This window comes from Quercus suber, unplaced genomic scaffold, assembly GCF_002906115.3.
Source record: "Quercus suber isolate HL8 unplaced genomic scaffold, Cork oak 2.0 scaffold_100, whole genome shotgun sequence".
Classification (NCBI taxonomy): domain Eukaryota; kingdom Viridiplantae; phylum Streptophyta; class Magnoliopsida; order Fagales; family Fagaceae; genus Quercus; species Quercus suber.
The window spans coordinates 778456-850544 of record NW_027069565.1 but is presented as its reverse complement, the minus strand read 5'-3'; the positions used below and the strand labels follow the sequence as shown (position 1 = coordinate 850544).

General features: G+C 36.6%; 2 protein-coding genes across 5 annotated transcripts; both read right to left on the bottom strand.

Annotated features, from left to right (window-relative positions):
* Positions 1-39679: 39679 nt before the first annotated feature.
* LOC111994302 (large ribosomal RNA subunit accumulation protein YCED homolog 1, chloroplastic) lies at positions 39680-50336 on the bottom strand. 3 transcript variants are annotated; one of them, XM_065774855.1, is made up of 3 exons: positions 50253-50336; positions 45006-45791; positions 39680-40212 (listed from the first exon to the last, which is right to left on the bottom strand). In XM_065774855.1, exons 2-3 carry the CDS (start codon positions 45566-45568, stop codon positions 39810-39812), a joined length of 966 nt encoding a protein of 321 aa, XP_065630927.1. In that variant the 5' UTR covers positions 45569-45791; positions 50253-50336; the 3' UTR covers positions 39680-39809. The 3 variants fall into 3 exon arrangements, with proteins under 3 accessions (XP_065630927.1, XP_023881935.2, XP_023881939.2); XM_024026167.2 differs by lacking the exon at positions 50253-50336 and adding an exon at positions 47512-47772; XM_024026171.2 differs by lacking the exon at positions 50253-50336 and adding an exon at positions 47607-47772.
* Positions 50337-63170: 12834 nt separating this feature from the next.
* LOC111994940 (delta(24)-sterol reductase) lies at positions 63171-70324 on the bottom strand. Of its 2 annotated transcripts, none has more exons than XM_024026830.2 (3): positions 70192-70324; positions 64647-65908; positions 63171-63858 (listed from the first exon to the last, which is right to left on the bottom strand). In XM_024026830.2, exons 2-3 carry the CDS (start codon positions 65892-65894, stop codon positions 63403-63405), a joined length of 1704 nt encoding a protein of 567 aa, XP_023882598.2. In that variant the 5' UTR covers positions 65895-65908; positions 70192-70324; the 3' UTR covers positions 63171-63402. The 2 variants fall into 2 exon arrangements, with proteins under 2 accessions (XP_023882598.2, XP_023882606.2); XM_024026838.2 differs by lacking the exon at positions 70192-70324 and adding an exon at positions 67726-67839.
* Positions 70325-72089: the final 1765 nt, after the last annotated feature.

Here is a 72089-nt window from a genome sequence, read left to right as displayed (position 1 = left end):
TCTTTTCACGACACGGCATTCATTTGGAACACCAAGTCATTCTATCAGTTTTTTCTGACACCAACCTACCCACTGTCATCCACAGTAGGGGTTGGGAGTCACTTTGTGTTATCCTGGTCACGTGCCCTTCCATGATCATATAGGAGTTCCACTCCAATATGCACGGATTTCATTACTCTATACCCCAGTTTTCTACTTGTGTTTGGGGTATACGCATGGTAGTTACTCCGGATATTGTATCTAAGGTACTACACATGCCTAGGGTAGCGCATCCTGACTACCCTTGCATGGTGATGCAATTTATTCTTCATCCATTGTCTTACTATAACACGTTTATAGAGCCTCATGCTCGATTTTTGTTGTCCCTCATTAAGGATATCTCTATCGACTTTCCTTCACACTTTATACTCTCCCTTATAAGGACATGATGACTCGTGATATGCTCATTTTTCCTTCCGCTAACACGAGACTCCTTCGCCATTTTTCCGTCCCCTATCCCGAGTCTCCCCACTTTTCTTTTATGTGTGCCACTGACTCCGCTACCATGAAGCGAAGTCTTACACAGCTTTGCTCGAGGCAGCCCCAGACATAAATGGCAGCTCCTCCAATTTCTATCACTCCATCCACCTCCGCTCCTTCTTCAGCAGCTAGAGTGACACTTGAGGCCATCATGGCACAACTTATGCGCATGGATGCTCGCCTTGACACTCTCAGAGATGAGTTGTGTCAGGTGAATACCCGTGCCGGTTGTATTGCGCGACGATAGACTATGATGGGGGGTTTCACAATGGCTTCTTCTCTATCTCTACTAGCCTTTAAGGATGAGAGTGATGATGGCTCCAGCAATGCTGATGATACTGAGGATGATGATGATGGCTCGCCTAGTGATGATGAGATGTCTACTTGATTTACTTACCCTTTGTCATTCATGACAAAAAGGGGAAGTAATTTTGAGATAAGAGTAGTAATACTCATAGGGGCAAGGTTAGTTTAGAAGATAGGGGGAGTGTATATTGAGGGATGTAGTGAGAATACTTGTATCTTTTCTTTTCTTTCTATTTTAAATACATTATTCGTTGTATATTAGTCTTGTGACCGCCTGACATACATTGTACTTATATTTGATTTATATATACATATATATATATTGATGTATGTTATTTCACCTATCTCTCCATGTGTTGTTTCTTTTCTCTCTTTATACACATATTTCTTTTTTATTATATGCAATCTATTATTTCTGTTTCACACTAAAATATCGTGATGAGTTTTATTTAAAGTATTTCGAAAATACAGGTTGTCAAAGTCTACTTGCAATAAACTCTCTTTACGCAAAGCTTTTCAAGAGTTTGTGTTAGGATAGATTTTATTGTATTTAACAAGTGAGTATGAGTTGAGTGATTTATGACTTATCTCATATGTTCATTTGTTTATTGTGGTTTTGTTACAGATTGCCAAAGAGGGAGATTGTTAGGATATATGTGATTTGATGTTAGGAACATATGTCAACATTTTATGTAATTGGCTAATCCTTTGACAAAATGCACTTTACTTGTAATTGAGTAGATCTAGGATGTGTTTAATACTTCAAGGAACAAGGTTTCACGTTCAAGTGTTAAAGTCACGCAAGTCTGTCCAAGAATCAAGTAAGGAAGTACAGGATTTTAAAGCTCGACAGCTAGCATCTATCGAGGTTTAAAAGCTACTGTAGCCCATGGCTCTACAGTTAGCTTGATAGATGGCTATCTATCGAGGTTTATGAAACTCAGATTTTCATCCAATCTGTGAATTTATGTTTAGGCTTTCTTTTCTCACAACCTTAAACATATATAAGGATTATTTTAAGGGCTGTAAAAGGTGACACAAGTTGCACAAGAGCACAATTCCACAAGTGTGAAGAAAGTGTGACAAGAAACCTAGTTTTTCCTAGTTCATCTTTCTCTTGAAGAAGCTGTTGTGTTTTTACACCGTAGGGTTTTATGACCAAGGAACTTCTTGATTTTCATCGTGTGATGAACTGAAGAACTTTGCAACCAACATTCTTCTCAAGTTGGTGATTAAGTCACATACTAGGATCCACGCAATTGGTTAATCACGTACTGGGAGCCGTGCATTGAAAATGAGAGATTGTCACTACAGAACAAGTCCAATTGGGTATTGGCATAATGGTTCAACTGTAGGTTCGTATAAGGTACTGAGATTCCTTTACTTGTAACTGCTTGTTTTGATAATTGTGGATTCTCGAGAGTGGTTACCTTAAATTCACCCGGTGGGATTTGCCTAGGTAGTTTTCCTCATTCGTAAACAAATCACCTGTGTCAAATTTATTTTTCACTGCATTTAATTTAATTGGTGATTTGTTTGTGCTACCACGCTTATTGCATGCTAATTGAATTAATTTATTAACTTAGCTAATTAATTGGTTAATTCATCACAATGAGTCAATACATTCTTGGTCTATCAGGTGTTTTTTTCAGTCAAATAGCCCCCAATGCTTGGAAGATCTTCATTGGGGCTAAGGCGTTGTGGGGTCAACTTAGTGGAGGCCGTCACTCCTTAACTCTAGAGGAGTTCTTTTATTGTTATAAACCTTAGGGGATCCCTCGATCTAAGGGATTTTATAACTTTGTATGTCATCAAGCTGCCCTGAGGTTGATATCTGATATGCCAGACTCCAATCATTAGTGGAAAGCCAGGTTCTTTTTGGTGCAAAGGGTTAATTAGGTGTGTCAATATGATGAGTGGAATAGCATAAGGTCCTTTTATGACCACTCTTGGGGGCTTCTGAACAAGTATGGTGAGTAGTCGGTGCTATCTAGGTCATCGGTTTACATTCTTTATTTAACTAACGTATCTTTTCTATTTGTTTTAGCTACAGTACGCTCAATGATCCTTCTTAAGCAGGAGGGATTTTGGGAGAGTGTCTTGAGATACCTTTTGAGGAAAGGTCTTGGAAGAAGCTTGTCAATTTAGACATACTTCACACCTTCTATGGTGGACTCGTCCTTTCTGAAGAAGGCCAACGGTTGGATCGTTTCTCACGAGTTCGTAACTATTTTTGATTGCCACTCTTGCTTTGCTTTAGTTCATACTTGTGCCTCTCCTAACCCACTCCTTAGTTTCAAAGATGGAGTCAACAAAGAATAAGCAGGCAGCAAAGAATAGGCAGTAGGAGATTAAGAAAGCTGCTGCCTTGAGAGCTTAAGGTGGGGGATTGTTGGCCTAGCCCACCCATGCCTCTAAGAAAAGGCAGCACACCTTCGATGTTCAATCATCGAGTAAAGGTGTTAGTGGTTCATCCATTCGTCTAGAGGCATGCGAAGTTGTTGCTGATGCTCCCCGTCATGGAAAGGGGAAGAGTCTCATGACCTCTCAAGGCCCTGCCGTCTCTCCTCCACTTCCTTTGCTAGTGAAGGATAAGGGCTATGCAGTGGACACTACTCATTCCATCATCTGAGATGCTAATCTGGACAAGTGCTCAGAACACGAGACTGGCCCTTTGAGTGACTTCGGTCTTTATGACATGATGAGGGTATATTTCCATTTCATTCCTCCCCATGTGTAGACTTCATCCCTTTATGTTGTTCGTCCCTCTCTGACTTTTACTTGTCCCTTCTTACTTAGGGCTTGGTAAGGATGTGGGCTTTGCAAATTCGTTACTCATCTCGCTAGGTTTCGATCAAGCTCCTAAAGGATCATTTAGACTCCAGAGTAGATAATTTAAAGAAATTCAAGGATTCTTCTCAGGCTCTTGGCTAGGAGGTGATTGATCTAAAGGCCAAGTTAAGGGGGATGGCCCATCAAACCAATGATCTGGTGAAGGAGAACGCCAATTTTAAATCTGAGGTGGCTACACTTTATGAGCACATAGAAAAAGTGAAGGAGGAGGCCATTGAGGAGTACCAGGTGTCTCAACCCTATTTCGATGAAATGGAGGGTTACTATGGGGACGGGTTTGAGGACTTTCGCAAACAAGCTGTCCTCATGTTCCTAGACTTAGACTTTTCCAAAATCTAGATCAAGCTAACTGTCCTAACGACTCTTGCTACCAAGCCAACTCCTAATGATGTGGAGACTGATGAAGAGGTGTTGGTGACTGAGGAGCTTGGTGGTGTGGCCGAGGACCCTATGGACCCTCAAGAGCAAACTGACAACCCCTCTGCCAATCCTTAAAAAACTTTGATTGTACTTTTTCTTTTTTGTTGCTTGTTGTTTTTTAGTCTTTGGTTTGTAACTCAAAAACAATGGTGGTGCCCTGTTTTAGGCCTTAAGTTATTTTTGCCCTTTGTTTTGGGCTAACACTCATACTTTCCATTAGTCTTGATAGAAATGAGCATGTACGCAGCAGAAAATAAACGGATCTACTTCATTCTCAATCTATAACATGCACTATGTAATTTCAGAATTCAAGTATAAGAGAGCATACCCTGAAACGATGAATTTCAAAAACAAAGATCGAAGTACTCGGGAATACTTTTAATCTTCACTCCAATTCCACTAACGCCCAAGAAGTGTGGACTCTCAATCAGTTACAAAAGGAGAATTAAAGAGTGACTCACACTCACATACACATCATTTTACAATGATGTTTTTCACTACTTAAAAATTCTATACGTTTTTCCTTTTGTATCTAAAAAATTATCTAATTGGGCTGGGTTTTGGGCCTTTCTAATTGGGCTTAAGTGTGTGGCTTGGAATGGGACCAAAAGGGACCAATAAAACACTAGCTCTAATGGGCCTTGGGCTTTTCTGTCAACTCTTGATAAGTACAAAGTTACCATTAACTATATTTAATACCATTATATAAATATAGTTGCACTCTAGGCCTTATCTATAAATTATATCCCAAGACTTTATTGTACATGCAAACCCCTTCATAAAATATTCGTAGTAATACAAAGTCATAAATGTGAACTGCCACTTTGTAGATTACTACATCTTAATCCTTGAGTACCCGTTTTAATCCTTTTTAAGTTATTCATCATATATTTATGAAATCCAATTTCATAAATATAGACTTTAGTAATTTCTTACCAAAGTGGTTAAGCCTAACTCTCTGAATAACAAATCCATTAAACTTATCTCAAGGGAATGTTGTATATCTCTGTTAAGAGACTATAAATTTCATCTTGAGAATATATGTTCCATCAACACTAAATGTGGCTGCCCAACATACTGAGGTTTTGACCGTTACTTTAGATCTCACTCCTGATATATCAAAGCAATCTACACTTCATAATCAAGTCCATTATTCTCTCAGGATTAAGAGTTCATGCAAATATAAGTCGTGATATTCATTATTCATTTGATAGTCCTTAGGAGAATAATAAATCTCACAGCGGTCCAGTTCAATATGTCTTAACTCTTAAAACATATCAACACATCAACTAGAAGTCTCCACTTTCATGATCAAGACAAATCATCATAATTGTTATGTTATAGTCTTCGCAGATGAAATGCCCAATTTCATCACCGAACTATAGTTCTAAGTTTACAAAGAACTTGTGACTTATATCTTCTGTGACTAAATCACATAAATCACATACTATGCATCTCATGGATTATGTGATAATGTCCGAATATTCATGTTACAATTATTTTAGATAATAATAATAAAACTTTATTTAACACAATATTAAGTCATACATAATGTCATACACAATGTCACACTTAATATCAAACATAGCATCATACAATAGGATTTAAGGGCACTAATCCTAACAAGTCTTACAAAGCTTTCACTTTTAAATTTGTTTGCATTTTGTTCAAGTGTTCATGCTTGTAAGTTTTCTTTATTCCTATTTATTTTAGTGTTGGACACTAATGGGTATGACTCGTCGGTTATTGCACTCAACTACTTTCTTTGAGTCGTAAGTTTTACCATTCAGGTAGGGTTTTAAGTTTTGATAAGGATAAGGTGCACGGGAGCATCCTTAATCGTCTATCTATTCCTTAGGTAGGACTTAGGATTTGATCTGGTGCACGACGGCATCTTTGATCTTCTGTCTAACACTTTGGTGGGACTTAGGATTTGATCGGCTACTCAAGGGCATCATTGATCGTCTGTCCATCCCTTATGTAGGACTTAGGATTTGATTAGGTGCTCGAGGGCATCCTTGATCATCTATCCATCCCTTAGGTAGGACTTAGGATTTGATCAGGTGCTCGAAAGGAACCTTGATCTTTTGTCCATCCCTTAGGTAGGACTTAGGATTTGATCAGTTGCATAAAGGCATCCTTGATCGTTTTTCCATCCTTTAGGTAGCACTTAGGATTTGATCAAGTGCTTGAGGGCATCCTTGATCGTCTGTCCATCCCTTAGGTAGGACTTAAGATTTGATCAGGTGCACGAAGGCATCATTGATCGTCTGTTTGCCTTTTAAACTAGGCTTCATTTCTTTTTTTTTATATGAGCCTTTTCTTATTGTAGATAATAATAACTTCATTTGAAAATAAACTGAAAAAAAAAATGTTGATAACTTGTTGTTTTATCAGCCAAAAACTTGGTCTATCAACTACTTAGACAAAAACCTAAAGAAGCGAAAACATAAGCAATAACATAGGTTGTAACATAGGTGGTTTTTGGTGTGCTACTGATAGTATTTTCTAAGGTGCTCGGTATTCCAAGGATGGTGCAGCCTTTGTCCGTCGAGCGTCTCCAAGTGGTAGGTACCCTTCCTATTGCAATCAATGATTTTGTATAGATCCTCCAGATGAGTCCTAACTTCCCTTAGGTAGTTTCCTTGGTAGCCATGGTTACTTTTCTCAAGACAAGGTCCCTGATGTTGAAGTGTCATGGCATTACCTTGGCGTTATAGTGCTTAGCCATGAGGTCTCAGTATCAAGTCATTCGTTGCTTAGCAGTCATCCTTACCTCATCCAGCAAGTCCAGGTGCAGATGGATCCCTTTTTCATTCTTCCCTTCGTCCTGGTGGGCTATCCTGTAGCTTGTTATTCCTACTTTTGTAGGGATGACAACCTCACTCCTGAATGCTAAACAAAACAGTGCTTCTCCTATGGGTGTCTGAATGGTTGTCCTATATGCCCATAAGACGCTCAGTAGTTTGTCCGGCCATATCCCCTTCGCCCCCTCCAGCTGAGTCTTGATCAGCTTGAGTAAGGATCGATTTGTAACCTCAACTTCCCATTGGCTTGTGAAGAATAATGGTTTTTAATTCCTAATTGATTACAGAAGTCTCTGAATGCATCATTGTCGAACTACTTGCCATTGTTAAAGATGAGGGCCTTAGGGATCCCAAACTAGCAGATGATGCTCTTCCAAAAGAAGCTACAGACATTCTTTTCCATGATGGTTGCCAGTGGTTTTGCCTATAGCCATTTATTGAAGTAGTCGATCCCAACAACAAGGAACTTGAGTTGTTGCATTGCCATCGGAAAGGGTCCCATGATATCGAGTCCCCATTAAGCAAAAGGCCATGGGGCGTTCATCGAGGTAAGTGGTTCGGATGGTTTTCTTACAACATTGCAGAAGCGTTGGCACTTATCACATGTCTTCATGTAGGTTTGGGCATCCTTCTGCATTATAGGCCAATAATACCCTGCTTGTATGAGGTTGTGGACCAATGATCATGCCCCTAAGTTGTTTCCGCACACCTTCTCATGGACTTCCCTCATAACGTAGTCCACTTCGTCGAGGGTTAAAAACCTTAAGTATGGTCAGGAGAAACCTCTCTTGTATAGCACATCCGCTACCAGCATGAAGTGTGCTACCCAAACTCTCAATCATCGAGATTCGTCGTGGTCTTTGTGAAGTGTCCCATTCTTAAGGTAAAAGAAGATTGGATTTGTCCAATTAGCACCCTTCAGAATTATCTGTATATCCAATTCCTCAATAGGGCTGGCTGAATTAAGGATAGTACCTGTTGGCCAACCATCATATGTTCTGCAGATGCAGCTTTGGCCAATCGATCGGCATGCTCATTTTCTTCCCTTGGGACTTCTATGAGTTCTACCGCAAATGCTTGGCTCTTCTGTCTCTTAATAAGGTTGAAATATTTTTTCATTCATTCTCCCTTGGTTTCATAATCCTCATTGATATGTCCGATGACAACCTAGAAGTCACTATGAAAGGCGACTGATAAGGCCCCAACTGCTTTGGCCAAATCAAGTCCTATGAGAATGGCTTCGTATTCGGCTCCATTATTCGTCGTCAGGAATTAGAGTCCAACAGCACATTCGATGGTGTCCCCTTTGGGATATTGAAGGACCACTCTGATCCCTCCAACATGCTTGTCAGAAGATCCGTCCATTTGAACCCTTCATGTAGTTGCCCCCTAATCATCGGTTTCACCCATTGTGAACTCAATGATGAAGTCAGCCAAGGCCTAGGCCTTGATTACGGTACTTAGGTGATACCGTATATTGAATTCGCTTAGTTTTATTTCCCATAAGACCAATCTTCTGATGACCTCTGATTATCCATTGTTTTTCAAAGGGGCTTGTCCGTTTAAACTACTATGGTATGTGCTTGGAAGTACGACCTAAGTTTGCAGGGCTATTGTGATCAAAGTGAAGGCTAACTTCTCCATAGGGAGATATCTCTCTTCTGCCTCCCTTAAAGCTCAGCTAGTGTAGTACACGGGCAATTGTACACAGTCTTCTTCTCAAATCAGAGCTGAACTGACGACCGTGGAAGATACGGCCAGGTATAGGAAGAGCTCTTCATTGGGTTTGGATAGACTTAGGAGTGGTGGGGATGCCAGGTATGCCTTCAACTCCTCAAATGCCTTCTGACATTCTTCAGTCCATTTAAAGCATTCTTCAGAATTCTGAAGAATGGCAAGCATTTGTCCATAGCCCGCAAGACAAATCTGTTGAGTGCTGCGACTCTTCCGTTTAGGCTTTATACCACTTTGACGTTCTTCGGGGGGCTCATCTCTAGGATTTCTTTGATCTTATCAGGGTTGGCTTCGACACCCCATTAGGATACCATAAAGCCAAGGAACTTTCCCAATGATACTCCGAACACACATTTACTGGGATTTAGCTTCATTCCGTAATGGCAAAGAGTTTCGAATGTCTCTCTAAGATCATCCAGGTGATGGTCCTCTTCTTTACTCTTCACTAACATGTCATCTATGTATACCTTGACGTTCCGTCCGATCTAATGAATGAACGTCTTATTTACAAGCCTCTGATACGTTGCCCCCATATTCTTCAATCCGAAAGCCATAACCTTGTAGAAAAACAAGCCTTGGCTTATGACAAACGATGTCTTCTCTTGGTCAGAATCCTCAAACTTGATCTGGTTGTAACCAGAGAAGGCGTCCATGAAGCTCAACAACTAGTGCCCACCAGTTGAATCTATAAGGAGGTCGATCCGTGGGAGGGGTATCTGTCATTTGGACAAGCTTTGTTCAAGTTGGTGAAGTCCATATACATCCTCCACTTCCCATTCCCCTTCTTAACCATTACTACGTTAGCCAACCATTCGGGGTAGTAGACTTCTCTAATGAAGCTTGTGCCCAACAGCTTGTAAACTTCTTCAGCTATAGGATTGTCCCTTTCTTATGCAAAGACACTTTTTCTTTGTTGAACGGGTGGAAAGGATAGGGAGACGTTGAGCTGATGGACGATGGTATTTGGGTAGATCCCAAGCATGTCTTTAAAGCTCTAGGCAAAGATGTCCAAGTCGTCCCAGTGGAAAAGGATCAGTCCTTTTCTAACCGAAAGGCTGGCTTGTGTACCAATGCAGGTTATTCGCTCTGTGTGTTCGTCGTCTAGGGAGATGGTTTCCAATCCCTCCATTAGTTTTACATTCTCTCGTCATTCTTCAATGTTCATGGTGGTCATTTGTTCGTCCATCTCCAACATGGTTACATAGCATTCTCGAGCCGCCATCTGATCCTCGTAGGCTTCTTCTATCCTACAATCCGTAGGGAACTTTAGTAGTAGGTGGTACATGGATGTGACTGCCCTCCATGCATTAAGCGTTAGTCGCCCGATGATGGCATTGTAGGCTGAAGAGTAATCCACTACCAAGAAGGTGACATCCTTGGTGATTTGTTGAGGATAGGTGCCGATGGTGACCGGCAGCGTGATGGATCTAACAAGCATGATATTTGTTCCACTAAAGCTTACTAGAGGGACATCGAATGGCATGAGCCATTCCCTTCCTACCCTCATCTGTTGGAACGATGGATAGTAGAGGATGTCAGCTGAGCTTCCGTTGTCCACCAAGATGCGTCGAGTATTGAAGTCTATAATGGCCAGATTGATCACCAAGGCATTGTCATAGGGGTGGTGGACTTGTCAAGCATCCTCCTCAAAGAAACTAATCAACGAGTCATCCATCCGAGTAAGCTTGGGCAGACAACCAGTTAGCTGGACATTTTATACCATCCAATAGGTCTTCCTTGCCTTCCTCAAGGATCTGATCATTGTGCTGCCCCCGATGATCACTCTTATCTCTCCAAGTAGGGCCCTAGGTCGTTCCTCTACTTCTCGGTTCAGCTCTTGGTCCCTTGGTGGGTTTTCTCCTATCCTTTCTCACCCTACGAACCGCTGTAATTTTCCTTGCCTAATAAAAGCTTTTATCTGTTGGTTTAGGTCATAACAATTAGAGGTGTCGTGCCTATGGTTGCATTGGAAGCGACAGTACTTGTTCCTCGATCTTTTATTCAGGTCACCCTTTCAGCTTATCGAGCCACGACAAGGCAGGGTCATCCCTAATTTGCATCAGGACATGATCAAGTAGAGCATTAAGAGGGGTGAAGTTGGTCATTCACCCTGGAGGGCCTTGACCTTCATTCATCCCTTCTATTGCCTATTCGGGCAACCTCCCTTCCCCTGTCAGGACGAGGGTCGTCATGCTTTTCTTGCTTCTTCAATCCACCCTCTCTGGAAATTATGGCATCCTCTACATTCACATACTTTGTGGCTTGGTAAAGCATGTCAGTCATGGTCTTTGGATCATTCTTGTAAATAGAGAACAAGAAATTTCCTAAGCGAAGCCCATTTGTAAAGGTCGTGCCAGGACTTTGTCGTCTACTTCGTTGATTAGTAGTGCCTCCATATTGAATCGAATGACATACGACCTAAGGCTCTCATCGTCCCACTGTTTGACATTTAGGATGCTTGCTAACGACCTCTTGTGTCGCTGACCCCTAATGAAATGTGTGACAAAGAGCCCATTTAATTCCTTGAAAGTTGAGACGAAATTGAGGGCTATCTTGTTGAACCATACTCAGGCTGGCCCTTTGAGCATGGTGGAGAAGGCTCTACACATGATTTCGTCTGGGACCCCTTACAAGTGCATGAGGGTTTTGAACGACTCTAGGTGGTCGAGGGGGTCCTTCGACCCATCATATGCTTCTACTTGTGGCATTTTAAACTTGGCTAGTAGGGGGAAGGATGCAACTGGTGTGGTGAAAAGAGAATCGATACAATGGACTAGTTCGTCCAAGCTTGTGGATACCCAACCCTTCAAGGCATTCATCATCATATCCATCTTCTCTTTTATCATCTACATCTCTTGCATCATGCGCAATGCACAAACCTCCAGCTCAAAGGGACAACTGGTGTCCTGCTAGTCCTGCCTACTGACGACATTGCTTTCCTTTTGGTCGTCCCTCTCTTGGTGATCATTTGTTGGGGGATGATCATTATCATCATTCTGATCATTTGGCTCCCAATCATTCCGTTGCTCCAACTGTCGTTCCAACTTGTGGTTCTACTAAATGAGTCATTCAACGGCCGCAACGACAGTTTGCACTTGCATCTCCAATGCGTTAGGTGGATTTTCAATCTCTTGGTTGGTTGTGGCCATTGATCGTGTCAAGACCATACAACTCTTTGTCTTTGAAACGGGGATATGGCTTATCACTCGTTCCCACAAACGGTGCCAACTTATGATGCACAAAAATCGTCAGTGAATTGATCGTCCACTCACGCTATTGACACCCGGCCTCAAAAAACGGAGCAACAAAAACCGCCGCCGTCGTGGGCCTTCATTCAACCACCTGCCGTGGTGACGCTCCCTCGCGCAGTAGGGGCCCCGTTAGAGGGCCCCTCTCTCTCTCTCTCAGAGTGGTGCAAGCGGTGCGCGTGTGTAGTGTGGCATGGCTCGCGCAGGGCTTCGGATGCTCTTTCTCTTGGAGGAGGAAAGTAGGTCTACCTTTGGCATTATGGCAAGATCCTGGGCCAAATTTTAAAGGATTACCAAAGGCAAGTAGAATCGCCACCAATCATTAGGTTTTTCTAAGGTGTGATTGGTCACCTGTTTCTAGTTGATTTTATTACCAATACTAGGTTAAGAAAAATGGCATTTTTCCTAATCTAATGTGGATGGCAAAAAAAATCTTGATCCTTAGGTCCAGAAGTTTAGTTACGTGTAGGGAAGGTGTTAGGTGGTTTTCCTTATATATAGAAGTGTTTTACTTGAACCCCAAGACGTTTAAATAGAGTTTGGGCTGAACTGGAACTCTGCAGAAAAATAAATCTGTACGTGGTTCGATTGATCGAGTCTAATTTTCGATCGATCGAGCCTTACAGATTTAGTCCAATAAATCTGCACTCACTCGATTCCAGTTTTACAAATAAACATACTTTGAGCAAGCCTAAACAAGACTAAACAACCTGTTTTGATCATGGTTTGCCAACACTACACATTAGAGTTCTAAATACATAAAATCCTAAATCTTTAGAACCTAACAATCCAGATCAAGCTAACTGTCCTAACGACTCTTGCTACCAAACCAACTCCTGATGATGTGGAGACTGATGAAGAGGTGTTGGTGACCGAGGAGCTTGGTGGTGTGGCCGAGGACCCTATGGACCCTCAAGAGCAAACTGACAACCCCTCTGCTAATCCTTAAAAAGCTTTGATTGTACTTTTTCTTTTTTGTTGCTTGTTGTTTTTCAATCTTTGGTTTGTAACTCAAAAACAATGGTGGTGCCCTGTTTTAGGCCTTAAGTTATTTTTGCCCTTTGTTTTGGGCTAACACTCGTACTTTCCATTAGTCTTGATAGAAATGAGCATGTATGCAGCAGAAAATAAACGGATCTACTTCATTCTCAATCTATAACATGCACTATGTAATTTCAGAATTCAAGTATAAGAGAGCATACCCTGAAACGGTGAATTTCAAAAACAAAGATCAAAGTACTCGGGAATTCTTTTAATCTTCACTCCAATTCCACTAACGCCCAAGAAGTGTGGACTCTCAATCAGTTACAAATGAGAATTAAAGAGTGACTCACACTCACATACACATCATTTTACAATGATGTTTTTCACTACTTAAAAATTCTATACGTTTTTCCTTTTGTATCTAACCAATTATCTAATTGGGCTGGGTTTTGGGCCTTTCCAATTGGGCTTAAGTGTGTGGCTTGGAATGGGACCAAAAAGGACCAATAAAACACTAGCTCTAATGGGCCTTGGGCTTTTCTGTCAACTCTTGATAAGTCCAAAGTTACCATTAACTATATTTAATACCACTATATAAATATAATTGCACTCTAGGCTTTATCTATAAATTATATCCCAAGACTTTATTGTACATGCAAACCCTTTCATAAAATATTCGCAGTAATACAAAGTCATAAATATGGACTGCCACTTTGTAGATTACTACATCTTAATCCTTGAGTACCCGTTTTAATCCTTTTTAAGTTATTCATCATATATTTATGAAATCCAATTTCATAAATATAGACTTTAGTAATTTCTTACCAAAGTGGTTAAGCCTAACTCTCTGAATAACAAATCCATTAAACTTATCTCAAGGGAATATTGTATATCTCTGTTAAGAGACTATAAATTTCATCTTGAGAATATATATTCCATCAACACTAAATGTGGCTGCCCAACATACTGAGGTCTTGACCATTACTTTAGAGCTCACTCCTGATATATCAAAGCAACCTACACTTCATAATCAAGTCCATTATTCTCTCAGGATTAAGAGTTCATACAAATATAAGTCGTGATATTCATTATTCATTTGATAGTCCTTAGGAGAATAATAAATCTCACAGCGGTCCAGTTCAATATGTCTTAACTCTTAAAACATATCAACACATCAACTAGAAGTCTCCACTTTCATGATCAAGACAAATCATCATAATTGATATGTTATAGTCTTCGTAGATGAAATACCAAATTTCATCACCGAACTATAGTTCTAAGTTTACAAAGAAATTGTGACTTATATCTTCTGTGACTAAATCACATACTATGCATCTCATGGACTATGTGATAATGTCCGAATATTCATGTTACAATTATTTCAGATAATAATAATAAAACTTTATTTAACACAATATTAAGTCATACATAATGTCATACACAATGTCACACTTAATATCAAACATAGCATCATACAATAGGATTTAAGGGCACTAATCCTAACAAGTCTTACAAAGCTTTCACTTTTAAATTTGTTTGCATTTTGTTCAAGTGTTCATGCTTGTAAGTTTTCTTTATTCCTATTTATTTTAGTGTTGGACACTAATGGGTATGACTCGTCGGTTATTGCACTCCACTACTTTCTTTGAGTCGTAAGTTTTACCATTCAGGTAGGGTTTTAAGTTTTGATAAGGATAAGGTGCACGGGAGCATCCTTGATCGTCTATCTATCCCTTAGATAGGACCTAGGATTTGATCTGGTGCACGACGGCATCTTTGATCTTCTGTCTAACACTTTGGTGGGACTTAGGATTTGATCGGCTACTCAAGGGCATCATTGATCGTCTATCCATCCCTTATGTAGGACTTAGGATTTGATTAGGTGCTCGAGGGCATCCTTGATCATTTATCCATCCCTTAGGTAGGACTTAGGATTTGATCAGGTGCTCGAAAGGAACCTTGATCTTTTGTCCATCCCTTAGGTAGGACTTAGGATTTGATCAGTTGCATAAAGGCATCCTTGATCGTTTTTCCATCCTTTAGGTAGCACTTAGGATTTGATCAAGTGCTTGAGGGCATCCTTGATCGTCTATCCATCCCTTAGGTAGGACTTAAGATTTGATCAGGTGCACGAAGGCATCATTGATCGTCTGTTTGCCTTTTAAACTAGGCTTCATTTCTTTTTTTTTATATGAGCCTTTTCTTATTGTAGATAATAATAACTTCATTTGAAAATAAACTGAAAAAAAAAATGTTGATAACTTGCTGTTTTATCAGCCAAAAACTTGGTCTATCAACTACTTAGACAAAAACCTAAAGAAAAGCGAAAACATAAGCAATAACATAGGTTGTAACATAGGTGGTTTTTGGTGTGCTACTGATAGTATTTTCTAAGGTGCTCGGTATTCCAAGGATGGTGCAGCCTTTGTCCGTCGAGCATCTCCAAGTGGTAGGTACCCTTCCTGTTGCAATCAATGATTCTGTATAGACCCTCCAGATGAGTCCTAACTTCACTTAGGTAGTTTCCTTGGTAGCCATGGTTACTTTTCTCAAGACAAGGTCCCTAATGTTGAAGTGTCATGGCATTACCTTGGCGTTATAGTGCTTAGCCATGAGGTCTCAGTATCGAGTCATTCGTTGCTTAGCAGTCATCCTTACCTCATCCAGCAAGTCCAGGTGCAGATGGATCCTTTTTTCATTCTTCCCTTCAACCTGGTGGGCTATCCTGTAGCTTGTTATTCCTACTTTTGTAGGGATGACAACCTCACTCCTGAATGCTAAACAAAATAGTGCTTCTCCTATGGGTGTCTGAATGGTTGTCCTATATGCCCATAAGAGGCTCAGTAGTTTGTCCGGCCATATCCCCTTTGCCCCCTCCAGCTGAGTCTTGATCAGCTTGAGCAAGGATCGATTTGTAACCTCGACTTCCCATTGGCTTTTGAAGAATAATGGTTTTTAATTCCTAATTGATTACAGAAGTCTCTGAATGCATCATTGTCGAACTGCTTGCCATTGTTAAAGATGAGGGCCCTAGGGATCCCAAACTAGCAGATGATGCTCTTCCAAAAGAAGCTACGGACATTCTTTTCCATGATGGTTGCCAGTGGTTTTGCCTATAGCCATTTGGTGAAGTAGTCGATCCCAACAACAAGGAACTTGAGTTGTTGCATTGCCATCGGAAAGGGTCCCATGATATCGAGTCCCTATTAAGCAAAAGGCCATGGGGTGTTCATTGAGGTAAGTGGTTCGGATGGTTTTCTTACAACATTGCAGAAGCGTTGGCACTTGTCACATGTCTTCATGTGGGTTTGGGCATCCTTCTGCATTATAGGCCAATAATACCCTGCTTGTATGAGCTTGTGGACCAATGATCATGCCCCTAAGTTGTTTCCGCACACCCCCTCATGGACTTCCCTTATAACGTAGTCCACTTCGTCGAGGGTTAAAAACCTTAAGTATGGTCAGGAGAAACCTCTCTTGTATAGCACATCCGCTACCAGCATGAAGTGTGCTACCCAAACTCTCAATCATCGAGATTCGTCGTGGTCTTTGTGAAGTGTCCCATTCTTAAGGTAAGAGAAGATTGGATTTGTCCAATTAGCACCCTTCAAAATTATCTGTGTATCCAATTCCTCAATAAGGATGGCTGAATTAAGGATAATACCTGTTGGCCAACCATCATATGTTCTGCAGATGCAGCTTTGGCCAATCGATCGGCATGCTCATTTTCTTCCCTTGGGACTTCTATGAGTTCTACCGCAAATGCTTGGCTCTTCTGTCTCTTAATAAGGTTGAAATATTTTTTCATTCATTCTCCCTTGGTTTCATAATCCCCGTTGATATGTCCGATGACAACCTAGAAGTCACTATGAAGGGCGACTGATAAGGCCCTAACTGCTTTGGCCAAATCAAGTCCTATGAGAATGGCTTCATATCCGGCTCCATTATTCGTCGTCAGGAATTGGAGTCCAACAGCACATTCGATGGTGTCCCCTTTGGGGGATTGAAGGACCACTCTGATCCCTCCAACATGCTTGTCAAGCGATCCGTCCGTTTGAACCCTTCATGTAGTTGCCCCCTAATCGTCGGTTTCACCCATTGTGAACTCAATGATGAAGTCAGCCAAGGCCTGGGCCTTGATTACGGTACTTAGGCGATATCGTATATTGAATTCGCTCAGTTTTATTTCCCATAAGACCAATCTTCTGACGGCCTCTGATTATCCATTGTTTTTCAAAGGGGCTTGTCCGTTTAAACTACTATGGTATGTGCTTAGAAGTACGACCTAAGTTTGCAGGGCCATTGTGATCAAAGTGAAGGCTAACTTCTCCATAGAGGGATATCTCTCTTCTGCCCCCCTTAAAGCTCAACTAGTGTAGTACACAGGCAATTGTACACGATCTTCTTCTCAAATCAGAGCTGAACTGACGACCGTGGGAGATACGGCCAGGTATAGGAAGAGCTCTTCATTGGGTTTGGATGGACTTAGGAATGGTGGGGATGCCAGGTATGCCTTCAACTCCTCAAATGCCTTCTGACATTCATCAGTCCATTTAAAGCATTCTTCAGAATTTTGAAGAATGGCAAGCATTTGTCTATAGCCCGCAAGACAAATCTGTTGAGTGCTGCGACTCTTCCGTTTAGGCTTTATACCACTTTGACGTTCTTCGGGGGGCTCATCTCTAGGATTTCTTTGATCTTATTAGGGTTGGCTTTGACACCCCATTAGGATACCATGAAGCCAAGGAACTTTTCCAATGATACTCCGAACACACATTTACTAGGATTTAGCTTCATTCCGTAATGGCAAAGAGTTTCGAATGTCTCTCTAAGATCATCCAGGTGATGGTCCTCTTCTTTACTCTTCACTAACATGTCATCTATGTATACCTTGACGTTCTGTCCGATCTGATGAATGAACGTCTTATTTACGAGCCTCTGATACGTTGCCCCCATATTCTTCAATCCGAAAGCCATAACCTTGTAGAAAAAAGGGCCTTGGCTTATGACAAACAATGTCTTCTCTTGGTCAGAATCCTGAAACTTGATCTAGTTGTAACCAAAGAAGGCGTCCATGAAGCTCAACAACTAGTGCCCCGCAGTCGAATCTATAAGGAGGTCGATCCGTGGGAGGGGTATCTGTCCTTTGGACAAGCTTTGTTCAAGTTGGTGAAGTCCACATACATCCTCCACTTCCCATTCCCCTTCTTAACCATTACTACGTTAGCCAACCATTCGGGGTAGTAGACTTCTCTAATGAAGCTTGTGCCCAACAGCTTGTAAACTTCTTCAGCTATAGGATTGTCCCTTTCTTATGCGAAGACCCTTTTTCTTTGTTAAACGGGTGGAAAGGATAGGGAGACGTTGAGCTGATGGATGATGGTATTTGGGTAGATCCCAAGCATGTCTTTAAAGGTCTAGGCAAAGATGTCCAAGTTGTCCCATTGGAAAAGGATCAGTCCTTTTCTAACCGAAAGGCTGGCTTGTGTACCAATGCGGGTTATTCGCTCTGTGTGTTCGTCGTCTAGGGAGATGGTTTCCAATCCCTCCATTAGTTTTACATTCACTCATCATTCTTCAATGTTCATGGTGGTCATTTGTTCGTCCATCTCCAACATGGTTACATAGCATTATCGAGCCACCATCTGATCCCCGTAGGCTTCTTCTATCCTACAATCTGTAGGGAACTTTAGTAGTATGTGGTACATGGATGTGACTGCCCTCCATGCATTAGGCGTTAGTCGCCCGATGATGGCATTGTAGGCTGAAGAGCAATCCACTACCAAGAAGGTGACATCCTTGGTGATTTGTTGAGGATATGTGCCGATGGTGACCGGCAACGTGATGGATCTAACAAGCATGATATTTGTTCCACTAAAGCTTACTAGAGGGACGTCGAATGGCATGAGCCGTTCCCTTCCTACCCTCATCTGTTGGAAGGATGGATAGTAGAGGATGTCAGTTGAGCTTCCGTTGTCCACCAAGATGCGTCGAGTATTGAAGTCTATAATGGCCAGATTGATCACCAAGGCATTGTCATGGGGGTGGTGGACTTGTCAAGCATCCTCTTCAAAGAAACTAATCAACGGGTCATCCATCCGAGTAAGCTTGGGCAGACAACCAGTTAGCTGGACATTTTATACCATCCAATAGGTCTTCCTTGCCTTCCTCGAGGATCTGATCATTGTGCTGCCCCCAATGATCACTCTTATCTCTCCAAGTGGGGCCCTAGGTTGTTCCTCTACTTGTCGGTTCAGCTCTTGGTCCCTTGGTGGGTTTTCTCCTATCCTTTCTCACCCTACGAACCGCTGTAATTTTCCTTGCCTAATAAAAGCTTTTATCTGTTGCTTTAGGTCATAACAATTAGAGGTGTCATGCCTATGGTTGCATTGGAAGCGACAGTACTTGTTCCTCGATCTTTTGTTCAGGTCACCCTTTCAGCTTATCGAGCCACGACAAGGCAGGGTCATCCCTAATTTGCATCAAGACATGATCAAGCAGAGCATTAAGAGGGGTGAAGTTGGTCATTCACCTTGGGGGGCCTTGACCTTCATTCATCCCTTCTATTGCCTATTCGGGCAACCTCCCTTCCCTTGTCAGGACGGGGGTCATCATGCTTTTCTTGCTTCTTCAGTCCACCCTCTCTGGAAATTATGGCATCCTCTACATTCACATACTTTGTGGCTTGGTAAAGCATGTCAGTCATGGTCTTTGGATCATTCTTGTAAATAGAGAACAAGAAATTTCCTAAGCGAAGCCCATTTGTAAAGGTCGTGCTAGGACTTTGTTGTCTACTTCGTTGATTAATAGTGCCTCCATATTGAATCGAATGACATACGACCTAAGGCTCTCATCGTCCCACTGTTTGACATTTAGGATGCTTGCTAACGACCTCTTGTGTCGCTGACCCCTAATGAAATGTGTGACAAAGAGCCCATTTAATTCCTTGAAAGTTGAGACAAAATTGAGGGCTATCTTGTTGAACCATACTCAGGCTGGCCCTTTGAGCATGGTGGAGAAGGCTCTACACATGATTTCGTCTGGGACCCCTTACAAGTGCATAAGGGTTTTGAACGACTCTAGGTGGTCGAGGGGGTCCTTCGACCCATCATATGCTTCTACTTGTGGCATTTTAAACTTGGCTAGTAGGGGGAAGGATGCAACTGGTGTGGTGAAAGGAGAATCGGTACAATGGACTAGTTCGTCCAAGCTTGTGGACACCCAACCCTTCAAGGCATTCATCATCATATCCATCTTCTCTTTTATCATCTACATCTCTTGTGTCATGCGCAACGCACAAACCTCCAGCTCAAAGGGACAACTGGTGTCCTACTAGTCCTGCCTACTGACGACATTGCTTTCCTTTTCGTCGTCCCTTTCTTGGTGATCATTTGTTGGGGGATGATCATTATCACATTCGTCCTTTTCCTGTTCATCATTCTGATCGTTTGGCTCCCAATCATTCCGTTGCTCCAACTGTCGTTCCAACTTGTGGTTCCACTAAGTGACCCATTCAACGGCCGCAACGACAGTTTGCTCTTGCATCTCCAATGCGTTAGGTGGATTTTCAATCTCTTGGTTGGTTGTGGCCATTGATCGTGTCAAGACCATACAACTCTTTGTCTTTGAAACGGTGATATGGCTTATCACTCGTTCTCACAAACGGCGCCAACTTATGATGCACAAAAATCGTTAGTGAGTTGATCGTTCACTCACGCTATTGACACCCGGCCTCAAAAAATGAAGCAACAAAAACCACCGCCGTCGTGGGCCTTCATTCAACCACCCGCCGTGGTGACGCTCCCTCGCGCACTAGGGGCCCCGTTAGTGGGCCCCTCTCTCTCTCTTAAAGTGGTGCAAGTGGTGCGCGTGTGTAGTGTGGCATGGCTCGCACAGGGCTTCGGGTGCTCTTTCTCTTGGAGGAGGAAAGTAGGTCTACCTTTGGCATTATGGCAAGATCCTGGGCCAAATTTTAAAGGATTACCAAAGGCAAGTAAAGTCGCCACCAATCATTAGGTTTTTCTAAGGTGTGATTGGTCACCTGTTTCTAGTTGATTTTATTACCAATACTAGGTTAAGAAAAATGGCATTTTTCCTAATCTAATGTGGATGGCAAAAAAAATCTTGATCCTTAGGTCCAGAAGTTTAGTTACGTGTAGGGAAGGTGTTAGGCACCCCACAACACCTGTCTAAGGACAGTCCTTTGTTTTTCACAAAAACCTTAACTTTTGGAAATTAGCAGTAAAAAAACATGATTTTGGCATTGGCTTTCAGGGCTTTGCATGCATAAGGGCTTTAATGTTTGGCTTTTTAAATGGGTGTGGTCTCAATCTATGCTTTCCTAAGGCAGTGCTAGATTTCCATGGCAAAAATCTAGCGACATGTCACCTTAGTTTCATGGCGAAAATTAGGCATCGCTTGCCTTAGATGACACAAACTGTGACAATCACACCAGGAGGGGGCAAGGAGGTATATATATATACATACACACAGAGTGAGAAACAGGGGTCCTCATGCTCTAGAGATGAGGACGAATGGTACATGGCATGATATACCTAATACAACCCATTTAAGAGAGAAAAGGAGAAGGAAGGAAAGGGGTTTAAAAGAGTACATAACCAAATAGGAAAGGCTAAACTCCTAAATCTACTAACTACAGCCACTTAGCTTATATCAACATGCTTGCATCCTCGCCCCTTTTTGCTTGTGCCTGGGAAACTGTGCCCTAACTCCATGTGTCCTCGCTCCGTGTGTGTGTACATGCAAAGGCAAAGACAAGAAACTAGCAGACAAGCAATGGAAGGAAAAGATGCAAAGTGCATATGAAGGAGACATAAAGTAGATAAGCATGATAAACATGGCAAGCAAAGAACAAGAAAGCAAGCGAACAGGCGAGAAGGTAAACAAGCAAGAAAAGCAAACAAAAGGTGGTGTCCACTAGGGGCAAATGTAGGTTTGGATCGGATGTCCATAGTGTCATCGTGTTGAAGCAAGGACGACACACTAGCAAGCAAGTCTCATCCATGGACATGTAAGCAAGCGTGTAAAGATGCACAAAAAGCCAACGGGTGGCACAAACAAGCATGGTAAGCATAGCATCGCGCGGAGTGGAAAAAGGGAAGGGTACACACGAAGCAAGCTGACATCCAGAGACGCATCCCAAATGGTTACACCCAAACAAGCCCTCGTGGGCGTCGGATGTAACCACATAACCACAAACCCGTTAAGTGCGTCAAACATGGTAAGGCCTAGAACTAGAAAGGCCGACACAAGCATAAAGCATAGAAGCAAGCAAGCATAGACATCCAAAATAGGGATGATCCAAACCATTTGATATGGGCCAAGGTGTACGGATGATGACAAAGACTATAGGGCCTAGATCGGGTCTGAACCAATAGGCCAAAACACAAGAAAGAAAGAAAAAGAGACAAAAGGGCTACAATAGCACATGGCATGGCAAATATAGCCTAGATCTAGGCACACAAACATGGCATAGAGCGTACAAGTACATGGAATATAGGATAAAGCATGTAGAGAACATAGATCCAAGCACAATAGCATGTGAAAACATATACAAAGACATATAGGCAGAGAAACATACATGTAGACATGTAGAAACTTAGCACATAGACATAGAAGAACATGAATCCAACATATAGCATGTACGGATGTAGATCTAAACATGAAGCATGGCAAAAAGCGCATGAACACATAGATCCAAGCAAAGCGTAGCCAATAACATCATACAAACATGTTAACATGTAACCCTAACATCAACATCAACCTAGAACTAAAAGAGGCATAAAACATAGGAAATCATGGCATAAAAACCCTAAGCATGTAGATCTAAACATATGAACATGTAAGAAAGTAGATCTAAGCATGAAACATGGCATAAGGCATAAAAGCAAAGGGATTTAAGCTAGAAACACAAATAAAGCAAGAAATATGCTAAAGAGAGCAATAAATCATGTTATTAAGATAATAATAAGCTAGAAAAAGCTAGAGAAATATTTAGAAGGTTAGGAGTGTGGATGGTAGCTAAAAAAGCTTCATCCATACCCCTAAATCCCAAATCCCAAGTGCAAAATAGAAGATTGGGTATAAGAACAATACCTTGCGTTTTTAGTGAAGAGAGAAGAATCAAAAAGCTTTGATGGGTTTTTTTTTTTTTGGTGTTTTTTGTGTTTGGAAGAGAGAAAAATGCGTAGAAAAATACTAGGCATAGAGCAAAACTCAGAAAAATGTGGTCTCCCCCAATTTGAAGAGTGCCTGGGGCTTTTTATAGCCCCAACACGAACTTCGAGGCGACAACCCTTATAGGGTTGCTAGCCTTAAACCTCCTCTGAGTGGGTTGATATTGACACCCTTGGAAATATCTTGACTTCCTATTTCTAAAAATGTATGGAACTTAAAAATCCAATGATTGGATCAAAAGTTATGGGTCTTAGAAGTTAGCAGTGCATTGATCAATGCATCATCCTGGTTTTCATGATATCTCGGCCTTTCTAACTCTGATTTTGACCCATGAATGGTCATTGGAATGAGAATTTGATAATCTTTACAATGGCATTGATTTCAACCCGTTCTGACTGTCGGATAATATTTAGGGTTTTTGGGCCCACTCGAGACCGACTTCGAGTCAAACTCAGTCAAACTTAGTCAAAGTTAATAAAATTCCCCAAGAAACTCAAGTTTAATGTAAAACCATGAAAAATGTTGTTTTGTGAGGGATTTGACCTCGTTTGATCTTCGGTCAAACCTAGGGTTGACTAGAGGCATTTTGGTCATTTTTGGTAAAAAAAAAAAGGCACTTTGGGTGCTCCAGTATCCGAACAGGCTGCACCACATCATTCTAGAAGTTCTCACGACCCCATGGAGAAAAAAAATATATTTTGGATTTTTCAAGATCCTGTACGCAAATCGAGGGCAAATAAAATACGGTATCAACACATGTGCCAATGTATGTACCTAAAGAGCAAAAGAAAAGAACCAATCAAAGGACACTGGTGGGGCACCGACCAAAAGCCCTCCAAAGTTTAAGTCAGTGATAGAAGAAACTCCAAGAACTTAAGAGTGCCAAAGTTACGGAGAATTCACGTACCTCAAGAAAAGTAAGGCTTGTGGTTTATATAAGGGTAGGGAACCGTCCCGAATCCCTTGATATAGGGGAATTTCCTTGTAGAGAGAAAGGTTCCAAGATACTCAGGATTACCTTTCCATATAGGGAAGATCTATTTGCGTGGTAGGGCTTTTGGCAGTGATGTGCAAGTAATCCCCATGTTAGGATGTGTAAGTTGGTCCCCACGTAAGCCAGCCCTAAGAGGACAAGTCGTCGGGATTAGGGGCTGCCTGACCCGTCAGCCTATGGGTTGGTTGTCCCCCCCTCCCCCCCCCCCCTTCCCCCCCCCCCCCCCCCCCCCCCCAACTGGGGTGAGTTGTCCCCCTTCGTTAGAAAGTTTCGGCACCCTATGTCTTGTTCACCTTTAAATTATCCTCATCACATCTTATTTAAGGTAAGAGCTCTTATACTTTTGTGGGTTTTCATATTTCGCTAGAGATTCTTGTAATCTAAGTTTTGGAAGTGATATTCTTGTGATTATGTTTATGGTTTTTGTTTTGGGGGACCTATTTGGTGAATGGTTGTGGATTTTGTACAATGATAGCCATTTGAGATTTACCCATGGTAAAGATTTAGGGGTTTTGGCTTTTTAATGTGAAATGGTTGATGAATCTAATTTTTATTGTTTATTTGGAGCTAGTGGAGGATTTACATTTGGGGATTGTTATATATGTTCTTTCATGGGTCTCTTGAAAATGCAATGTATATGTGGTGAAAGAAATTTATAAAGTGCTAGAATCTCTTATGGTAAAGGAGAAGCTTTGAATGACATGATTATAAATTCAAGTCTATGCCTTGTAAACTAAATTGTTGATAAACTTTGGAAGTGGAATACATTATTTGTGAGGTTAAATACTTAGGCTTGCCTAATTAATTTCTCATCTAGCGATTTATAATTCGTAGCTAGAGGCAATGTCAAGCTTTATGCTTATCGTGCTTATCGTGATAGGTTTGCTTGTTATTGTTTAGGTTCTAGTTAATCTCCTTTGGAGCTTTGGAACTAGGATTTTTTGCGGGTTGCAAGGTAAGTAGTTTTTTAATGGGATTTTTTTTGGAAAACAACCATGCTACATGAACATTGTTTTTGGGATAAACACATTTTGGAAAATTATTTGTGCAACTATATTTTCCTTGAAAGAGTCGTGTCGTAACCCAACTATATATGATTATATATGAAAAGTGCATCATTTTTAATATTGCATATGGGAAAATGCATGAATATTTGGCATAGAAAAGAAAAGCATCTTTGAACTCCTTTGATAATGGATTTCATGGTTTGTGATATTATTTGGAAATACTAAAGATGCTTTATCTTAACTTGTTCTATTAGGGAAATTTATACAATATATTTATGACTAGAAATGGTTTTGGAGTCTTTGAGAATATTGTAGATATTTGGTTATTAAAATATTTTATGAAACTACTTCGAAGTGAACTGAGCGTTTTGAATACATTAACCTGTGAGCTTTCGATGTGGTTTTGCCCTTGTTCCGTGACATTGGTGATTACCCAGTTTGTGTGACATGTAATTATCCCATCTATGTGACGACCCTGTCTATGTGTCAACCCCGTCAATGTGATGACCCCGTTTGTGTGATGACCTTATCATTGTTAGGATTAGTGCCCTTAAATCCTATTGTATGATGCTATGTATGATATTAAGTTTGACATTGTGTATGACATTATGTATGACTTAATATTGTGTTTAATGAATTTGTTTTATTATTATCTGAAATAATGGTAACATGAATATTAGGACATTATCATTTAGTCCATGAGATGCATAGTATGTGATTTATGTGAAAAGTCACAGAAGATATAAATCACAAGTTCTTTGTAAGCTCAGAATTATAGTTCGTAGTCAGTGATGAAATTGGGCTTTTCATCTGCGAAGACTATAACATATCAATCATGATGATTTGTCTTGATCATGGAAGTGGTGACTTCTGGTTGATGTGTTAATATGTTTTAAGAGTTAAGACATATTGAACTGGACCGCTGTGAGATTTATTATTCTCCTAAAGACTATCAAATGAATAATAAATCTCACGACTTACATTTGCATGAACTTTTAATCCTGAGAGAATAATGGACCTGATCATAAGGTGTAGGTTGCTTTGATATATCAGAAGTGAGATCTAAAGTAACGGTCAAAACCTCAGTATATTGGGCAGCCACATTTAGTGTTGATGGAACATATATTCTCAAGATGGAATTCATAGTCTCTTAACAGAGATATAAAATATTCCCTTGAGATAAGTTTAATGGGTTTGTTATTTAGAGAGTTAGACCTAACTACTTTAGTAAGTAGTTACTAAAGTATATATTTATGAAATTAGTTTTCATAAATATATGATGAATAACTTAAAGGATTAAACCAGGTACTCAAGGATCAAGATGTAGTAATTTACAAAGTGGCAGTCTACATTAATGACTTTGTACTACTACGATTATTTTATGAAAGGGTTGCATGTATAATAAAGTCTTAGGATATAATTTATAGATAAGACCTAGAGTGCAACTATATTTATATAGTGGTATTAAATATAGTTAATGGTAACTTTGGACTTATCAAGAGTTGACAGAAAAGCCCAAGGCCCATTGGAGCTAGTGTCTTATTGGTCCCTTTTGGTCCCACTCCAAGCCACACACTTAAGCCCGATTGGAAAGGCCCAAAAGGTTAGATAAATTGGTTAGATACAAAGGAAAAAAGGTTCAGATTTTCATTTGCAAGAAACATCATTGTGAAATGGTGTGCATGTGAGTTTTTGTCACTCACTAGTCATCCTTTTGTTACCAATTGAGAGACCACACATCTTGGGCGTTAGTGGAATTGGAGTGAAGATTAAAAGTAGTCCCAAGTGCTTCAATCTTTGTTTGGAAATTCATCGTTTCAAGGTACGATCTCTTGTTCTCAAATTCTGAAATTTACTTAGTACGTGTTATCAATATCGAATGAAGTAGATCCGTTTAAAACTTATTTTCCGCTGCACTCATCTCTAATTTCCTACAGTCATGTGGCCTTAGGTGAGGTTTCTAGTTTTGAAATGGTATTGGGTATTTTTATGGCTGACATTGACTAATATATAGTTTCATAATTATTTTGGGAAGCTTGAGGCTACATTATTTCTATCATTCTTGTCATGTTGTTAATGAAATTAATTTTGCATAAATTAAATAGAAATTCCAAATTATGCATATTTTATTAACTATTCTTCATTATGACACTTGCATTTTCCCCCCTCCTATTAATTATGCTACTTACTGGGTTCTGTCTCATTCCATTCTTTCACCAAACTTTTTAGAGCAAGCATCGATCTTTTAAGACAGGTTTTATGGCTAATAGTAGTTAGGAAACTACTGATGGAGGCTGGACTTTTATGATGGTGATCCTTAGGTGATTCACATCCTAGAGGAGACTTGAATCACTCTTTTGTAACAAATAGTGGTGATGAATTTTATCCTTGAAGTTCAATGTGTAATTATAATTATTTAGACCTTCATTCTTTTGTGGCCAATAACCCTTGTAATTATCATAGAGCTTTGACTTAGGGTCTGTTTGGATACCACTTATTTTGCTAAAACTGAAAACTTATTGCTAAAAGTACTGTAGAAAGGTAAAAGTTCTGTAGAAAGGTAAAAGTTAACTGAAATAGTACAATGGGGCCATGAATAGTACCAAAAAGTGCAGTGGGACCCATGAATAGTAGCAAAAAATAGCTGAATAGTGAAATAATTTTCATTTTTCATTGGTATCCAAATGGAGGCTTATTTTGGGAGCACTTTTAAATGAAATTGTTATTAAAATTACTTGATGCTAGTGGAAATTCTTTGGAATGAATTGCAGAATATTTACAAGTACTTTTGGGTCGTACTTTTGGGTCTGGGACGTGGCAATAATAAATAAAAGACGTAAAGTAGATGCAATAAAGGAAACAAAGAAACATACTTTTATATCACCATAGATAGATGGATATTCAAAATTTAAGAACGAAGAGTTTAAAGGCATAAAGCAATATATATGTAAATAAAAGATAAGTGTAGACACCTCATTTTGTACCCCTTATGAATAGAGCCCCCGTTTACCAATAATGATATCACTAGAAAGGTTCACGACTAGTCTAGGGCCTAATTATAAAAAGTCTTTAACTTGGAGAATGTTTTGGTCAAATAAAAACATACAGGAACCCTAAGTATGTGCACACATGTGTAAAGCATGTGTATGCATACTTAGACCATCCGCACTTGCATGTAAAGTTACAAAATGTCCTATAAGGAAAGTTTTAATGGTAAAAAGTGTGTAGAGCTAAACCCACATCAGTTGGGAAGAGCCATGCACCCATCTCCGATCACTATAAAAAGTCATCATGGCACTTTTCCCAAAACACGTCGAATTCACTAGAAAATAATTAATCAATGAGGGAATTTTTATTCTAAAACAACCTCTAGTTAAAGTTTTCTTGGTTGGGACCTCTTCTAGTCCAAACCTTCTAGTTAAAGTTTACTAAGCTTCTAGCTTCTGCGTCTTTCAAATTGACCGAGGAAAGCAATCAAAATCAAGCACTAAGAACTCTTTGTTTGAGGTACATATCCTGTCTTTTCTTCTCTTTTCTTTCTTTTTTTTAATGCTTTAATATCTTTTTTTGAAGATTAAGTTTATTGCTTTCGTATTTTAGAAGCATGCTAGGCTAGATTAGGTTTAGATTAGATGTAGTTGTTTGGCTACTTACTTGCTGTGTTTTTAGGAAAGGATGCACGTGCATGCTCATGCATGCATATGCACCCTTATGAACATGCATGCGCCCACATATTCAAGCCTAGAAACCTAGATTTGAATGTTATTTTATGTTCTTGTTTTAATTAGTTTTAATGCTTATTTAGGATTTTATTTAACCTAGTTTTCACATGTTTTAATTGGAGAATAATAGTATAACATGTTTACATGCTTTGATCGTTAGATTAAAGATTAGGGTTTATGTGTGTGGTGAATAATATGAACATGCATAAGAACATGAGCATCCATATGATGCATAGGTTCTATAGTGCTATGGCACAGTGAGGTAAGTAAAGATAAGACATGCATTATAACGTGAACATGCATATTTCTTTGATGATGAACATGGTATGCTTGATGAATAAGATGAATTTGTTGACGGACATGATGAATATCCTTGATTGATGCCATGTGTACATAATGATATGCTTGCTACCTTGTTGATGTTATTACGATGTGACATGTATAATATCTTGATGATGATATGATGAAATGGATGATAGCATGTAATGATATGTGTTTATGTTAATGTGTGTATATGCTTAGATAAATGCTAGGCATATGTATGTATTGATATTGCATGTGCTATATGAATGCTAGGATGATGTATGTATTGATATTCATCTAAACATGACATATCATATCATATCACATATCATATGTATGTATTGATATTGCATGTGATATGATATGATATGTCATGTTTAGATGAATGGTAGGTTGTGTGCTAGATACATGATATGATAGAGGATAAACCAAGAGTGTGTTGAGTATATAGGATAGACTATTAAAGGACCTTTTGATGGAATTAGGATATGGAATATAATGAGTTAAGGCTGACCCACGGGTCTAGTGGGGTTGGGTGCTACAGACACTCGATTTTGCACCCATGATTTAATCAAGGAAGATGACTGGAATGATGATCCATGTACCCTAAAAATCATGATGGCATTACATGCATTAATTCATTCATTGCATATCATAAAAATGATCTTGAGATTCTAACAGTCACAACGGTATGTCCGGTTTCCAAATCGAACCGTCGAATAGAAAGAATCGCATGATCAAGTTTGCACAGTCAGCATGCATTGTGTCTAAGTAGAGTCTACCATGCATGATTAATTTAAATTCATTTTGATTGGTTAAACAATTAAATTAATTAAATAATTTTTTGACTGGTTGATAGTTAGTGTCAAAAATAGAAATTGCTTGCATGGGAATAAAGGGGATAATTGGATAACAATAAATTTGTGGATAATCTGAACTTTATCAAGATTTATTTTAGAGTATTTATCTACAAGATATTTGTTGCTAAAAAGACCTGAATTATCTAGAAAAAAGATAAAAATCAAGATTATGAATTGAAAACACGTCTAAGTGCAAGGCCCGGCTCAAGAAAACCTAAAAAAGGGAGTCCAAAATGCACCTGAACACGTAAGTGCGATTGGCATCCAAGAGTACCATTCAACACTTTGGAAGTACCAAACAGCACTTTCAAAGTGCCGAATGGCACCCTTAGGGGCTTTGGCCAAATGCTCTTTGGGTGACAATAAGGCACATCCTTTTCGACTTTTTCGCAGAAAGACACATCCCAATTCGCATTCTACTCATCGTTGCTTATTTTTTAAGCACTCCAGCCTATATAAATAGAGACTGGATCTCAAAATTCAATACACTCTTTTACGCTCTCAGAGAGACACTTTCTCATACCCTTAAATTTCTCATATTTCTGATCCCCATTCTGAANACAAGATATTTGTTGCTAAAAAGACCTGAATTATCTAGAAAAAAGATAAAAATCAAGATTATGAATTGAAAACACGTCTAAGTGCAAGGCCCGGCTCAAGAAAACCTAAAAAAGGGAGTCCAAAGCACCTGAACACGTAAGTGCGATTGGCATCCAAGAGTACCATTCAACACTTTGGAAGTACCAAACAGCACTTTCAAAGTGCCGAATGGCACCCTTAGGGGCTTTGGCCAAATGCTCTTTGGGTGACAATAAGGCACATCCTTTTCGACTTTTTCGCAGAAAGACACATCCCAATTCGCATTCTACTCATCGTTGCTTATTTTTTAAGCACTCCAGCCTATATAAATAGAGACTGGATCTCAAAATTCAATACACTCTTTTACGCTCTCAGAGAGACACTTTCTCATACCCTTAAATTTCTCATATTTCTGATCCCCATTCTGATATTCCCAAGCTAGGATTTTTAGGTTTCAAAAATAATTGCATAAATTTCTTTGAACCCTAAAATATCCACTCAAGAAGAAGAGTGCTCCATGCAAGAGGTTGTTTCTTATTAACCATTTTTTCTTATATTGCACTTGTTGTGATGATGCATGTTTATTTATTTTAGTGTAGTTGTTTCAAATATTCATATCATGAATTGTTGATTTATTTTGTTGAAACATATTCTTAATTCTTTTTATTATTGTTTGATCTCTTGCTTAGTTTCAAATCCTACATGTTATCAATTCTTTTTTTTTTTTTTTTTCAACTAAAAAAAATCTAAATTTTTCTTAAATCAAAAACAGATCTACATCTTCATTAGATGCAAATCTAAATTTTTCTTAAATCAAAAACAGATCTGCATCTTCCTTAGATGCATATCTGAATTTTCCTTAAAACAAAAATGGATCTGCATCTTCCTTAGATGTAGATCTAAATTTTTCTTAAATCAAAAACAGATATGCATCTTCCTTAGATGTAGATCCGAATTTTCCTCAAGTTAAAAACTAATCTACATCTTCATTAGATGCAGATCTGCATTTTTCTTTTTCAAATTAAAAACTGATCTACGTTTTCATTAGATGTAGATCTGATTTTTTTAACATGGCAGATTTTGAAATTTAAAAAAAAAAAAAAAAAAAAAGGATCATGAACGGTTGTGTTTGTTGTGTTTGTTTTATTTAGTACACATAGCATAAATTTATTTCATGAATGAAATCCACTTCTCAAGAAATATTTTTCATATTTTTTTACACATATAAAAACGGATCTAATTTTTTTTAAATACACAAATCTTTTTTTTTTTTTTTATTATCACAAAACAGATCTGATCTTTTACAAATCAGAAACCATTTTTTCTCAGTTCTCAAAAAACAGATCTGATATATTTTCAAATCAAAGGATTTTGTTTTCTTTAATAAGCACAGATCTGAATTTTTCTCTTCAAAAAACCAATCATTTTAAGTTCTCAAAAACAGATCTGATTTTTCTAAACCAAATTCAATTTTTTTTTACGACACATATCTAATTTTTTTTTTTTTTTTTTAACAAAGAAGAGGATGCATTCATAAATAAAATTGTGTGATTTAGTTTTTTTTAATGTGTGCAACATATCATTCATATCATGCATAAAGGGTTTATTGGTCACAAAAGTCTAGAAGACCAAACTCTATCGGGGCAAAATGGGTGCCTAACACCTTCCCATTCCGTAACCTAGTTCTTTTGGATAGGTAGACCTATGCTTTGTCTTTGTTTTTATTTTTGGGTAGATTGTAACTAGGACAAAAAGGCCATGTAAGTTTTTGGCAGTTTGTAACTATGACCCAAAGCCTTGTAAAACTCAATTTATCAAGTTTGTACTTTTTTTTATTCAATTAATGATAATGGAACATTTTAGTCATGTAAAGTTGTAATTATTTTTCTTTTTTCTTTTTTCTTTTTTGGTATAAAAAATAAGTGACAACTCCACCCCACTTACCCAAAAAGAGAGGTGCCCTAAAAAGCACTCTAAAAATCTCTTTTTTTTTTTTAGAGGCACTTTGGCGGTCTCTCACAGGTGCCTAACACTTTTCCATCCCCATACCTAAACTACAGACACGTGCTCTGGTAAGATCGGTCCTTCCACAAGCAGCACTTATACATATGGTTCCTAGACCTAATCTAGGTGGCGACTCCATTTACATACCCTTTGCCTTGGTCCACTTAGCCGAGGCGTACTCTCCATGACAAGCCACGTTGTGGGCACTTGCATCCACAACAAGACAAGTATTTAAAGGAAATATTTAAATTCGAGGGTCTAGGTCTTTCTTGAATAAACTTTTATATCTATAGGAAATAAATAAATGGTTGTCCAATTTAAGGGAAAAAATACACCTCCATTCATCATATTGATTTTGGATATAAATAATAGAGTAGGAAGATCAATCTTGAACAAACCCTACACCCGTGGAAAATCAATAACAGATTGTGCAATTTAAGGGTAAAAATACTCCTTCACTCACCACATTTATTAAGGATGTACAAAATGAGCAAGATGAAAGGATAGTTTTTCTTAAATCCATCGGATTTAGTATACAAATGTGGAAAAGAAGGTGTATACCTTCACACATATTATATAACCATAAATATTGTTGATACTATATTTTGTCAAGCCTCCATTTGCATGCAAAAATACCAATTTAAGCCATGAAAAGCCAAAATTTGTGTTTTTAAACATGAAAAAATAAGGAATTACATGAAATAATTATATTTATCCCAATATAATGTTGGATAAATCCTTTTGATGATGCAAGAGTTTAAAATCTCAAATTTTCTATTTTTGGCTAAGTTTAACCATCATTGACTAACCCTAAACGGGACTAGACAAAGTTTGACCAAAACTACAACCATTCAATCATGATAAATTTGTGTCCATCTTAAATATCATGAAATACCCTTTAAAACAACAGTTCACAAGCCCAAATCAAGGTTGAAATGTATGAAATATCTTGAAATCATGAAAACTCATAATAAAATACTTATTAATTCTTTTTCAAATTAAAAAGATATTTTTTGGGTGTTTTTGCAAAATAAACTGTATAAATTCAGCCACAACGGATGCAAAAGGCCTAAACAAACTTGAAGTATGATGAATTATCTACACATCAAAAAAGTTCTTGACAATATCACTTCCAGATTAAGAAGAATTAATTTTCCAAGACAAGTGCTACACAATTTTCTATACTACGTCACCTCTCCCATGTGTGCAATACATTAGCAACCATAGCTCCAAATTGAATGAGGGCAAAACCTATAGAAACTAGACATCTAGACCTTTCTAAAAATATTCAGTTTGAAGAAATCTAATTCCTAGAAGACCTCCAAACAACCGCACAAAAATAGGGTCAGGAGAGGGCAAAACTAGAAAATGAAGAATAAAGGAAAATGAGGAATTACAACCTCGATTAGCTGGCCAAAATGCTGGTTCAAGCCTTAAAAAGCGAAAACCATGCTTTTAAAATGTAAGAAAATGAGGAATTACATGGAAAAAAAAAACTTTTTTATTCTGATGGGGACTTAGATTAATCATTCTAATAATTCAAGAGTTCAAAATCCCAAGCTTGCCTATTTTGGCTAAGTTTGACCAACGTTGACTAACTCAAACCGAGATTAGTCAAAATGTTGACTTTTTGATCTAACCATCCAATCAAAGAAAATTTGTATCCATCTTAAAGTTCATGAAATTCCCTTCAAAAAGATAGTTCACAAACCAAAATAGGAATTAAAATTGATGAAATATCAAGAAAAAAACAAAACCCTGATTAAAAGTATTACTTTTTAGGTAAAAGTGATGTTTTTAGAGCGTTTTCAAGGAATAAACTATACCAATCTAGCCATTACCGGTGTGTACCACCTATTGAAGCATTATGGGTTAGCTACCTTCCACAAAAAGGGTTTGATGATATCTTCTTTGGATTAAGAGGAATTAATTTCTCAAGAAAAGTGCTACAGAAATTTCTACACCGCATCACCTCCCTTACGAGTGTGATATCTCAACAATCGTAACTCCAAATTGCATGAGGTTAGAACCTATAGACATAGAGAACTTTCTTGGGACACCAACTTTGAAGAAATAAAAGCTCCAAAAGACCACTATGTAGGTACAATTTTTCTCACATGCCACATGTCCAAATTTTATTTAACCACTCGCCAAAAATACCTACTTAAGTCCCATAAATTATTTTGGGCCCTCATAAATATTCGCTATATCATTACCAAAATTGGGCCACAAAATTAAGCCATCTCTATATAAGGCCAAAAAAATTTATCTTTTTGGCAAAATTCAAAAAAAAAAATGACAAATACATCTTATCCAAAATCAATTTACCTTGTTAGCAAAACCCAAAAATCCCAACAAACACATTAAAGCCCAATGTTACATGGCACCATTAAAAGTCCATTGCTACATGGACTAACATGGCAACTACTACAAAATCTCAAGCCTACACCTGACAATCACTACAAAAGCTCAGACTTACACCTAACAATAACTACTATCAAAGCTCAGGTCTACACATGGAAATATTTTATTAAAAGCCCAAGTACTATTCTTGGCAAAAACTTTTATTGAAAGCCCAAGTATTATTTTAGAAAAAATTCATTTCAAAAAAACCCAAAAATTATTTGGCAAAAATATTATATCTTACTCAAAGCTCAAAGCTAATAATCTTTGGCAAAATTGACACAAAGTTGTGCCCAATTTTTTTTTTTTTTTTTTTTTTTGAGAAGCAAACTGAATCGACTATTATTAATACGTAAAGTTAGCCAGCTTCGGCTAAATGTACAGGTAAAATGTGGGAGGGAATCTCCTTCATCCAAACCACTAAACCGCTCACATGTCTAGCATGTCGAGCAAGGCTATGAGCTACAGAATTCCTTTTTCTTTTAATATGAGAAAATCTAACAGTAAGAAAAGAGTCTGCATGCATTTTAATCTCCTCAATGAGATTGCCATAGGAAGCTAGGGACTGCTCCTCCGCTTGAATTGCTCTAGTGATGATCTCTGAATCTCCCTCAAGTATTATGGAGTTAAGATTAAGATCTCTTGTAAGCAATATGGCTCTTCTTGCAGCTGCTGCTTCCACGTCTGCCACTGTCTGAGGGAGATGAATTTTCTCTGTTAGTGATGTGAGCACCCCGCCCACACTATCACGGATCACAGCCCCTAAACCTGCATAGTTGGACTCCCGAAACACAACCCCATCATAATTTATCTTCAGGAAAGGGGCTCGTGGAGGGGACCATGTCGCAGCTGTGTGTACAATAGTCGTTTCGATCGCTGGCTTCACTGGTTGCACCTGGTTATAGTCACGCAACTGTTGTCGAGCACAATCCACAATGTTGCCGAGCGAAGTAGCTAAAAGACCCAATCTGACCTGGTTTCTCCAATGCCACAGCAGCCAAACAATCATGGCAAACAAATCCAGGTCGAGCCCAGCCTCTTCCATATGCCGTATGAGCTTTTGAAAGTCATCCCAATGTGCTCTGTTTCTAAAGCTCCAAACCGTATCAGCATCCCAGACCTCGTTCAAACACGAACACATCCACAAAGCATGAACCACGTCCTCTGAATATGCTTTGCAATGATCACACATATCTTCCTGTAGCACCTGCCATTTAAGTAAGTTTGTTTTGACAGGAATGGCATTTTTTGCAGCCCTACACATAAAGTTTTAGACTTTTGGTGGTACCGAGAGACTCCAAATAATCTTCCATAACTTCTGTGATGGGGTAAGATTAGTGTTAGGAGTGTCCAAATCTTCCTTTTCCTTTGACAGTAGATAATAACCTGATTTAACCGTGTAGGTACCAGATTGTGTATGAGGCCAAATCAATCTATCTCTAGTTGACATATCACCAAGTGTAATGCCCTGTATCAGCTGAACCTCCTCCGGCTTGAACAAAGCTTTTAACAAGTCCCCATCCCAGTTTCGAGTTTAGGCATTGATCAAGGAGCTTACCCTCACTTCTGGAAAATCAATCCCCATTGGATTGCTGACCCTTGGTGTAGGAATAGAGGGCAGCCAAGCATCACCCCAAATGCTAATATCCTTCCCATTACCCACCCTCCATCGCCCTCCTTTTTTCAAAACCTCCCTTCCCTTCAATATGCTACGCCAAGCATATGACCCTTTGGCTAAAACAGGTGCTTCCAAAATAGAACAATTCGGAAAAAACTTTGCTTTGAAAACTCGATAGAAGAGTGAGTTTTCATTGTGAAGAAGCCGCCAGGCCTGTTTTGCTAGGAGAGCATTATTAAACATAGCCAAGTCTTTGAAACCCAACGGGGGGGGGGGGGGAGGGAAAAGATAAATGTGTATCACGAGGTCTTTACCCAATGGATCTTCCGTCTAGCTCCTCTTTGACCCCACCAAAATTTTCTAATAAGACCCTCAATTTCATCACATAATCCCACCGGTAGTTTGAAACAAGTCATAGTGTAGGTGGGGATGGCTTGAACAACAGCTTTAATGAGGATTTCCCACCCAGCTTGAGAGGGCAGTTTTTCCCCCCACCCTTGGATCTTTTTCCACACTCTCTCCTTGATATATTCAAAACATGTTTTTTTCCTTCTCCCAATCAAAGAGGGCAACCCCAAATACTTTTCATAGCTTCGGATTTCAGGAACTCCCAAGGCATTCTTGATGTATTGCTTTTTTTCTGGAATGGTGGACTTGCTAAAGAAAATGGTGGTTTTGCTTTTATTTATGTGTTGCCCCAATTATGTGGTACTGCATAATTCTTCCAATAATTGACACTTGGTTTGGGGTGACATAATCAATCCTTGGAGCTTTGTTCCTAATAACAACTAACAAAGATCACTAGCCTTAATGCATGCTCTAATCTTATTGCCTGAGGATAATCTCCAAAATCCCAACATTAAAACCAAGATTAGATGGATTTCAACATCCGACTACCATTACCCAAAAAGGCAAAAATTTATAAAAGCTGAACAGATCATCTTTAACAAAATCTTAGGATAAATCTTTTGGAGATTTATTGCTGATCAGGACTAATTTTGTCTAAGATTTTTTGCTAATCACTCTCCTAAACTCATCTATAAATAAAGCTCTTCACTAACATACCAAGAGACCAAGAGATACACCAATGCCCACTAATCTCTCATAAATTTCTTACCTATCATCTTGCTCTTTAGCTCATAAATCAACTTCTTAGTTCTTTAACGAGCTTTTAAGTTTTTAAGCTTTTAGTTCTTAACTCAGTAAATAGCCTCTTATCTCTTAGTTCATAAATATATCTCATACATTTACCCATAAATACTCATCTCCCCTCCAACAAAAAAAATCCAAGCAATATAAATGTCTACCAAACATAAATAGCTAGACATTCTCTCTTTTCCACTTTTACTTACCCATAGTCCCAAAATAGCTTAAACTGCTTACTATATACAACTATCATCATGAGCATGACATGACATAAAAGTGATCTTGCTACACTAGCTGGAATCTCTCTCTCTTTATTCCATACTAAGTTTTCCTCATGTATTTGTTATAACTACAAAAATGGAGCCTATAATCTTTGTCTATAGATTTTTTATTGAGAGCTCTAACATTTTTGTAACCATGGAATTTTTTCCACACGTTAGTTTAGTGGAGGATTCTCTTTCGCTAGACTCTTCTAATGATGATCTGACCGACCTGATTGGGGTCTACGATTTCTCAACCTGCCACTAGCCGGAGAGTTGTCTAAATTGGTGGATCAAGCCTTCAACAGGTGGCGATCGATTCAATTGGCATCATAAAGGCGAAATCCAATAAGATCTCACCAAACCCAACGGAAATCTCGTTGGATCTAGCTGAGAGTTCTCACCATATCTAGCAAATCTTGCCAAATATGACTGGTACAGCCAGTTGGTTCAGGTTTTTTGAATTTTGGGGGAGGAGACTCGCAACCAACCCGCCAAAAATTGGAGTAATCGGATCGGGCAACAGTTGACTCAAGTCCGGTTGGGTTGGACAGCCCTAGGCTCAATTTTTTTTTTTTTTTTTTCTTTTGGTTCCTAAGACACATCTCCCAAACCATAGTACATTGTAAAAAATATATGGTTCGCGTCCTCCCTGTGTTTTTTGTACATGAATGTTAGAGGGCAAAACAAGCTAATGGGGCTACTCTGGAGTGCAACTGCCAATCAACAATTCATTGTGCATCATAAGTGCCAATTAGCACTGGCTTGCCCAATGGGGTCCATTTTTCTAAGCAGCTCAAATTGTAGCTAATTCAAGTGTTGGAGGTAATTGGGCACATTTGTAAAGTTAGTTAGAGAGACGGTTAATTACCATAATCTTGAAGTTCTTAAACCCTGAACCCAAAACACTAGACCTAAACCCACACTTGATCACCTTTCAAAGAATAACCACTCCGTAATAATTAGATCTATCTTCTTTAAATTATCAACGGTCAAAATCCCCCTCAATGCAACACAGCACCCAAAAAAAGAAAGCCAAAATATCATTTTGAGTCCCCATCAATTTGATCCTTACATTTTAGTAACAGTCAATTTGGTGTCTGTTATTTTTAATTTGTAGTCAATTTTTGTTAGTAAATTGGCAATAGAGACGAAATTGCTACAAGTTAAAAATAACATAAACTAAATTATGTGCTACCAATGTATTGACCAAATTAACAATGAACATGAACTAAAATGGTCCAAAAAAAACCATCCAGTGAAATATAAACTTTCCATTTGCTTTTGCCACAAAAAGCTCACACTCCCCTCCCTCCCCAATTCGGAGTAACTCGTTCCTTGGAAACCTTCATTTACTTGGAAACCTCTGTTTAGCGAAGCAAGACGCACCAGCGCTGGAGTAACTCAACATTCCCAGACCAAATCTTTGTTGCATACGGACGTTGAGATTGAATTTTATATATGCACACACATGAAATGGTTGGGAAAATGTTTTGGGAGCATAGGATCCTACCCCAAGGAAGTTGGCTAGAGGATCAGCGAATATAGCAATTTGATGTGTACTAATGGACTCGATGTTATGAATGAATTTTGCAAAATCAGTTACACAGCTTGAGCTTAACTGGAGGTTTAGCCTAAAGTTAAAACGTCTAAATCTTGCTTGGTATAATCAGTACTCAACTATTGTTGGAGAGCTCAACATTCAAATAACAATATGGAATAAATACCCTGATCACTAATTTTTCACTGAAATGTCTTGTAATCCTTTACACCATAATTATGAAAGAAGAAAGCACGAGACAATAAATGAAGTTCTAATGGGACTCTATATTATTTAATATGACATTATTTACGCTGCATTTGCTTTTTTAAATTTTCAAGAGGACCACTCTTAACTTTCTGTTTGTTACAATTACAACTACTAGCGTTTAAATTTGTACCACAGATAAGACACAAACCTTTGCATCTCGTATCACAAATTGCATTAATGGTAATTTCCACATGCAGCATGTCCCTTATGTTCTTTGAAATGTCAATTTCTTTTTCCTCAGGAGGAAAATACAGCCAGTCATCCAAATCGATTGAGGCTTCATCATCTTCCTCTCCTTCCTCACTTCCAGAAAATGTTTTGGCTTTTCCATCTCCAAAGATCACTCCCATGGTGATTATCTCTGGTTCTTTAATGGGTTCTTCAGTTAGTAATAGTGAGAAGTTGGAGAATACACACTCAGCAGCAGGCTCACCACACCTTCAACAAGAAATTAACAAAGAATCAAATTATATGAAACAGAAATAAATAAATGACAGCATCCTAGATGCAAGTGGAATGGATCCAAAAGGCAAATGCATGCAGATTTTGTTTTTAGGTGACCTAAAAAGTCATGTCAGACGCTACATGAAAAGAAATCATTCCTTTTGTTTCTCAAAGCATTTGTTCATTCCTTAAGATAGAGTTTCCAACTATCCAAATTCATAAAAGTTTAAGCAAGAAAAGCACTAGAGAAAAGGATACAGAAGATTGAAATATTACCACCTCCTTTTTTTTTTTCAAAAAATCCCAATATCTGTAGCACATTTGCAACAAAATATAAATATACACAATTCACTTTTTCTCATTTGTTCCTTTTTTTAACTTTCTTTCTGTTACACTTTTTGCTTGTTTGGCAACAGGTGGTCATTTTTCAAAAAAATACAAGTGCATCCATTCCATAGATTTTGTCACCTAGGCACCAAAGCACACAAGAACTCATGCATTGGTTACAGTAGTAAGACCAAACCAAACTACAAAATTCAGCGCAGATTTCATTTGGTAGTTTGAATGATTCTTGGTTTGGCGATTTTATTTAGAACTGACCAGGTCAGTTCTGATATAGCCATAAATGGTAAGTGCTCACATAAGCCAAACCACCCTAAGAATTCACCACCATTGTATTTCACTGATAAAAAAATAATAAGAATACCGTGCTTTCACATTTCTAAGATTGTGCCAAAATGAATCTGCTTATAACTTTTAGCAATGACATTATGTAACCTTTTAGGTTATTGTAATTTAAAAGGTAGGCATGCACATGCCTGATCTAAAATTCTAAAGTAGGGCAGCATGAGTCACATTATTCTTTAGCATGTGGGGGAACTAAGTACTCACCAATTCAAGCATATGAACGCAGTGTCATAACCCCTTGGAATAAACCAAGTATCATAGTTGCAACCCACTTTGGGTCCACTATGTTTAATTATGCTGGCTTAGGCAGTTCTTACTCAACCTCAACAAAAAGTTATGACTGGAACAGCTCCCCCCCCCCTCCCCCCCCTTTCTTCTCCCTCCAGCACAGGCCTTTTTCATGGCACCAAAATAAAATAAATAATTAAGTTGAAGCAACTTGTGAAAAAACTAAATATGGTATCTTTGGCATGAAGAATAGCCTTCAAAGCCATATATGGCTGTTCCACAATATTCATGGCAATGAATATACCAATTTCCTTTACAAAGAGGTCATAGATCAGTGTAAATGGAGTAAAAGAAAAGATGGGATTGCAGATATTCGGAACTTGATGTTACAACTCCTAGATAATACATTTCAAAGAACATATTTTCACCTTGAGAATAATGAAAAAAAGGATGTAAAATCATGGACAACCATATCAAGTATTAATGAATCTTATGAACTTCAATCATGTGATCCCTCGTGTCAAAACTTCATGCAATTCGATCTGCATAGGTTCAGTTATCCTTTTTTTTTTCTTTTTCACTAACGAGGATAATCAAAGCTCTTCAAGCACCTGACTATTCTCCTAAATGGGTGTGGTATCCCCGTCCCACAAATACTAGGAATAGGAAGGAATTCTTTGGGAGTGGCCCTAAAATCCTGGCTAGAGATTTCAAATCCAAAACCTCATGGATCTCATGAAACTATAGGAACCACAAAGCCAAGCCCTTGGGGTTACTTATCCTAGTTTTAATTAGTTCTGTCTAATTCTCTCAAGTGGTTATGTATGAATTTCTTACTTTTTCTCTTAAAGGCACATATGAACTTACAGATTAAATACATCTGGTAGCAACTTTTGAAGATTGTGGATATGTTTGGAAGGAGGAATGTCTTCATAAGACACTATAGTAATTCCGACAACATACATGGCAATCGAGAGACTTTTTTCCCCTTCAACAATTGGTCAAACATCAAAGGCAGTGGCATAGATGATAAATCAAGAATTAATTGCCTTTCCAAAAATGTTTTAAGGAAAAACGAGCTGGAGCAAGATGTTTTGGTTATCTCCTAGATAACACATTCCCAAAAATTACACCTCAAAAAATGGGTAAAGAAAAGTGATTATCTATGCCTTGACTTAATAATTTGTTGTTTCGGTGAAAAAATGGTAACACATAAATATTATTTATATATGGGGTGATTACAATAATATTACTAGCTTAATACTCACACATAAAAGTCCCCCTCAAGCTGGGATGTATATATCATCAATCCAAACGTGTTTTACATAAAGATTTGGTATACCTGTAGAAGTATATGAGGTAGATATTACACCACTTTTTACTCTCTCCCAAACAATGTGAAAATCTATTTTTATATGCTTAGTTTGCTCATGGAACACAAGATTGGAGGCAATGTGATTGCTACTTGATTGTGGCAATACATAGACATAGGCATCTTCACATCAAACTTTAATTCCTCAAGTAAATGCTTAATCCGCATAAGCTCGCATGATGTGTGTATCATGCTTCTATATTCAGCCTCTGCACTAGATTTGAAAATAGTATTTTGTTTCTTACTTTTCCAAGTAATAAAGTTTCCTCCGAGAAAAGTGCAATATCTAGTAATGGATCTTTTGTCTAAGGGTTCGTTTGGTTGAAGAGATAGAAAAGTTGGAGGATAGAAAATGGAAAGGGGGTGGTAAAGTGTGAGGATAAAATAGATTTTAGTTTCCTCTGTGTGTTTGGTTGGAAGGATGAAAAAATGGAGTGGAAAACTCTTTTGTTTGATTAAGAAGAAAAGTGAAAGGATAGAAAATATAATTTGTATAAATTTACTCCATTGTCCCTATTACATAATATAAGAAATAATTTTTTTATAATCATCAAATAATATATATATATATATATATTATTAAAAAAAAAAAAAAAAACAAAAGACATTGACATGGAGGGAAGAGGATAGTTTTGGTATTTTCTCAATACCCTTCTCCTTCCCTATTTTCTCTTCCCAAATTGGAGATATAGATTTTGGTGGGCCTGGGGAGAATATTCCTAAGCCCCACCAAAATCCCTCCCCCCTTCCCCTCTCAACCAAACAACCCTCACCCATTTTCTCTCCTATTTTCCTCTCCCCATTTTCCATCCTCCCTAAAATCACTCCAACCAAACGGGGCCTGAAGATGATCAGACCCTATCTGAATCCCTAAATCCATAAGTGACCATTAGTTTTATACAAAAGACCAATGCTTGGATGTGCTTTAAGATACCTCACCATCCAAATAATTGCATCTCAATGTGTAAGACGCAGAGCTACCATGTACTGTCTCACAACACTAATTGCAAATGATATATCTAAGCAAAGCAAGTGATTGTGAGATAATTCAATTTGCCAACCAGACAACAATATCTGTCAAGATTAGATGATAGCTCCCCTTGATCCACATACAATTCACCATTAGATCCATAGAGTTCCTACTGGTTTAGATCCTAACAAGCCAATTTCTTTCAAAATATCCAACACATACTTTCTTTGTGATAAAATGATGCCTTCTTTAGATCATGCAACCTCAATACCCAAACAAAGGATTGAGTCACTAACAAACCAAAGACACAAGAGGATCATGTAAAATTACATCAAATCAAATCGGTACCCAAGAGTGGAGATCTGGCGGCACACAAGGGTTGGGGTTACAGCAAGAAGCTCCATTGGGCTGCCGTGCATTGCTGGATAAAAACCAACTAGACCCAGGAGTGAATCGCAACGAACAGTTGTGAGCACTAGTCGACTCCTCCAGCCAGGGAATCATGGTTGGTGATGGGCAACAATGAGAGTTGAGTGAACGGCAAGAAACAACGGCAGTTGTGGTTGCTGGAGACTAAAGTTTGGTGGGCTGTGGTCACCAGGGTCGCTAGCACAAAATAGGCTATGATACCATGTTGTTTCGATAAAAAAGTGTTTATGGTATTTGTTAAGTTAATTTTACCCTAACACATAAATATTAGTATTTATAACTAGAGTGATTACAATAATATTACTCTTTTTCCCCTAGCTTAATACTCACTCATAACATAATTCTTCCATTACAGATCAAATCTGACAGAATTTCCTGAAACACTATAAACCTAACTTCAAGAGTAATATGGAATTTTAAATTACATTTTAAGCAAAAGTGATTCCAGAGAATATGTGCCTTGGATAGGTATGTCAGAAAAAGAAAAGAAATAGAGATGTCAGCTGGAAATCATTTCTCTTGATTTTGAAGACACCCAAAATACATATTGGTTTAGGCTTCATAAGATTAGAATGCCAACAGTAAGAAAATTATCATTTAAACTTTTGTTGAGAATTCATCAAAAAGAAAACCTTCACTTGCAGATATTACAGATATGATTACATAGACGTATTCCAAAAAAATATGTGATATTATATCAAAAGAACAAATTACTGGTTTTATGGACATAGAATTCCTAGTCTCTTAATCATCCAAAACTTCAGTTTATGATTACCAGAAGATAGAAATAAAACAAAGCTCAGTAGTCAAGCAATGAGAGTTACCGAAGCAGAAAACAGGTAAGTAATTCAAGACATCTCTAGAGTATGTTTTAGAGCAACACATAAAATATGCAATGAAACAACCAGTAAGCCTAGTAGGTACATAAATGTATTTCAGAACATGACCAATTTAATCATGTCAATCAGAAACAGAGAAATAGAGTTTATTTAATGGGAGCACATTAGAGTGAAATATAAAAGAAAAAGATCTCAATATAAGCTGGCAAACATGTACAATGAACCACTGAGATAAGCAATTGAATTTAATAGATTAGAATACCTATTGCAGCCAAGAGTAAGGACAGTTTTAATGATCCCATCAAGCCTCAACTTTTGCTTCTTCCTTGATATGTCAATGGAGATCAGAACAGGTGTTCCATCTGGATAATCTTTTACAGCTTTTGTAACCCGTAAACCCATAACTGAAGCCCTAGACTTGGAGATTTTAGTCGAATGCTCTCCTAATCCAAGCCTCTCTAAGGTTGTGCAGTACTCCACATGCGAAATCAAAGGGTTTCTCTTGTAAATAACTGCCCCTTCCCATGGTGACCCCATGTCTTCAATCCCTTCTAGTCCTTGGTCCCCCCAATCAAAAGATGCAGATTTTTCTTCAGTCGACTGATTATTAGTATTTATGCAATCTCTTGTGGAAGACATTAAAGTACCATGTGGTTTGCCTCTAACAAATGAATGTTTGTTTTCAGTGAAACTCCATAGAACTTTGTAATGAACAAGGGGGAAGCATGGATTTAGAGAAGAATCTCCCTTGGATTTCAAACCATAAATCTTCAGGCGGTAGCAACAAGAGGGAAGTACAGACATGGAGGGGAGTCTAAGTGACATTTAGTTATGATAACTTGGTACGGGAAATTTTTTGGAATATAAGAGTTTATAAGGCTTTCAGATAATTGGCCATGGTGTCAAATTCTGGATGTAAGGATAGTTGGGACCAGTAGCAATGTGGCTATATAGTTATGGTTGATGTGGCTATATCGTTATGGTTGATGTGGCTATATCGTTATGGTTGAGTGAGGAAACTCAGCAAGGGAATAGCAGCAACCAAATTCTGCAAGACCATTGAAAGCAGTTCAGACAAAACAATTGAAGATGTATTATATTGCAAAATTAAAGTACATGCTACAAAATATAGAAACATTAGAATACTAACTTGAAGAAGAAGAAAAAATTAAGTTAATAAGGGACAATTTTGGTGTTCTTGGCAGAAAATGCAAGTGAGGAGAAAGTACCGTGACATAACCACAAGCAATAAAAGATAGCCTAAAAAAATTGATATTTTTAAAACCATGACCCATATCAGTCAAGAATCAACTGAATATTATTAAAGACAAATGAAAATGAACGGTACTTGATATTAACATCTCACTGGCATTCTATAGAGCATGTCATAGTGTAGTCCATTAGAAACTCAAACCTTAATCCAATTTATCTCAATTAGAGCAGCAAAGATTGGTAATAGATAAGAAAAGATTCTTATACCTGTATTCTGGGGAAATAAAACCTCCCTCGAACGAAGAGATTTTTTGGAATTCAGAAGCAGTATAATCAATAAATTACTAACAGGTCACCATATTCCTCTTTCTTTCTTTCTTTCTTTTCCTTAAGTTTTTCTAACTATTTAAGTTTTTCCTCTTATTGGTTCACTGGAATACACAATGCAGTTATCCAATTCATCACAATTAGAGCAGCAAAGAGAGCCAACAAAACTTAGAAATAGTGGACAGGATTTTACTAGGGCGAGTAAAACATGGCTAGAAAGGGCTGTTGATTTGACTTTTTCTTTTTCTTTTTTAATAGGTAGATAAAGGGGGGAGGGGGAGTTGGGATTCAAATCACAAACGTGAGGCACCACAAAGAAAACCATCATTTCTTAGCTATCACTTGAACTCCGAATGTTTTTTTTTTTTTTCATTTTTTGATAATTCAATAGTTACAATAAAGGGGGAAGGAGGTAACTCCGAATGTTTTTTTTTTTTTTCATTTTTTGATAATTCAATAGCTACAATAAAGGGGGAAGGAGGGTTCAAACCCTAGCTCTCCATATAAAGGAGAGCAGGCAATGCCGCTGAGCTACAAGGCTCTTGGCACTATTGATCCGACTTGAGTCTCGACAAAGCAAATAATTGGGTTTATGAGGGCTTTCAGTTCCCAGCAAATTGGACCAATAATGCCAACCAAGATTGATGGCTCTAGAGAACAATTCATTGATAATGTCCATCGGGGCTTAATAGAATGTGAGAATTAAGAACAACTTTTTTTTCATTGACATTATAGTAATATAGGATAGGCAATTACAGTAATGAAGTTGTTTTAGTAGAAACTGAATTTGCTATGAACTCATAAAACTTGGGTTTATAAATGTTAGCCAACCATTCAACTACTCACAATGATGTGCCTGCCATGCTGCCTATTAAGTCCGTGCATGTAGTTTGTAGCAATCTTATTGTAAGTTTTAGAAAGTGCATAAATGGTGGCCAAATGTGATTATAACTTGATAACATTGACCATAAGCTAATGAAGTGTATTGAATTTCTAGGTCAGGCATTTCCGCAAACAATTCGCGTACAGATAATTAGACAAGATAAACTTAAGCATGACCCATTATTTTATGGGTCATGAGTGAACTTAGACTAAATTTGGCGGATATGGGTTTCGATTTTCAGACACAATAACTTAGAAAAAAAAAATGACATATAGAATCATCAAAACTATATTAGTTATTATCAACCAAGAGTCATGAGGATGGAAAGGAAGCTGGGGGTACTTACAGTGCGAATAATATTTTCTCTACGAGTAGAAACAGTATAAAATAAAATATGTGAGAGGGAGAGAGAGAGAGAGAGATGAGGTCTGTGTGTGTGACCTGTTGATGTGTGAAGAAGATAAAGATAAGCTGCTCAGAGGAATGCCATCTGGGTGCTTCCCAGCCACAATAACAGTAATGAACCTTCGTTGGGCCAAATTTGCCAATAGCACAAATTTTGCAAAACCTAGTAGAAGTATTTAAGAATTGTTTTTTAATTTTTTGCGTGGTAGGAATAGGTGTTTGAAATTTATAAAAATACGTGTTAAAAGTGCTATTTATATTTAAATACTAAAAATTGTTATACAAATAATAATGCCAAACAGGCCCCAAGTGATGACGTAACACAAGATCTGATTTTGCTAAAATTGTGCTATTTAGAAAATTTGGCCCCTTCTTTTGAGTTTTGACTTGGATTGATCAGAGTATCATGACAAATCTTAGAATCGGGCTCAATAGAAATAGCTACAGCCTCCAATCTTTCTGCCAATAACAAAGCCCATTTAATAGCTTCAGCCTTAGCCTGGAAAAAGAGGGTGGTGTTCACTTTTTGGGAGCAAGCAAACACCAACTCCCCTCTCCAGTCTCTCACCACCGTAGCTATTGAAGCAGAATTTGGGCCAACTATAGCATCCACATTGATTTTAATAGAATAACGAGCTGGAAGCAACCAAAATTGGACAAAAGGTGTAGAAACAAGAGGGATACTGGCAGAGACTCTTATTCTTTTGTGATCAGTCCACAGTTTTGGGATATTGGCTACTAAAACATCAAACTCAAGCAACACACCTTCAAAATGAATTTTGTTTCTCAACTTCCAAACTAAATAACAGAGAATAGCACCAAAGAGCAAAAAATCATTTTTTTTGTTCTAAGGACAGATCCTCCTCAAAAGGGGAGAAAAATAAAATTTGAATGAAGTCAAGATCAGTGGAAAGACCCAATACTTCCATTCTCAACCTCTATTGACTCTTGAACTAAATAGCTTTAGTAACTGGACATGAGGCAAAAAGGTGGACAGAAGATTCTAACTCTAAATTACAAAGTGGGCACCTTGTGTCACCACCACCAATAAATCTGCTTAAACTTTCCTTTGTTGGCAAACATCCAGTCACTATTCTCCAAATAAGCATCTTAAGCCTATCATGAAAAATTAGATTCCCAAATACAACTACACAAAGTGGCAAAAGGAGAGGGGGGGATAGAGCCTTTACAAATCCAATATGCAAATTTAACATTAAACTCACCAGATTGGATTGGAGTCCAAATCCATTTGTCTTTAGAACAATCAAGAGAGATAAGGATCTTAAGAATAGACTCAATGGTTACAATTTAAAACCACTGCATTAATTTATTAATGTCCCAGCTCATATGATCAGAATTAAGAAGTTGAGAACCCAACAAAATTTCGTCTAAATTCACTCCATCTTTGGGCTTGGGAATAAAATTTGGAAGGTCCAGAACCCAAGGCTCATCCCAAATCCTGATAGAATTGCCACTTCCCATTAAAACACAAGCTGCCTTTGTAATCAGTTGCTTAGAGCCTGCAAGACTTTTCCAAATAGGAGAGGCATTGGTGGGAGCTTGATGCCTTAGCCAATTTTGCCGAACTTAGTATTTAGCTCTCAATACTTTAAAACATAAAAAATTCCTTTCAGCCAATGTCCACCAGGCTAGTTTGGAAAGAAGGGCTTGATTGAATTCCCAAAACTCCCTAAAACCCAATCCCCCTTCTTTTAGAGGTCTACATAAAGAAGACCAAGCTTTAGGAGTCCAGAATGAGCCTGACTCCGTTTTAGGGTTCCACCAAAACTTACGGACCACTGCATCTAACTGATCGCATAAATTCTTTGGGAATTACATAGAAGCCATGGTGTAAATTGGAATGGACTAAGCCACAGATTTGATTAAGGTTCTACCTGCCCAAGAAAGGTTTTTGCTCTTCCAACCACTAAGCTTTAATTCCTTTCAGCCAATGTCCACCAGGCTAGTTTGGAAAGAAGGGCTTGATTGAATTCCCAAAACTCCCTAAAACCCAATCCCCCTTCTTTTAGAGGTCTACATAAAGAAGACCAAGCTTTAGGAGTCCAGAATGAGCCTGACTCCGTTTTAGGGTTCCACCAAAACTTACGGACCACTGCATCTAACTGATCGCATAAATTCTTTGGGAATTACATAGAAGCCATGGTGTAAATTGGAATGGACTAAGCCACAGATTTGATTAAGGTTCTACCTGCCCAAGAAAGGTTTTTGCTCTTCCAACCACTAAGCTTCTTCTCCAACTTATCTTTAACAAATTTGAGATTATGAGACCTGTTCGTGGACAAATACAGTGGAACACCCAAGTAAGAGGTGCTTTAGGGAAGAGCATTGAGGCCTCAACTACATTTAATTTGATTGAGAAATTGTCTACTAACCCCTTTAGAAGGGAAGACACCAAATTTCTCCACACTAATACTTTGCCTCGACTAGGAATAATAATTTTCCAAACAATTTTTTAGGGTGACAAGCTCAGCAATCTTTGCCTTACAAAAAAGAATTGCATCATCAGCATAGCAAAGTTTAGAAATAGGAGGAGCTAAACTAGAAACTTTGAATGCTGAAAGATTATTACGACTTACTTCTCTATTTACCAACCTCATAGGAATTTCACTACCAATGATGAAAAGATACCAATGATGAAAAGATAGGGTGAGAGTGGATCACCTTGCCTAAGGCAACAAGAGGGAATAAAGCTTGGACAAAGGCCTCCATTTAACAACAAGGAGTATTGAACAATGTAGATACAATGATAAATAAGGTTAGAAGCACCACTCTTCTTGAGGATGAGGGATATATAGGTCTGATTAAAATTCTTCAATAGCCATCCATTACAAAAAAAAAATAATAATAATAAAAAATAAAAATAAAAATAACACTCTATGTGGCCATATATACTTGATCTTCAACAATGTCCCAATAGCCATCCTTTAATGATTTCATCCCAAAAATAGCCTTCTTAATTTCTTCTCTAGAAGGAATTCTACATATGTCCAAATTTTCTTCATCTGATATGCAACGCTCAATAAGGCTTTCTATATTGTGGGGAATTCAAGGCTCACTCGATTGATATAGAGTTTTGACTTTTTCTGCAAAATAATTATGAATATCCTCCCTATCATTAATCCATGAACCATCTTCCAGTTTAATCTCTGATATCTGGTTTCTTTTCCTTTTAAAAAGGGTGAGAGATGAAAGAATCTCGTATTCCTATCCCCCTCCCTCAACCACAACTCCCTAAAAATTCTGGTGCCACTTCAAATCTTCCCTAGCTAACCAATCATCCAACTCTAAATTTAGAGAAGCTTTTATCTCCAAATTTTCTTCGGTGGGGAGTGAAGGAAATAAGTATGTACGCAGCGGAAAATTAACGAATCTACTTCATTCACAATAGATAACATGTACTATGTAAGTTTCAGAATTCAAGTATTAGAGAGCGTACCTTGGTGCGGTGAAATTCAAAACAAAAATCGAAGCACTTGGGAATACTTTTAATCTTCACTCCAATTCCACTTGATACCCAAGATGTGTGGTCTCTCAATCAGTTTCTAAGGAGAGAATAATGAGTGTGCAACACTCATATACAAACCATTTCATTCCTTACGAGAATTCTCATGAAAAGACTTAATGAAAAGTCACATGAAAAAGCCTTAATAAAATTCTGTATGTTGCTCTCTTTATATACAACTGATTATCTAATTGGACTAGCCTTTTGGACCATTCCAATTGGGCTCTAGTATATGGCTTGGAGTGGGACCAAAAGGGACCAACAAAACTCTAGCTCCAATGGGCCTTGGGCTTTTCTGTCAACTCTTGACAAGGCCGAAGTTACCATTAACTATATTTAATACCACTATATAAATATAGTTGCACTCTAGGTTTTATCTATAAATTATATCCCAAGACTTTATTATATATGCAACTCCTTCATTAAAATATTCGTAGTAATACAAAGTCATGAATGTTGACTGCCACTTTGTAGATTACTATATCTTAATCCTTGAGTACCCGGTTTAATCTTTTATGTTATTCAATATATATTTATGAAATCCAATTCCATAAATATATACTTTAGTAATTCCTTACTAAAGTGGTTGGGCCCAACACTCTGAATAACAAACTCATTAAACTTATCTCAAAGAAATATTTTATATCTCCGTTAAGAGACTATAAATTCCATCTTGAGAATATATGTTCCATCAACTTTAAATGCAGTTGTCCAACATACTGAGGTTTGACCGTTACTTATAGATCTCACTCCTGATATATCAAGGCAACCTACATCTCATGATCAGGTCCATTATTCTCTCAGGATTTAAAGTTGATGTAAATAGAAGTCGTGAGATTTATTATTCATTTGATAGTCACTAGGAGAATAATAAATCTCACAGCGGTCCAATTCAATATGTCTTAACTCTTAAAACATATCAACATATCAACTAGAAGTCTCCACTTCCATGATCAAGACAAATCATCTTAGTTGATATGTTATAGTCTTCGCAGATGAAATGTCCAATTTCATCACCGATTACGAACTAAAATTCTGAGTTTACAAAGAACTTGTGATTTGCATCTTCTGTGACTTTTCACATAAATCACATACTATGCATCTCATGGACTAAGATAATGTCTCATTAGTTCATAAATAGATAGTTTCATATAATTAAACAACTTAATTATTCATGACATGCAAACCAATTGGATTTTAGGGCATAAACCCCAACAATCTCCCACTTGCACTCAAAGACAATTTACCATATATCTGACACTTATCTCCCTTTAGAGTAACTCATAGTCACTCTAAGGCAAGGTTTGGAAACAAGTTTCAGTCAAATTTATTACATAAATTATCTTTTTCTACTTCTACTTCTCACGTACTCATATTTCTCTAATGAGATGATACTTACACTTAATGTGTATCTTCACCACCTAGGATGAACACATATCTTGAAGTCCAACTTTATGAATCTCAATCAAACTATAAGTCAGTATTTGTACATCCAATAAACATCAAAACTTCACTTTTGTGGACAAGCATATAATCCCTCATTCTCCTAAGATAGTTGAGTATATGCTTTACTCTTACTAAATTAAGTGATCTTTGATTCAATTGGTACTTGCTTACCATGTCCACCGCAAAATAGATATTTAGCTTAGTATATAGCATAGCATAAAGACTTTCTTTTAATATGAAATAAGGAACCGTCTTAATATGTTCTTCCTTTTATATGTCTTAGGACTATAGTCCTATTATATAAAGGAACTTCAAACTTAAAAGGAAAGAATCCTTTCTTAAAGTATTTCATGCTATACTTGGCTAGAATCTAATCTATTTAAGTAGTTTGAGATAAACCCAACATCCTAATTTCTAAATTTTAACAAAGTTATAATTCTTAGGATGTAGCTAGTCTTTCCCAAGTACTTTATATCAAACTGGACTAGATAACCAAAAATTCTATTGATGACAACAATTCTACATCATTCTAAATGATTAGAATGTCATCAACATACATTAAGAGATTTATTATTCTATATAGCTTTACACACTTAAGGCTTTTAAATACTTGATCAAAATTAAATAATTTGATTGCTTGATCAAAGATGATATTTATGACCTAGATGCTTGCATTAGTCCATAAATGGACTATAAGCAACTTGCATGCTAATCACCAATGGTTCTTTGCTATGAACAAGTCTAGGTACATCATATAGATGTCTTCCTCAAGATTGCCACTAAAAGAAGCTTTCTTGATATCCATTGCCATATTTTATCAAAATGAAATATAATGGATAAGAGAATTTAGATAGAGTCAAACTTGACTATTAGTGAAAAAATCTTTTCATAATCGAACCATTTCTTTATGAATAAATCTTTTCACCACTAGCCTTGACTTTGAAGGTTTGCACCTTCAAATCTATCAATCTCATTTCCTTGTAGACCTATTTGAGAACAATAGGCTCAATGCCAATAGGCGCCTCTACAAGTTCTAGACTTTAAATAGAATCTAATTCTATTCACATAACCCTGATCTAATAATTCATATTCATATCATCTATGGCCTCTACGTAGGACCGAGGATCATATTCATATTCTTGTGGAATGACTTCAAAAGTTTATCCCAAAAGTATGAAATTACAATTCTCCCACTACGATATTGTACTGGTGTACTAGCTATATATATATAGAATAATACTTTGTGGTGTATCTAATACAACCATCTCATTTCTAAATGTGTTTTATAGTTGTCTTACGAAAATTTGACATTTTCTTCTAAAACATTTCTTTAAGATTATTCACATAGTCATTATCAAGAACTTTGTATTTGTACTTTACAAACATCTTGTCTTCTTTATGACTACCAAAATAATCTTATGCAATTTCATTTGGATACTCATCATAAACACACATTTTTCTACCTTTTGATTTCAATTTGTCAGACTTCCTTTCTAGCATAAGTGCTGGACATCTCCAAAAGTAGAAGTATCATATACTAGGTTTTCACCAAATCCACAATTTGATAAATGTCATAGGAACAAACTTTTGAAATCAATTTTATAAAATGTATAATAATTATTAGAGTATGTCTCCAAAAGAAATAAGCAAATGGAAATACATATCATGTACTTTACTATTTCTAAAAGAGCCTTATTCCTCTTTCATGTTTGCACTGACGTAAAGAAATCATTAATAATATATTCCTTTACAATAAAGGAGTCCTAGATCATATTATCCTCTAAATAGAATTCATAGATTGGGAATTTAACAAAATAATGGTTCTAAAAGCCCATCTTTCACCAATATTGAATACCATTTAGATTAATAAGATCTAGACATAAGTGTCAAAACATACAATACCAAAGGATAAAAACTTTCTCTTTAAAAGGTAAAACATGTAAATTTTCATCTAGAAAACAATCATGGACAAAGCTTAGTTTAACCAAACCAGAAACACTTTCCATTGGTCATACTTCTGAGTCTAATTTCCTTTTGGCAACTACTAGGGCAACTTGCTTGCCCAACTGTTTGGTATTATAATACTTCTTCTTATCACCCTTACCTTTCAGTTTAGGCTAAGAATTTGAATTAAATCATATTGATCCTAGTCTTAGCTTTTAGGATGACTTTCGTTGCATAGAACTCACTCATCTATTCAGATAATATAAATAGAATTTATTTTCAAAACAATCTGAATTGATCAAATGATTCTAACAAGAACTTGTGGATCATATCCATATGAGATTAACATTTAATCTCTACATCCAAGAATTCCAATTCATATAATGATGTGGTATTGGAACTCCTTCAGCTTTTCTTGGCACTCAATATGACTTATATCGAATATCGTTTAGTAGCACGATATTTCATACCAAAACATCTCATTTAGACTTAATATAAAGTCTAAATCTAGTACTAACTCTTGCATCTCATGCTGTAGCACAATTGAGATAGAAGCCAATGAACTATTTTAGCATTACAATGGAAACTATGATCATATCATAAGCTATCTTCCATCAATGCATCATGTATAGGAAATTATGACAATGCTGAATCAAAACATGATTATGTACTTCAGCTCCTTTAAGCACCATGTCCAAAATTATTTCTTAGTTAATGTGATTCAACTAAAATAGTAGCTAGAGGACAAAATTTATGACAACTTTATTTTGAGACTATGAACATAATTGCAGGGACATTATATTTTGCATCCATAACCATATAATATGGAACCCAAAAACATACTATACTAGGTGCAACGACAACCTAATCTCGCAATTAATATTCCTCAGCATAGAGTGAATACCAATCACTATGATCAGGCGAGAATTATTCTCTTTATTAATGCTATCATGGTAACTCTTACCAAACAAAAATAATTTGCCGCTTTTTCTTTGGCCTCTAAGTAATAACAGTAAAAACTCAGCATAGAGGATACTATTAAACTTAGTCTAGTGTACACCATTGTCTAGAATCATGTGTAGCCACATTTCATCCCTTTAACAGGCTTATTTTGTAGTACCATGATAAAAACACCCTCTGCATGGAATGCAAAGCTCGAAGCTAAGACAAGGTGTTTGATCAAACCACTATAAACCAGGAAATTCAATCTTGTAGTACCATAAAATAAACACCCTCCGCATGGAATGCAAGGCTCGAGGCCAAGACGAGATGTTTACCCCACACCACTATGAACTGACAATGGAGGCCNAATTGGTTTGCATGTCATGAATAATTAAGTTGTTTAATTATATGAGACTATCTATTTATGAACTAATGGGACATTATCTTAGTCCATGAGATGCATAGTATGTGAGTTATGTGAAAAGTCACAGAAGATGTAAATCACAAGCTCTTTATAAACTCAGAATTTTAGTTCGTAGTCGGTGATGAAATTGGGTATTTCATCTGCGAAAACTATAACATATCAACTAAGATGATTTGTCATGATCATGGAAGTGGAGACTTCTAGTTGATATGTTGATATGTTTTAATAGTTAAGACATATTGAACTGAACCGCTGTGAGATTTATTATTCTCCTAATGACTGTCAAATGAATAATAAATCTCACGACTTCTATTTACATCAACTCTAAATCCTGAGAGAATAACGGACCTGATCATGAGATGTAGGTTGTCTTGATATATCAGGAGTGAGATCTATAAGTAACGGTCAAAACCTCAGTATGTTCGGCAACCGCATTTAATGTTGATGGAACATATATTTTCAAGTTGGAATTTATAGTCTCTTAACGGAGATATAAAATATTCCTTTGAGATAAGTTTAATGGGTTTGGTTATTCAGAGTGTTGGGTCCAACCACTTTAGTAAGGAATTACTAAATATATATTTATGGAATTAAATTTCATAAATATATATTGAATAACATAAAGGATTAAACTGGGTACTCAAGGATTAAGATGTAGTAATCTACAAAGTGGCAGTCAACATTCATGACTTTGTATTACTACGAATATTTTAATGAAGAAGTTGCATATATAATAAAGTCTTGGGATATAATTTATAGATAAGCCTAGAGTGCAACTATATTTATATAGTAGTATTAAATATAGTTAATGGTAACTTTGGACTTGTCAAGAGTTGACAGAAAAGCCCAAGACTCATTGGAGCTAGAGTCTTGTTGGTCCCTTTTGGTCCCACTCCAAGCCACATACTAGAGCCCAATTGGAATGACCCAAAAGGCTAGCCCAATTAGATAATCAGTTGTATATAAGGAGAGCAACATACAAAATTTTATTAAGGCTTTTTCATGTGACTTTTCATTAAGTCTTTTCATGAGAATTCTCATAAGGAATGAAATGGTTTGTATGTGAGTGTTGGACACTCATTATTCTCTTCTTAGAAACTGATTGAGAGACCACACATCTTGGGTATTAAGTGGAATTGGAGTGAAGATTAAAAGTATTCCCAAGTGCTTCAATCTTTGTTTTGAATTTCACCTTGCTAAGGTACGCTCTCTTATACTTGAATTCTGAAATTTACACAGTGCATGTTATAGATTGATAATGAAGTAGATCCATTAACATTCCGCTGTGTACTTGCATATTTCCAACAATTGGTATCAGAGCGGTTTTCAATTTCCAATCTGTTTAATATGTTTTGTGAGTTTTAGAATTAGAGATGATAGTTTCATATTGTTAGAAGATTATGTTTTAATTTTTTGCATGTTGTTGAAACTATGATTTGATGAAAACAGAAATTGATGTTATGATGTTATTTAAATTTAAATTTAAGTACGTTAAATTGAGTTTTAAGGCTATAGCATCAATAGAATTCAGTTTTGACATTAATCTTTGTCTGTAATGTTCATATGTTGAATGTTTGTTCATGAAAAACGAAGAAAACTGCCTTAGAAAATTTCTGAAAATTTGAGTTTCGCGATTTTCGATTGATCAAAAATCACTTTCGATTGATCAAGTGAAATAGTGATCAGACTTTTTAAATAGATTGATTTTCGATTGTTAGTCGATCGATTGAATTTGTTTTTCAATTGATCGAGAGACAATCGAATATCGATCGAACAAGTCAGGAGGTCAAGTTCAAATGATTTAATTTTTTTCGATCAATCGAGGGACACTTTCGATCGATCAAAAGAAGGAAAATCTGAATTTTTCTAAGTATTTCACAATAAATAAAGAGCAATGCAATATGTGATTAGATTACACATGGTTCAAACTAAAAGACCTAATGAGATCAAAGGTATTAGTTAAATAGAACTCTTAGTCCTAAATAGTTTGGGATTTATTTTGACCGTTACTTATAGATCTCACTCCTGATATATCAAGACAACCTACATCTCATGATCAGGTCCGTTATTCTCTCAGGATTTAGAGTTGATGTAAATAGAAGTCGTGAGATTTATTATTCATTTGACAGTCATTAGGAGAATAATAAATCTCACAGCGGTTCAGTTCAATATGTCTTAACTATTAAAACATATCAACATATCAACTAGAAGTCTCCACTTCCATGATCATGACAAATCATCTTAGTTGATATGTTATAGTTTTCGCAGATGAAATACCCAATTTCATCACCGACTACGAACTAAAATTCTGAGTTTATAAAGAGCTTGTGATTTACATCTTCTGTGACTTTTCACATAACTCACATACTATGCATCTCATGGACTAAGATAATGTCCCATTAGTTCATAAATAGATAGTCTCATATAATTAAACAACTTAATTATTCATGACATGCAAACCAATTGGATTTTAGGACATAAACCCCAACCGGGGGTTTCTACTGTATTTTAGCAATACTGGCTTAAAGGACTTTAATTCTTTCTTGGACAATACCGAATTCATTTTTATTCCATTTTCTCACATCATTTTTCATCTCTAACAGTTTTCTAACAAGCTTAAACTCATGCCTCAACTTGCACTTGCCAAGCTTTGTTGACCACATCTCTACTCCTTTAATCTTTTGTCCACATTGCTTTAAATCGAAAGGGACGAACAAAATTTTTTGGCTCAAAGTGAGTGTCAAGCAGAATTAGGTTGTGATCTAAGTTAGAGTTGCACAAGTGTTTAACCCCAACTTTGGGAAAGAGAAGCTACCATTCACAATCACAAAGGCACCTATCTAGTCGCTCCTTGATATTGGCCAAACCTTCCCTTTTATTTGACCAAGTGAAGGATGGGCCATAAAAATAAAAATAAAAATAAAAATAAAAATAAATAAAAAAAAGTACTTCTATGCTTGATTTGGATCGAAGTAAAATTGAGGTGGTTTTGTTTGCCTTTTTGAAAGCTAATATTTTGTCTTCCATAGCATTTTAAAGCTAATATTTATAAGGTAGTTAAACATGAAGGGCACTTGTCATTTGGATTACTAACAAAAATAGACAATGGGGCAATATAAAAATGGAGTTAAACATAAATTGTCAAAACCAAATTTCAAAAAGCGAAGAACCAAAGTAAAAGTAACACCAACCTTAAGTACCAAAAATGTATTTTTGTCCTTAACTTTTTAGAACTTCGGCTATATTGATTTTTAGGCAACCCTAATATGTTTTCATTTCAAAGTTTTTTCTAATAATGAAAATTTTGTTAAAAAAAAGTGAAAAACAAAAAATAAGTAAATGTCTCTTTCTAGTAGTACTCACCACTAATTAGTAATCAGGCCTCACTTGCTTAGTAATGACACCATTTTTTGTCTCCAATGTCCTCTTTACAATGGAAAATTAAGTTTCAAATGTATGAAGTTTATGGAATGTTACAAATTAAATCATATGATTTTTTATTCTAGTTGTTGGTGGAAGATTCAAATCATTGTTTTTCTCTACCATATAATGTGTATGGAATGTTTTACACTTTGCACCCTAAACTTGTTTAGTACATGTTTTGCACTCTAAACTATGAGCTTCGTTACACTTTGCACCCCCAACATCAAGTTTTCTGTTACATTGGATGGAAAAATATGGTATTATGTGAAAAGCCCTAATTGCCCCTATTACCAATCTCTTAAAATCAAAGAAGAAATTACACTTTATCACCCTAAACTATACTCTTAATTACACTTTGCACCCTAAACTTTGAATTTTCATCCAAGTTAATAGCAAACTTAATGTTGTGGTGCAAAGTGTAACGAGGATTACAGTTTATGGTGCAAAACATGCATTCGAAAAGTTTAGGGTGATCAATTGTAATTTTCCTAAGATTATAATTAAGCTTTTTATGTAAGAGAATAATTAGTTTTTTTGATTAATTTATCTTAGTTTTAGATCTAGACAAAAATTATATTTCTCTAGTTTTCTCTATAATTCCAGGGTTGATTCTTCATTCTAATGCAATTCTTATTTAGTACTCAATTATTTGATCTTAATTTCCATCATTTTTTCTCCCAAAAAAAAAAAATATTCCATCATATGGTATCAGAGCACAAATCTAGTCCTCTTTTTCCATACTGATTTGATCATTTGAGCCCCAGGTGTCCTTGTGTTTCTTTTTTCTTTTCTTTTTTTCTCTCTCCATTCAAGATCCTAGAAATCATATCTAGGTTCCTTGTGCCAATCAAAGCCGTGTTGTGTTGTTGTTGCTGCAAACTATCACATATTGATCACTTGTGCTGCTACTACCATTTGCAATATTTTGAAGATTGTGAAGCTTATAATGGCCCAAATAGGAGACAAATGAGGGGTGGAATAAGGGGGAAATCAAATGGATGTTGGGGAAGAAGTTGAAACCAACCCTCCAATGGGGAGGAATGGTGGATGAAATCAAAATATAGAGAAAGAATATGAAATTGCTAGATTAAGGAGACAAATTGTGCCACTTACGAAAGTTTTGCAACATATGCAACCTCCTCATGAGGCTACTAATGAGTCTGATGACTCTCATTCTCATTTTGAGAACCCTTTTGGAGTTCCTCCAAGGGGTAGGCCTTATGTGGACAGAAATGAGCCAAGACTTTACTATAACTTCAAGGTTAAAATTCCAGAGTTTCAAAGGAGTCCTAAACCGGAAGACTTAGTTGATTGGCTTAACACTGTTGAAAGGGTGTTTCATTATTATGAAGTTATGGATGAGTATATGGAAGCGCCATTTCACCAACTTATAGTAAGGGTATATTTGAATGAAAGTGAAGGAAAAATGGTTGCAAGGTACTTGAGTGGATTGAAGACATCCATCCAAGATGTCCTTAGCCTACAATCAATGTGGAACGTGTCGAAAGCCTACAACTAGGTTTTATTGGTGGAGAAACAACAAACTAAGCTTGCTTTAAGGTCTAGAAAATGGGGTTCCAATTCTGGTTATGAGATTTCTAACCAATATAAGGTTGGGAATTTGACTACAAATGAGAGAGGAGAAACTTCTAGGGTTAGGCAACAAGCAACATAACCTAAAGCTGCTATTATAGTCCCCAAAACAGTCCCAAACAACCATTGTTAGTAGGGGTAGACAACAATAAGTGGATACTTTCAAATGTTTCAGGTTTGGAGAACTATGGTATCGATCTTCGAATTGTGGAAAGAAAACTCTTATGTTATAGGGGTTAAAAGAGCTTGAATATGAAGATGGAAAACTCATTCTTTATCAAACTTCAAATGAGGAGATTGGTAAGAAGAGGGTTTGAACTTGTGATAAGGAAGACTTTTTTTGCTCCTAAACTCAATTCTGAAGAAGACTGGCTAAAAACCAATATTTTTTATACAATTTACAGCATTGAAAGAAGATTTTGTAATTTGATCATTAATGGTGGAAGTTGTGAAAATGTCATCTCTCAAGAGGTGGTTAATAAGTTGAAGCTTACCACTCAAGATCATCCACAACCCTACAAACTTTATGGGTTCAAGAAGGGTAGTGAGGTGAAAGTAACGAAGTGTTGCTTAGTGCCATTTTCTATACAAAAGAAATATTTTTATGAAGTTTGGTGTGACGGAGTACCAATGGATGCGTGCCATATCCTTCTTGGAAAACCTCGGCAAAAAGATCGTCAAATGATGCATGGTGGGAAGAAAAAGAACACATCATGCAAACTTCCAATGTGACTATTTTATTTTTCAAAGAAGTCTACAAGCTTTATAATGTACCCGTTTCTATTGCTTCCAACAAGGTTGCTAAATTTCTTACTCATTTTTAGCGAACTCTATGGCATAAGACAGGGACTGAATTCTCTAACTAAGTCTTGTGAATCTCTTGAGATGCTTGATTGGTAAAAATCATTGGAATTGGGAAAGTGTCATTACCTTGGCCAAATTTGCTTACAACTCTTCTCTTAATTAAACTACTAAAACATTTCCCTTTGAAGTTGTGTATAGGAAGAAAAAACCTTAGTGTCTTAGATTTGGCACCATTGCCACTTTCTAAGGAGAATGCAAGAACAGCAGAAATGATAGAGTTTATGCAATCTATCCATGCTCAAGTCAAGGAGAGAATTGAACGTTCAAATACAAACTACATGGGTGCTACAAATATTCATCGAAAAATACTAACTTTCAAGGAAGGTGAACTCATGTGGGTGATTTTGACTACGGAAAGGTGTCCTCATGGCTCCTATTCCAAGTTGTGGGCAAGGAAAGTGAGTCCATGCAAAGTGCTGATTAAAATCAATGACAACGCCTACACAATCCGACTACCCATCATCTAAATATTTCTAATGCCTTCAATGTGAAGCATTTGAAGCCTTATTTTCTAGCTAAAACTTGAGGGATGATGCAGCCACCATCAACCCTTAGAATAGCCAACAAACACCCCCCCCTTAAGCCAAAACAGCCAACCACCCTTTTTGACCTGCCAGGGCAACTAACCAACCACTTATTTTGACTTCTCAAATCTGCCATGTGTTCTCTTTAATTTCAGCTTTGACTTATATTATTGACCGTCATCTAGTTGTAACTATTATCTGGTTTATTTCCTAGTAGTTAAAGATTATAAATAAGCCTATTGTGTAAGAGAATAATCAGTTTTATTTTAATGAATTTATCTTAGTTTCATATCTTGACAGAGACTTTGTTTCTTCAGCTTTCTCTATAATTCTAGTTTTGATTCTTCATCCTAATGCAATTCTATTTCAATTCTCAATTATTTGATTTCGATTCCCATCATAATGCAATTGTGGGGGGGAAAAAAGAGAGAGTTGTTGAACCTAAAATTGTTGGGCTGCCTGATTCTTTCAAATTAATCTAATAATTTTGTCTGTATTCTACTTCAGTTTATTCAATCCAGTTTCTTAAATGTGTAACCTCGAACCACAAAAACAAGTAACAGCTATCAGTCATCTTTGTTACTTTTGACTTCTATGAAAAAATAAACACCTTAAACCACAATCTTGCCAAGTGGCAAACAGGTAAATTTGAGAATTTGATAAAGGAGGGTTTGAATTACTCGGCATTTGGTAGAGATTACATTTAATAGTATTTGTATGTACATGAAAGCCAAATTAAAAAAAAAAAACAAAAACAAAAACAAAAACAAAACAAACAAAAACAAAAACAAAAACAAAAACAAAAACAAAACAAAACAAAACAAGCAAACAAACAGGGTGCAGGATGTTTTGGGTAACCAAATTCAGGTATCGCCCACTGATTTATGCATTCTGCCTGGGAATGAATAGATAGTTAATGGAGAGAATGAAAGAGGCCATAAAACCATTGTCGTTACATATTTAGCCATAAAACCAATCCATAGTCTAACTCATTAAATTCCAGACAGAGTCTAATCTAATCCGTAAAAAACCTTTACCCAATAATGTCGGCAACTATGGCATCTGACAAGCAGAGGAAAATGTAATGAAATACAAAAGACAATAATAATCAACCACAATAGCTTGCTGGGCAAGGCAAGAAAATAAAAATCAGTCCATTGGCTGATCAACCTCAGCATAAGCAGTTTCAAGGTGGGCTTGCTCTGCTTCCTGCACCTCCTTCTCAGTCTTCCTCCCCTTTTTGCACTTGTAGTACACACTCATGAAGGTTCCCACAGCTCCATACTTCTTTCTGGCTTGCTCATAGAGCTCAGCATCAAACATCCTCCAGAAGTTTTTCTCACTCAATTCAGATACTGCATACTGTGGCTGGAATCCATTATTTTCAATCAACCAGTTCTCCAGTTTACGGACTGCCTCAGCGCCATCAAAAGCCTCACCCCTCAAGATAGGGCCAGGTGCATAGTAGATCCCAATATCAGAGTACATCTGAGCATATTGTGTATCTCCCTGCCTGCGTTGTAGCTCAAACCCAGGTTCAGGATAAATCTGAGGTTTGACAGGTAGCTTGTATATTCTGTGGGGGCAGATCCAGATGGGGTATACCTGAAGAATTAACAAACAATGAAAGAGCAAACTAAACAAAATGAAATATGAGATAAATAGAAAGTCATTACATGCATCAACCCCACAATATCTACTTGGTAATATGAGGACACAAAGAAATAGAGTCATTACATGTATCAACCTCACAACTTTTTGATAGGTATTGTATCAAGCACACAACTATCCTTGAATCACTGACAATGGTTCCTAGCTTAAATCTAAACTTCAAAGCCCATTGCTCAAGGGGGTCCTGCACTAGTTCTCAAGACGGGGATTACAGATCTCAGTGCAAGGAGGTTATATATATATATATATATATAAAATCACCATTGTAATTTATCTATCAAAGCACATTTTTCTGCACCCCATTTTCACTAACTATGCATATTACTTTTGGAACATAAAACACAACCTTACAAGACATTACCGTCGAATTTTGATCTGAAGTTTACATATTTAAAGGTTTCTACCAAGACACTCGACATACAACGGAAGTGTCAGAAAGCAATAGCCTGGTTTGTCAGGTTAAGGCAATCTACCATAGAAGTCTACATAATATCCTATCAGTAATAGGACAATAGAAAAGATAACCATGTCATCTTATGGATAATATAACTATCTTCTCCCCCCCCCCCCCCACCTCAATCCCTTCTTTTCTTAACCTCAAAATGCTAAAATCTATGTTGACATTAATGCAAATACACACCAACATATAATTGGCCACAAATTAATTATAACAAAAAATGTTGGAGAAAACAAAAGAAGGTAAAGTGGGTAAAAAAAAGTACCTCCATCTCTCGGTGGAGCCATTCTAAAGCATCCCCAACCTTGTAAGCTGGAACAAGCATGTCCTGAATTACATGATTCTCATGATAGTAGTTCCTGATCGCTTCACCTTGGGTAGCTTTGAGCAAAGCAACTTTAGGTGGCATCAACCAGCCAAGGAGAAACCTAAACCAAAATTGATCTCCAAATGGAAGGATAAGCTTTCCCTCCCAGTACAGACACCTAGTGTGCCTATGATAATACTCCCTGGTTGGTATATACTCAACAAACTTCCCTCTCTTCAGTGCTGTCTGTGCATACTGGTAGAACCACGGTTTGAACCACCACCCAATATTGTTGATTACATTTCCCTTCTTCTTGGCCTCTTCTTTTGAGGCATACTTACCTGTCATGCATACAGCTTCAGTTGGATTGTAAAGCATGGTTTCAACAAAATCTGGAACCTTCTCAGGATTATCCTGGTCTCCATCTCTAGGAGCAAAAGAATCAATATATGCCTGTGCAACTTCCTTTAGATTACCCACTACAGGTTGGTATGTCAGCTTCATGTATTCCTTAATATGTATAAGCTTGATCTCAGCAGAAACAAGAAGCCCCAGTGTTCCTTGAGACCATGGAATAGCATAGAAAAGATCGGAGTACTCATTGTCCCTGGTAGCTCTAACAACACGGCCATCAGCTAGAACAATCTCATAGGCCACAACAGTATCAGAGAACAGACCATAGATATGAGAGCTCCCTTCGATCCCATAGCCATTGATGAGGCCACCAACAGTAAGGTCATCAAGTTCAGCAACCACTGCAAGGGAAAGATTCATTGGGACTGTGACCCTGGTGATCTGCCCCATGTTGACTAGGGGCTCAACTTTAGCAATCATTCTCTCTTTGTCAATTTCAAGGATATTCCGAAATGCAGATAAATCGACCTCAAAATGTCTAGCTCGCTTATAGTCAACATTGCGCATCCCAACAGCAATCCAGGGTTTACGTGCTGTGCAGACAAGACCATCCTTCTTTGGGTTCCTCTGCTTAAGTCGTTTTACAACTTTCTCGACATTTTCATCATGCTCTTTTTGACGCTGCTTGAAGGACTTCATCTCAGATCTAACATCCCCAAGATATGTGAGGAAGTAAAGTGTGAAGGAGATTGGGAGGACAACGAAAATAACAACAATCCATCGGAAATGAACAAAATAGTCCACCCACACCTTCTTCCTTTTTGGGCGTAGGGGAACATCAAGATCCGACATTTTGGGGAGTTTTTCTGTATTAGACATGACAAAAGGAAATAATAAATAAATAACGTTATATAAAACCATACAATTAATTCCATATTTATGCACTTAACACACAAAAATTAGCTCTCAGGTATGTATTAATAAGCAAGAAATATCTTGATATGTATGAAATTATGGACCTTTTTGCTCTAAAGAATAGGGCGACTTACATGCATCAGTTACATGTTAACAAAATCATTTCTTAAGAAAATCAATCTATCTAAAGGAGTTTAAGATGCATTAAGCCAGCAATGCCAACTGTCCCAGTTGCTTTTATACACGTTCTACTAGGAAAATAAACAATATATTGAGTAAAACAAACAATAGAGAAAATTAATAAAACTAAATATGTAAAGATTACTTTTCACCAAAACAGTACAACAGAAGATATTAAGGTATCATATATGCTAAAGGCTTCCCTTTAATTTCAAAATGAAGACAAACTTTTGTTCAATAGTGCATTGTATCATTTAGTAGGGGAAAAAGAATATGGCCCAAAAATGTCAAGAAAAAATATACACAACAAATATCCTGAGACAAGATGGTTTGCAGTGCAAAAAATAAAAACTAATACATGACATGACACGACATACATACATACACAAAAAAATAATTGAGAATTGACAAGCAGCCAAAATAGACTTAGTATGCATTTCGATAGAAATTATTCTCCCTGTGTCTGCGTTTTTTTTTGTTTTACCAACACCTCTTGCACTGTTCATGGGACATAAACAGCACATTAAGACAAATGTCCAGTGTTTGGGGGGTGAACAGTAACCCAAAAATTATTTTTTTATTGTTTTCAGCAATAAGTTTTCAGTTTTCAGCAAAATAAGTAGTATCCAAACACATCCTTAGATTAATAAATACATCTTCTAGTCAAGTCAGAATCAACAACTTTAATGACAAGTGAACATGAAAACCAAAGTGCCCCATGTATTAGTTAACCCGTGATCATGCCACAATAGAATGAATATGTTAACCCGTTTGACTTTTGTTTATTGGGGATTTCTAGGAACGCGTTCGTTAACTCCAAAAAGACCTAGTGCACACAGTAGTTATAGCAGCGACAAGAAGAAAAGGAAGAAGAACAATTGTGGTATGCCCATTAGATCTAGTCAATATGAGAATAGGTACACATGTGATGTGATGTGGGCATTAGGTTTGGTAAAATACGTATATCCATGCAAATTCCAATGTTTTTCAGAGAATAAAGAAACAATTCACGTTACAATGTTATGCTTATTCAATAAAGCATAACATTCCAAAACACACACAAAAATAAGACGAAGATCTGAGTAAGCATCCAAATCAATATTTGGTATACAGTAGAGAGCAAACAAAGAAATGTTACTACTTGTCTCAGAGATGACCCAAAGAAATGTGAGTAATCAATCATATAGAATTAAAATTCAGAGATCTACTGCCACTGCCACCAGAGAAATGAAAACAACTAAAACACAATAGATTTTAGTTTAAGCAAAACGAGTCCATACAGCTGATTATCAAAACATCTCTGTTATTTATAACAAAATAAATAAATTGCTAATTAACAAAACAAAGGAACAGAAACGAAATTTGGGTCCAAGATCTACTACTACACCAAAAAATTCCGAGAAAATGCAGTAATTATTTTTTTTTTTTAAATGGAAGTTTGTGAGTAACTAACTAACTAGTTGCCTTTACTTTAACATTACATTACGCCAGTATGTATTTCAGAAACCAAACACAAAATCTCAAAGAGAAACACAATGTTTAGTGGATGAACAGCACTATTACCCACAAAACAAACAAGAAAGAGTACCTGAACCTGAAGAAGGCAAGCTCAGGAAGTGTGATAAGATTGGAAGAGTAAATGAAGCGACATATATAATATAAACCCAAAGTGAAAAGGGTTAATGGTGTGGCTGTGGCTGTGGGTGCCTAAATATAAATAATAATTATAAAAAATAATTAAAATAAAAAAGCTATAAAAGTAGTGATTCTTTTTTCTTTTTCTTTTTTCTTTTTTTTGATGGGAATAAAAGTAGTGATTCAGTTTCATATATATAAATATAATTTAAAGGAAACATGTTAGACTTTATCTTCCTCCATTCTATTAGGGCGGGTGGGCAATTGAAAAGACCACAATACAAACTGAAATTATCTTTATCTTTATCTTTTTTCATCCCTATAAATGAGGAGACCTTCCGTATTTAGTTGTAGTTTTAGTCATATGATATCATCATTCTATTATTATATATTACATATAGCTCTCTATACCAATTGAATTGAATAGACCATCTATATTTAACACTCATCTATTTTCTTTCTCTTTTACTTATTTTTTAACAATTATATAAGATGATCATCATCTTCATCTTCAATAATTCTTCTTCTTGTTTATAGCTAAATTTTATTTAAGCGTGTGTTTGGCTCCAACTTAAAAAGTCAGCTTATTTTACTATTTAATTTTTTTTTCTACTATGCATAGATTCTACTGTACTTTTTTATTATTCATGAATCTCACTGTAACTTTTGCCTTTATTTATAGTATTTTTATCAAAAAAATTTCAATTTTAATAAATTAAACAGATCTCAGATCCTAAATATGTGTATAAATAAAGTTATTTAAAAGTAATATGAATATATAAATACATGGGGAAGGGGAATGAGGAAATCAAGAATAATAACCCTTGAATAAAGTAACAGTAGTAGTAGAAGTACACATAATAAAAGACAAAGAAGATGAAGAAATCGAAGAGGGATCAAATCAAATATGATTATATTATATTATACTACAATTTAATAAAAAGTACAACACACACTATAACTCCTCGCGTCTCTCACTGCTTCCACTATTCTTAAAAACGTTACGTGACAGCCACTTTTACTCTTTATTCTTTCTTTCTTTATTTTAGTTGCTAAAAACTGCGATGCTTTTTTTTTTCTTTTTTAATTAGATTTCTTTTTCTTTTCTTTTTTTTTTATTACGGAAACGTGGTAGTGAAAGTTTCGTCTCAAAGAAGAAAAGGTGGAATGGCGGGGTCCCTTTTAGGATAGAAAATAGGGGGGGGGGGGGGGGGGGGGGGAGCTAACGAGGATTTAGGAAAAAGTTTATTAAAAAAAAAGTTAATGGGGGACAGAGTAGATGACATGACACCAAAACGCATATATTTTTTTTTAACATATACATAAAGATCAAATCATTATTAAAAAAATTAAAAAAAAAAAAAAAAAAAAAAAAGAGAAGATAAAGTGGTAGCATAGGCATAAGCATAGTTTTGGTGAAGAAAAAAAAAAATAGAAGTCCTTCCGGTTTTTGAATAGACAAGATGCAGATTAATAACAAAATATGCAGGAAGAAATTGGTCACTGTTATCTGGGGAATATTAATACAAGTTCTTTTTAAGAAATTAACTCTCAGATATGTATTAATAAGCTACAGCAATTGTTACGTTTATTTGGGGATTACTGTGTGTGCGCACGTGTGTGTGAGTCAAGACTAACAAGCACACAATATTAGGTACAAGAAGAAAAAGATGAAGAACTTTGTGGTATGCCCGTTAGATCTAGTCAATATGAGAATAATTACACAAGTGATGTGATGTGGGCATTAGATCTGGCCAAAATTTGTAATGCTTATCCATGCAAAGCCCAATGGTTATTTTGAGAATATAGATGATGATAGACAAGTAGACAACTCATCACGTTACTTACAATGCTAAATATGCTCATCCAATACAGCATTAAATTCCAAAACACACATACACACAATAGACCAAAGATCTAATAAGCATCTCAAATTAGCTATATATATATATATATATAGTACGCGAGACCTGACCCAAAGAAATTTGACTTTTATCATATCATATAGATCTACTCCCACTACTGCCACCAAAGAAATAAAAACAACTACATTCCAAAAACACACTCATTTCTTTTTATTGCCAAAGTGATTATCAATTACCTACTATTATTTTTAACAAAATAAAATTACCAATTGACAAAACAAGGAACAGAAGTGAAATTTAGATCCAAGATCTACTGCTTTTGGATTCTGAGAAAAATATATAAAAAATAAAAAATGAAAGTCTCTCTAGATCTGTTGGATGTTTAATTAAGAAAAAGCTTAGAAAAGAAAATTGTAAATCTAGCACACAGACATGAAAGGCAGCAAGAGACAGAACACTCAATACCCACAATACTCTTTCAATTTTTTTTTAAATTTTCTCAGAACACATTAGAAAGAAAAACACAAAAAAACAGAGAGAGATAGAGAGAGTACCTGAAGCAAGAGGAAATAGCTGCTCAGGAAGTGTGTAGTAAGGAGTGAGTGAAGCACAGATAGATATAGAGAAGCGAAAAGAGTGTAGTGTTGTGGGCTATAGACAGAGACAGTGATCGCCAATTAAAATACTCTTTATTTATTTATGAGCAGCGAGCGAGTGTAATAATAGCTGTGACTTGTGACAAAGACTTTTTTGTACTTTAATTACTACTATTCGCCCGAGGAGAAATCTTATTTACACGCTACTTATATTGTTATTTTTAATAGCATTAAATATCAAAATGTGACCAATAATAATAGAGTTAAAATTATAGGTATGTTTGGATATAATTTATTATTGCTAAAAATTAATTGTGACTAAAAATATTGTAGTAAAATAATTTTTAAATGTGTAAATAATACTATGGAACTCATTTTTAATATTTTTTAATGTATAAACAGTGCACTATAGTGCATGAACAGTAATAATTGTCTCTTGTATAGTGATTTTACTGTTCATGCATTGAAAAAAAAAGTTCCGAAACGTGAAATAGAAAACATAGCCGCAACTTTCAGTGTTATCCAAATACATACTATATTTTTTTGGGCTTTACAATTATTTTTAGTTATGCACTACAATTAAAAAGTAAAAAAAAAAATTGTATTAAATAGTTAATTATTTTTTTAGAAACATTTTTATGAAAAATTAAAAAAATAATCAAAAATAGTTATTTTTTTTATTTCTTCATAAATTTTTTTTCTATAAATTTTGTTTTAAATAATTTACTATCATAAAAGTTTTTCAAAAATGATTTATTAATGTATTCCTTAAGAATACACGTTAGTAAAACTTTAAAAAGATCTAGTTAATATGTGTCTTTAGAACACACATTAACCGTCTATTTTTAAAAAAATATTGTTAAAACAGTTAATTTTTTTTATAAAAATATTTTAAAAATAGTTCGCTAATATCTGCAATAAAGATTTACATTAGTAAATCCTATGTAAAAAAGGGCAAAGAAGATTGAAGAAATGGAAGACGGATCAACCCAATCAATAGCCAAAAATAAACAATTTACACAGCCAGCCAATCAGATTCGCTGACTCCTCATCCTCACGTTTTCCACTCTCACCACTTACCACTCGCCACTCCTCTTCACTCACCACTCACCATCTGACAACTTTTAAAATACTTGTCATCACCATCACTTGCTCACTAATAACATTATTTTATCAATTATTATTTACAACTTGACCCAATAATAATTGTAAATTTTTTTGTGAAAAGGTGTTGTGATTATGGTTATTGTTTTTTTTTTTTTATTAAATGGTTAAAAATATAACTCATGCACTATAGCACCATCCACACTAAAGACCGGGTGGTTATGATTATTTTATTTTAAATTATATACTATATAATAAAATGTGGATTTAAAAATTATGATTACGCTAAATGACTTTACCAAATTAAAACAATATTTTAGATCAAATCAATTTTTTAGATAGAGTAATTTGTTCTTATCAATTTTTTTAAATAAAATAATAATAAATGTTTTAATAAAACATGCAACATGTATCTAAGTTTCAAGTGATAGAAACAATAACTTATTTATTTTTATCAATGTCTTTAGATAAAGTAACCATAAGTGTTTTAACAAAACATTCAACATGCATTTTAGATAAAATAACAATAAGTGTTTTAATTAACAAAACATGCAACATACATTTAAGTTTCAGTTGATAGAGACAACTTAGTTGTTCTTATCAATTTCTTTAAATAAAGTAACAATAAGTTTTTTAATGAAACATGCAACATGCATCTAAGTTTTCGTTGACAGAGACAACAATTTATTTGTTCTTATCAATTTATTTAGATAAAGTAACAATAAGTGTCTTAACAAAATATGCAACATACA

Coding starts and splice junctions, on each gene's coding strand:
- LOC111994940 (XM_024026830.2), bottom strand. CDS start 65,894: ATGTCGGATCTTGATGTTCCCCTACGCCCAAAAAGGAAGAAGGTGTGG. Junction 63,859..64,646: donor GGCTCCACCGAGAGATGGAG/GTACTTTTTTTT, acceptor TTAATTCTTCAG/GTATACCCCATCTGGATCTG.
- LOC111994302 (XM_065774855.1), bottom strand. CDS start 45,568: ATGTCACTTAGACTCCCCTCCATGTCTGTACTTCCCTCTTGTTGCTAC. Junction 40,213..45,005: donor CTTACTCTTGGCTGCAATAG/GTATTCTAATCT, acceptor TTCTTGTTGAAG/GTGTGGTGAGCCTGCTGCTG.